This window comes from Impatiens glandulifera, chromosome 4 (genome assembly GCF_907164915.1).
Source record: "Impatiens glandulifera chromosome 4, dImpGla2.1, whole genome shotgun sequence".
In the NCBI taxonomy this organism is placed as follows: domain Eukaryota; kingdom Viridiplantae; phylum Streptophyta; class Magnoliopsida; order Ericales; family Balsaminaceae; genus Impatiens; species Impatiens glandulifera.
Genome location: NC_061865.1, coordinates 32,624,243 through 32,696,331, shown reverse-complemented (window position 1 = coordinate 32,696,331; position 72,089 = coordinate 32,624,243).

The window sequence follows — 72,089 nt, the reverse complement described above, 5'->3', positions numbered from 1 at the left end:
ATTCCTTCTTTTCAAAACAAAAATATTTCATTATTTACGTGTTATAGTGTCTATAATCGCAAGTCTTGTCTATATTGGACCATTTCATGCAATCTGTATGGAATTTTAGAACCTACAATATGAATAGAATGAGGAAACAATTCAATATAAAAATAAATAAAAATTTCATGATTTAAATGCAAAGTGTGTCAAGTTTGGTAGCTACAACTTTCTTAATTCGAGACAAATAGATGTGCCCCATAGTGGAAGAATTTAGGGTCATTTTAATGATCGACAACATCAATATTATATATTTTAAAACATGTGTAGAATCGATGTCGTTAAAAAAAGTTAGTCCAAGAAGAATTTGGATATACCAAAACAATGTCAGAAGGAATTCAAAGAAAGACTATTATTGACATCCAAAAAGGGAACAAACTAGTGATCAATAACATTGGTGTAAGCACTAAAATTTTACTAACACGGTTATAAATTTTAAATAATAATTTTTAATAATTAAATTTAAAATAACTGAAATTATGTCCAAAATGAAAAATATAATATTAATTAGGATAATTATAGTATTAATTATCTCGATTAATTAAATTAAGGCCAAAATAAATTAAATAAAAATAATTTGAGATTGTAAGAACTAAAAATTTACATACTCAATTTATAAATTTAAAATAATTATTTTGACTATTTTTGAATAAATAAAATCAAAATAATTAACCTTTTGGCTTTGTTTTTAAATATTTTAAAATATAAAAAATATTTTAAATAAATATGAAATTTATCTTTGTGATTATTATATCAAGGATTAAATTCGAAATAAACTCATATTAAGCATGAATATCAACAGATTTTCAAGATAGACATGTATAATCGACTAAGGTTAATGCCACTTGTCGGGACACAAAAGGAGACATGATGGTTTACTAACTTTTCATGTGGTTTACTAATAAATAACATTTTAGGGTAATCATATATACATGATCGTAGGCAGGGACGGATCCAGAATTTAAAGTTGGGGTGGACTTTAATTTAATGTAATAAATTATATATATATTAAAAATATTTTAATGTTTAAATAAGTTGGGTAAGAAAATCATCATTTATTTTATTGTGAAGTTCCGTCTTCACCTCCTTCATTGTTGAAAACATTCGCTCAGTAGTAATATTAAAACATGCAATTTGCATGTCAAAACAATAATCAATTTAATCAACATAATATAAAATTTTGATCACCCACTCTCGATCAATTGTTAACACAACTCAACAAGTGTAAAAACCTTCAAATTTGGCATCACACCAAGTTTATGATGTACCAATTCATATTTTAAAGTTGATAACATTTTGATCAGTAAAATCATTAAAGTAAAATTTCGTTGCAAACTTACAAATATCATCACTATTAAATGAGTCGATGATTTATTTGGGTCTAAAGATTTAATAAGAGATGAATTTTGGAAAGTAGAGACCATAGGTGTAGTTGGAGAACCCTTCCTAATTTGGCGATTTATCTTCTTTAAGAATAAAGATATCAATGTCTTTCTTTTCTTTGCAGCATATTGATGTTCTATTTTTTATATACATAATTTTCAAAACTGAATATTTTATTGAACAATTGAATATAAGGTTGAAAAAAATTACTAAAACTCAAGTAAACATTTAATCGAAAAGTTAAAGTACGATGATGAAAAAGTGAGAGAAAAAAATTAAGTAATTCTAAAATGATAAATTCTCAAAATTCTACAATACCAAACATACATAAAATTTATAAATTTCATATACAAAATTAAATTAACGATTATTCAATTTAAGAACATGAAAATTATGAAGAGAATTAAAAAAATAAAAATAAAGATAAAGGGATTTTATCTATTCTGGAAATTAAAAATATAAATATGAGAATTTTGATGAAATAATTAGAGAATATAAAATTAGTAGAATAAAATATAAGATATGGTAAAATTAGGAAAGAAGATATATGAAAAGATTAAGGTATATATTGTTAATATAAATATAAATATAAATGTTATATTTTATTATATTATATATATTTTTTCAATTTAAAACAAATTAAAGATTAAGGAGGATTTTTTTTTCAGGGATGGGCTTAAGCCCACCTCAGCCCTAGGGTAATTTGTCCCTGATCGTAGGACTATCAAAAAATAGGTTTGAGTGAAAGCTAATGATCTCTTCACAAAGCTTACTAACAAGTAACACATAAGACGGTCATATACAAATGATCGTGGTATTATCAACTGATATGGTTGAGTGAAAGTTAGTGAGATTGTCAGAAGGCTTATTAACACGTTTTAGTGGATCATATACGAATAATCTAAGTATCAACATATAAGATTTTCAAACTTATGAACTAATACGAGTTTTGACATAATAATATAAAAACAATGTCTCATATCTATCGATAAATAAGTTTTGGTGGATCATATACGAATGATCTCGGTACTTATCAACATACAATGCTTTTAGACATATTAACAAATAAGAGTTTTGACAGAATCATATAAAACGATGTCTCATACATATCGACGATTAGTTTTGGTGGATCATGAATGAATGATCTCAGTACCTATCAAAAGGTATTGTTTTTAAACCTATCAACAAATAGGAGTTTTGATGGAATCGTATAAAAATAATGTCTTGTATCAGTCGACAAATAGGTTTTCGTGGATCATGTACTAATAATCTCGGTACTTATCGAAATACAAGATTTTTAGTCATATCAATAGATATGAGTTTTTACGGAATCATATAAAAATGATGTCTCATACCTATTAACAAATATGTTTTGGTGGATTATGTAAGAATGATCTCGGTACTTATCGATAGACATTCTTTTTGACCTATCAACAGATAGGAGTTTAGACGGAATCGTATGAAAACGATGTCTCGTACCTATCGACGATTGGTTTTGGTGGATCATGAATTAATAATCTTAGTACTTATCAACATATATTTTGTTTAGAACTATCAACAATTAGCAGTTTTGAAAGAATTGTATAAAAATGATGTCTTGTATATATCGATAAATATGTTTTGCTGGATCATGTACGAATGATCTTGGTACTCTTTGACATACAAAGTTTTTAGTCCTATCAACATATAGGAGTTTTGATGGAATCATATAAAAAGTTCTCGTACCTATCAATAAATATGTGTTGGTGGATCATGTACTAATGATCTCGATACTTATTGACAAAAAAAGTTTTAGACCTATAACTAAATAGGAGTTTTAACATAATCGTATAAAAATGAGGTCTCGTACCTTTTTACAAATAGGTATTGGTAGATCATATACAAATGATCTCAGTACTTATAGACATACAAGGTTTTTAAACCTATCAACATATAGGAGTTTTGACGGAAGTTTATAAAAACGATGTCTCATACCTATCGATGATAGGTTTTAGGGGATCTTGAATGAATGATATTAGTACTTCTCAACAGATAATGTTTTTAGACCTATCAACATATAGAGTTTTGATGAATTAGTATAAAAACGTTGTCTCGTATCTATCGACAAATATGTTTTGTTGGATCATGTACAAATGATCTCGGTACTTATCGATAGATAAGGTTTTTAGTCCTATTAACAGATATATGTTTTGACGAAATCGTATAAAAACTATGTCTTGTACCTATCGACAATTAAATTTTGATGGATCATGTACGAATGATCTCAATACTTATCGATTGCAAGATTTATAGACCTATCAACAAATATGATTTTTAATAGAATCTTATAAAAACGATGTCTCGTATCTATCAATAAATAGGTTTTGGTGGATCATGAAAGAATGATCTTAGTACTTATCAACACATAAGGTTTTCAGACCTATCAACATCTAGGAGTTTTTATGGAATTGTATAAAAACGATGTATTGTCCCTATCGACAAATAAGATGGTGGATCATGTACAAATAAACTCGGTACTTATTGATTGACAAGGTTTTTAGGCCGATCAACAAATAGGAGTTTTGACGGAATTATTTAAAAACAATGTCTCATATCTATCGGTAAATAAATTTTGGTGGATCATGTACGATTAATCTCAGTACTTATCAACATACAAGGTTTTTAGTCATATGAACAAATAGGAGTTTTGATGAAGTAATGCAAAAATAATGTCTCAAACATATTGATAGATAGGTTTAGGTGGATCATGTACGAATGATTTCAGTACTTATCGACATACAAGGTTTTCAGACCTATAATTAGATAAGAGTTTTGACGGAATATTATAAAAACGATGTCTCGTACATAATGATTTATAGGTTTTGGTGGATTATATACGAATGATGTTAGTGCTTATCGATAGACAAGGTTGTTAGACCTATCAGCATATACGAGTTTTAACATAATCGTATAAAAACGATGTCTCGTACCTATCGATGATAGGTTTTGGTGGATCATGAACGAATGATGTCAATACTTATCAACATATAATGTTCTTAGACCTATCACCATATAGGAGTTTTGACGGAATATTATAAAAAAGATGTCTAGTATCTATCGAAAAATAACTTTTGGTGGATCATGTACGAATGAGCTCGGTACTTATCGATAGACAAGGTTTTTAGTTGTATCAACATATAAGAGTTTCGACGGAATCGTATAAAAACGATGTCTTGTACCGATCAACAAATAGGTTTTGATGGAACATGTAAGATTGATCTATGTACTTATCAACATATATGAGTTTTGACGGAATCGTATAAAATCGATGTCTCGTACCTATCGACAAATAGGATTTGATGGATCATGTACAAATGATCTCGGTACTTATCCATATATAAGGTTCATAAACTTATCAACAAATATGAGTTTTTACTGAATCATATAATAACGATGTCTTGTACTTATCGACATAGATATTTTGGTGGATCATGTATGAATGATCTCTGTATTTATCAATATACAAGGTTTTTAGACCTATCAACAAATAGGAGTATTGACACAATCGTATAAAAATAATGTCTCGTACCTATCGATGATAGGTTTTGGTTGATCATGAATGAATAATCTCAATAATTATCAATAGATAATATTTTTAGACCTATCAATAAATAAGATTTTGACGGAATAATATAAAACGATGTCTCGTATCTATCGACATATAGGTTTTGGTGGATCATGAACAAATGATATTAGTATTTATCAACATATAATGTTTTTAGACCTATCAACATATAGGAGTTTTAATGGAATATTAAAAAAACGATGTATCATATCTATCGACAAATAAGTTTTGGTGGATCATTTATGAATGATCTCGGTACTTATCGACAAAAAAAGTTTTTAGTTCTATTAACAGATGGGTGTTTTGACGGAATCGTATAAAAACGATGTCTCGTACCTATCGACATATAGGTTTTGGAGATTATGTACGAATGATATTGGAATTTATGGACATACAAGCATTAATTCGAATCAATAGATTTGGTGTAACATCTAAAAACCATCGACATATTAAAGAATTAATTCAACTCAATAGTTTTAACCTGATAACTTACCATCCTCTCGAATCCCGAGTGGAACGAGGAACATAATGATAGGTTAAACTAGAGTCTACCATGATGTCGATTTCAATAAATCCCGTGGCTTACTTTCCTCATGAATCTCGTAAAATTAAATGAGAGTTTGACTAGGGTGTTGAACTAGTCAGTTAATCGGTTAAAAAGTTCCGGTTAAGTTCGGTTTTACCTCTTATTTTATAAACCGTAACCTGCTAGTATTGGTATCGGTTTTAACGTTTTTGGTTCTACTGATTCTGGTTGGTTCCGATCGGTTAAACGGTTTAACTTGAACCGATAATTCAATTTTTTAAATTAAGTATTAAACTTATTAAATGATTTTTTTTCAAAATTTTTGTATACGTCGTACTTTTATGTTATTCTCCATTTATTTATCTATGTTATAATATATTATCTTATTATTATATTATTATATATTATAATAATATTTCATAAATATATTTAGAAATATATTATAATATATTATATTATTGTAACAATATAATATATTTCAAAAGTCTTCATTTTAAAACTAATATCTATATAGATTAGATTTTTTAAAACATTTCTATACAAATTATAATTTAAAATTTAAAAATAACTAATATATTAAATATTATTTATAATATTATTTATAATATATTTAGTATTTACAAAATAACTAATATAAATATATATGATTAAATTATTACCGGTTTTGCGGTTAAACCGCTAGTAAAATAGTTCAACGGAAAACTAAATTGTTTAACCAGTTAAACACTAATTAATCAGAACCGTTAGAACTAGTTAACCAATAAATCTGTAAAATAAAACCGATAAAGTATCGGTTCAGTTGGGTTAACGGTTTTTCAGTTTTTTTGCACAACCCTAACTATGACTTCCTCGGAAGTCATCTTGTATAAAATGAGGTGAGGAACCGAAATAAGATTTAATGATATCGATTAGACTAGCCTTGACTTTTTAGAGTCGCCACCTAATTTTCTCTTTAATAAATCAGGAAAAGAAAATATTTTGCGTTATTGAACGCGAATAAAAGAGATCCTGATCAAGGTCCAGGGCTTGGTTACACGTGAAAATGGACAACAATGCTATGTCTCTTATGCCCATCAAATGATGGTGTCTATTATAAACTCTTGGCCATTTTCCACAAAATATTTCTTTTACACTTCGTTTATTTAATCCACCTAGTACATGTGTTTAAGGATAAATCCAAACATAATCATGCGACTAAAGGTTCATATTTATCTGTTCCTAGGACATGCGTCTAGGTTATAGTTATGGTATGAGAAAATAAATAGGTAAAATCGATATGAATACCTGTGGATAAAGATGTGATCTCAATAGTACCTGAAAAGAAGGAGTTAAATCAAAGTTAGAAAAAAATAAATATATTCCAAACAAGGCATTGAGCCATTATTTTTTTGTATATTATAATTGGAAAATTATTATTTAGCCATTTTATATTTTTTTTGGTTTTATTAGAATTTATTTGGGAATAACAAAGTATTAATGTCAAGTAAAAATATAGAAACAAACAAAAACTCTTAGTTTGTGGATTGGGTCAAACAAACTGAAGATACACTTAAAAAATGAGCAAAGTGACACATGGTGCAGTTCTAGCATAGATGATTCACAATATTATTTTGAAACTGGTGGATGAAATCTTTTTTCTTTTTCTTTTTTTTAAAGCAAATCTATCTGTTCAACCAGACAACAATACAAAACCAAACCAAAATCTAATTGAATTTCATTTGATCCCCCTGTTCAGCCAACCAGTCATACAAAACTAAACTAAAATCTAATCTAATTGCATTTCATTGATCATTCAACTAGCTAGCCAGAAAAACATAACCAAACAAAAATCTCATTGCATTTCATTAATCTCCCTGTTCAACCAGTCAACAATAAAAAACCAATCAAAAATCTAATTACATTTCATTCTAACTTTATAAAATCACACAACATTTTTTTTGTTTACAGTAGATCTCTCTATTGATTAGCTGATAGTAATACCAAAATCAAGCTAAAATCTAGTTCTTCTAATTAAACATCAAGACTAATCATACTCTATATCACAGTTTTGGTAAATAAATAGAACATCATTTCATCCCTCATGCAATTAACATTTCCTTCCAACTATATCAAATCACACATTACAGATAGCTGTAGCCAAGAAGTAAGAAATTAAAATAGTTTCATGACCAATATTTCTAACCATCACAACAATTTTTGTCAAATTTGATCAACTATAGTATACAATCATAGAATCAGATGAGAATCAATCAAAGTCATTAAGATGCCAGATGAACGAAGAAACATTTCTGAAAATCATTTAAAACAAAACTTGGAAAACTCTTGGGAAATCACGCATAACAGTTAGAATATATTCTTATCATTCAAATGTCAAGCATTACGACATTCATCTAATAACAAACTCAAATTATAGTAAGTTTGTATCGAATATAGCATTACAAGTAGATAACAAGAACTCACCGTTGTTTCTACAACTTCGTAACAAAACTAGGATGATCCTAGAGTTCTTTCCCAACCTACGAACACAGTATGGACACGCCGCTCTAAGAATCGCCTAGTGATTGAAGATGAGAATAGCTAAAAATCTCCAAAATAAACGTCTTCTCCCTCTTGTTGGGAATAAAGAGGAATAATCACCACACTTGTGATAATAAACTATTCCCCACTTGATTGGATCTTTAAGAGCGAGAAACAACAAACATTAAAGGAAATATAAATTAAACAAGAATACCAAGAATTTAACGTGGAAAACCTCCTCAAATCAAGGAGTAAAAAACCATGGGAGTTTTGTCCAAAAGAAGCTTCACTATGATCAAATGTTAAATATGAAATAAATGAAGATAAGAGCTAAACAATGAAGAGATCTCACTATCTCTCTATAAGTGTATGCTAGATGACTTTCAGTTGTGTTTTGATAAGGAAACTCCTCCACCTTTTATAGAAGAACGAGGAAAACTCAAGAGTCTTTTTCCAATAAGACAACCATGACCCTATTTAACACCAAAGGACTCTTGAGCTTTTAGACTTCTTGGCTTATGAACTTCTAAGCTTATAGCTTCTGGACTTCTTAAACAGACTGGCTTTTTATTACATAGTTGGGAGCCCAATCAATAACCCAACAAACTCCCCCATCACAACTATGGAAGTGTTGTTCTTAAACCCGCAAATGAAGAACAAAACTCAAACTTTCCTTTTGGTAGTGCTTTGGTCAGCATATCATCGTCATTATCATCTGTATGCACTTTCACTAAAACCAACAACTTTTCATCTAGAACATCACGTATCCAAAGATACCTCACATCAATGTGCTTCAATCTAGAATGAAATGTTGATTTTTTCGCAAGGTAAATAGCACTTTGACTATCGCAATAAAGCACGTATTTATCCTACACAAAACCAAGTTCAGATAATAATTTATTAACCCAAATTAATTTTTTACAAGTTTCAGTTACTGCAATAAGTTCAGCTTCAACGTTTGACAACGCAGTACATTTTTGAAGTTTGGATTGTCTAACAATAGTTCCCACTGCAAAATTACTTAAATAACCAGAAGTAGATTTTCTCAAATCAACATCACCTGCCATATTAGAGTCAGTATCATCAACTAAAATTGGACTATCATTTCCAAGGAAAAGTCTTAATCTTGATGTACGTCGAAGATATATAAATATCCCATTGACAGCTTCCCAATATTCTTTTCCTGGATTGGAAAGGAACATACTCACAGTGCCAACGACATGAGCAATATCTTGTCTTGTACTAACAATGACATACATAAAACTTCCAATAGTAGAATCATAAGTAATATTCTTCAAATATTCTTTTTCATCATCGTTTGAAGGACAAAGTTCAGAGCTCAATTTAAAATGTTTTTCAAGAGGTGTGGAAACACTATTGGCCTTCTCCGTATTGAATCTCTGCAACACTTTTTCAATAGATCGTTCTTCAGACAACCATACTTTCTTTGTCTTATAGAGAATATCAGTTGCCATGTTGTTAAGATTGATCTTTCTCTTATCTTCAGCGGTCAACTCCACCCTTGGTTTCTCCTTCATCTCAGGAGTGCCATCGGGGTTAGTAGTGGAGTTGGCCTTTATAATTTGTATTGGGCCATCGATGATGACATACCACATGTCATCATCGAGTGCATCCAAATGCGCTTGCATTCTCATCTTCCAATTATCGTAGTTTTTCTTGAAAAACATTGGGATATTGTTGACAATGGTAAACATGATTCTGATGATGCTTGAGAATAGAAAACCTGGCTCTAATACCACTTGTTAGGATCAATGTTAACAATAGAGACAAGAGTCTAACTACAGTTAAAAACATATGACTTTCAATTCTATTTAAATCTGTTAGAATTTAAAACCGGCTTCTATTCTTCACAAATATAGTTTGTTGGACTATAGTTTGTTGGATTTGAAGTGTCAAACAGATGAATCCAATGGACGGATAATTAAGAACACATGGAGTTTTATGGACTATATTGTCCTCACATTGCTCAAAACCATAATGAAAGACCTCGATGAAATTTTTTAGAAGGATGAAGAAAAACCAGTTGAAGAAGAACATATTCAACAAGATGAAACTCAAGCCGAGAAGAAATTTGAGGTCGATCAATCTTCCAAACCGGCATGAACTCCATCGGTGGAACAAGAAATATTTGAAACCAAGGAGAAACGGCAAGCCGAGTCAGAAAAGAAATACCCTTCCTGTCAACCGAACTATTTCATCGACATTTCAAAAAATGAAGAAGAAAAAGAAAAGGCAACCTCAAATCCGTCTCCTGCTAAATCGGCCAAGACTTTCTTGGGTAAGTCTTCTAACCGAAATAAGTCAAGAGGAACTAGTATTGATAGACTGGCCAGAATAGAAATGTCTCTTCACACCAAGTCTCATGGAGCATTTCTAGTGCAAAACTAGTATATCGGGTCACTACTTCCAATATCTGAAGAACGGCTAAAAATGCTGATTGAGGAAATGATCCAGAAATTCATGGCCCTGTGGTAGGCAGCTTTGGAGGCCCAAGTGACCGACGTTCTTAAAGAAAATGCTTCATCTCACGATGTAAAACTAGCAAGAGTACATGAGGTAACCTCTAGAACTCTCTCCTCGGTTCAAATTATATCATTACAGCTCTACGAGCTGGTAAAGAATCATGGAACTGTCGACGCCGAAAAACTGAGAATGCATGAAGAGGCTGCCCAGCGGATCCAAGAGGAAGAGAATGCCAATGATAAGGAAGTCGAGTTAGCCAATGAGAAATCAACTAAATTTTTCAAGAGAAAATTAACAAAGAGAAAGATGTTTCTCCTCCGATTGCAAAGAAGACAAGATAGACTAAAAGAAAAAGAGTTCAAGAGTCTGAGGTAGCAAATGACGAACTGGAAAATGCCGGACCAGTTGAAAATCCTACCGTAAGCACATAAAATTTGTTCTGTGATGAAGAAGAAGAGGATGATCAGCCGTTAACTCGCAGACCGAGAACACTACCCCAACCGATCGATGCAGTACCGCTCCAAGTTATCCCTCTCATACTGACGAATCTGTAAAGATGGTGTAAGTTCGGCCGATAATACTTTCCAAAGCCGAAGAAATGCAGAATTCCATGCTCCTGTGCAATGGACAAGAAATTCTAAGACTAGGTTCCTGGACAACCAGCCCGCGGTTTTGTGAGCGTCTTCTTCAATGAGTTGATAAACAAATCGGATGAAGGGGTCACTAATTTCTACATCTATGCCTTTTCTTATATTACTATGATTTCCTTACAATTATCAAATTTCGGAACTTATAATATTTTGGGGACTTAATGATCCGGTTTTAGTTTCAAAATGCTGGTTTTGATAATTTTAAATTAAAAATATCAAAAAGGGAGTAATTGCTAAAGAAATTAATTTACAAAATTTTTGTCAAAATGTTTCTCAAATCAAATTAAAACGGCCAACAATTACAGGTTTTGAATATTTAACATATATAATCAAAAAGGGAGAAATTGTTCAATCAATTAAATAGTTAATTAGTAGGTAATTAACTATCTAAAGAATTTAACCAAATTCACTATTTGTGCAGGAAACACATGGATCAATTAGATTATTAAATCAACCTATCACTCTAGACCGGTTGACTGATATTAAAGAGGCGGCACAAACAGAAACTCTAATCGAACTATCCTTTCAACTGTATCTACAACAGAATAGAGTAAAAGATCAGTTCAAACGAGTTAACCTCTCAGTTAAAGGATCGGTAAACTTATACCTCAAAGATCGGTTTTCACTTTTCGGTAGCAAGACCGGTCAACTGACATTGAAACAACAAACCGGTAGGTCAACCAGTCGGCATAATACTAGGTGCAATCTTAAAGATACCGTACCAAAAAAATTACGGACAATTTAATAGACCAAATCAAAGATATGGAACAGTTGGAAGTTTCCATTTTGGTGCAATCAGATTACTTTAGGAATAGGCAGAAGGGAGCCTTCAAATATGCAGACTGTATTATTTCCTTTTTGATACAAATCTAATGATAGCCTTTGGAAAGTAGAGGACAGTCAAAAGTGATCAGGTACCTATTTTGGTATAAGTCCAACAATAGTCCCCAAGGAGCAGGTATTTGTCAAACTACTCAAATGATAAAAACAAGAGAATATAAAACTGGACGGCTATTTTACTTCTTGGGAAGTGTCAACCACATTTAATTTCATGCAGTCCTTTATTGACCAACCAATCAAAATCAAGGATTACCATGCAGATATCCGTTTTATGAGAAATATGACCGTTTTCATATTCTCACTACATAAGAGAAGGAAGAAGATCAGCAGCAGACATGAACAACGAACACAAGAAGCAACACATCAAGATATAAAACCGAAAAAGTTTCAAATTGTGCTTGTCTTATATTTTGTGAAAAGTGTTAAGTGTATTACAATTCCATTCATTATGTGTAAGAAGTGAGAGTTGTAAGTCAATAACGAGCAGATTTACGTGTTGTAAAGTGTGCTGAATATTCTTAGTGAATATCCTTCTCAAGGTTTTAGAAGAAGGGGTGACGTAGAAGTTTTATCTACGAACATCCATAAATCTTGTGTTGTGTTTCTTATCTTCTCCATACCTTCTTATTGCTGTTCAAACCGTGTGTGTGTTGCTTCAAGTTGAAACGAACTATTCCGCACTTGAACTCGGTTCAAGAGTTTTTGACAACTTGCGTAGTATAGAGATCGATATTAACTTCTAACCGAGTTAGTATCAACTGTTGTGTTGTGTAAGCGTTCGTCCAAGTCAGACCCCGGTCTCCCTCGGCGATCCAGATCCTAACAAAAGAGAGAAATTTCGAACTTGACAAGTGTTTCTTGGCTGTCGATATCCATCGAATGTCACTTATATACCAGCACGTGGTCATCCAAGTCGATCTTTCGTTGGTAGACCTTGGAATCATTTAACTTGGACCCGGTTAGGTTTAACTTTTTACGTAAGATTAAAAAACTTGACAATAATATGGTTAGCTTTCTACATAAGATAAAAGTATCTGACAATCTAATGGATAATATAAATTTCCACATAAACTAAAAGTACTGACCTAGGGTTAGCTTTCCACATAAACTAAAATTACCGGACAATCTAGCTTTTTAACCGGCTAGGGTTAGCTTTTGACATAATTAGACAACATATGCTCGCTCATTACTTAGACAACGTCTGAAGTAATTTAGACGATGTCTATTCGCGCATTAGTCAGACCACGTTTTAAGTAATAAGATGACGTCTACTTGCGCTAGCTTTAGACAACGTCCGAAGGAACATACTTCTTTAGATTTATACCTGCACAAAAGTAAGTTACCCAACTTAGTTTTTTTCAAGTAACAACTTAGTTTTATTTAATCACATTATTAAAATTTTGTTGTACTTAATCTCTTGAGTTAATTAATTATTTCTTTCTTAATTAATTTCCTCTTTTCTATATTTAATTTAATCCAACAATTTCCTCAATTTTGATGATGTTAAAACTAAGTTAACAAATCGAGGTTAATAAATCAAATTAAGATCAGAAATTCAAAAACTAACCAATCCATTTATAATTATGAACAAAATACATAAGATAGGAAAAGTTTAAGATCCCTCCTTTTAGTTCATGAATATAATAAATGGAAAAGGGGATTTCTATTGATGAGTACACGTTCTATAAGGCTTTGACTACCTCCGCGACCACCTCCTCGATCACCACCACGACAACCACGATAATACTGACAGCTACCACGACCACCTTGAGTAGGCTTCCTTTTGGAAAGAGTGTCACAAGCACGACTTCTCCCTCGATTGCTACCTTCCCCCTTTTTAACATTATCAGGGTTAACATCAACAAGAATTTGGATTTGGAAGCTTTGGCATGAGCATCTTCTTAGGCCTGGAAGCGCCTAACGACCGCTTATGCATCTTCTAAGTGTTCAGCTTCAGCTCTCTTCAAAGATTTGGAAATTTTAAGCATCTGGGGAGTTATTGATTTAATCGAAGACCTAATCTCATGATGAAGTTCAAGAGAGAAGGATTTGGTCGAGTAATGAATATTTGAGTTTTTCCTGTGAAGATTTTCCTGCATTCTTCTGTACTGAGTGTGGAGAATCTTTACTTTAGGAGGGTTTTGCAGCAGGTTTTTATCGGTGTTGTTCTACACAGAAGCTAAGTCATTATTAGCTTTAGAAGTTGTTACAGATCCCCTCTCAAGATTTTGTAGCCTTGAAGACATGGATTGTAAGCTCTATTCCAACTGAGCTAGAGCATCCATAAGGATCTTTCGGAAGATTGCAGCTCCCGAAGATGCTTCCTCGGATGAAAAAATGGGCAGAGGAGACAATATGTGAACTAGCGGGCACAGAGTGAAGAGGATTGGCATGAAAGATTATATGTATCGAGTGCTCTGGTTCTTTGTCTTGGGCGGGTGCTCAGGGAGTATTTATCATCGCCTTAGAGTTATTTCTAGCTCCTTGGATCTCAGTGCATAGATCCAAAACGTAACCTGATATGTGTTCAGATTGAATACAAAGATTAGGGAGGGAGTTGGATTTGGATTGTATGGGAGACGAAAGTTTGGGTTATTAAGGGGAGGGAAGCCTTTATTTTAATTCTTTCTCTTTAGATGAAGAAGAAGACTCGGAAATTCGGCTTCAGACACCCTTTGGAAATGGACATGTTCCCTCTCAGCAGACGTTGTATACTTCTATTCGGATGGCTTTGAGAGTTTCCCTCAACAACCGACGCTTGCTCTGGTTTGGATGTGGGGTTAACTTTAGACGTCCCATTTTGAATAGACGGAGGCGTCTACTCAGACACAAGGGTAATAGCCTCCTCAACGATGGGAGCGATCTGTTGAATTTCAGACGGAAGAGGTGTTTGCTCAAAAGAATGACCGACAAGGAATTGCCTTTCCTCAATAGACGATTCTTGTTGCTCGATGAAATAAAGAGCCACTTGCTCTTCATCCACAAAGATCATCTTCTCCGCTATGAAAATGATATGCGGCACACCATAAGGATATGACATCTCATCAATGCATAAAACATGCTCATCGTCGTTTGGGCAGTTGAACTCTACACGCGATGGCTTGTTTTGAAGAGAAATTGATCATGATGACTCGGTGCCATGAATGTATCGGAGGGCAGTGGAGCAATAAGACTCCTTGAGCGAACTAAGGCAGTTAAGGATCTTCACCTCCGTTTGAGTTGTCTTGTCAAAGGAGTTGAAGTTTGCTTTTCTTTGACAGAAAAAAGGATAAAGAGCACGCCTTTTGCATTTTCCATGACAAGCTCTCTTCGCTTAAGAGCCTCGTTGACATCTGTTGTTTTTGTCAAGGAGAGGATTGACTTTTCCGTTTTCAATAGTTCCCTTCACTCTTTCACTATGTTATTATTGGTGATAATGTCAGCGTAATTAGAGTGGAGCATGTGGCTCATCCACGTATTCAAAGCTTCAATCCTCTCAATTGCTTTCACCTCGATATCCTCCATGATGAGGTCGAGCGTCAGATTGGTTTCGGATGTGCGTTCAGGAATGCATTCATCCATGTCTTTTCCTTTTCCTACAACTTTGACAAGTTTAAAAACAGAGCTGGTTCTCTGAAGAAGATGACTCGAGCCCCTCGGGCTGCCTTAAGTAGAGCAAAAGCAAACATGTTCTTCGAAATAGTAGATTCAGGATGAACAGTAGTGGGTGAAGCAATCGTCTGAAGGGTAGATTCTTTAATAATAGCATCAGGAGAATGCACCACTTCCTACTCTGCTGCAGGCAAAACAACATCAAAAGCACTAGAAGTAGCAGCCGCCACTAGTTCGGTTAGGAAGACAGTCGTGTCTTCCCCTATATATTCTCAACAAATACACTAACTAACTCAGTAGTTGGTTCAATAACATGTTCCACTTCGGGAACCTCAAAAATTGGCACTTCGGCCACGAAGATAGCTTGAGTATCCTTGGAGGATGTCTAGACGGCTGTTGACGCCTCCGTCTGATCAGTTGGATGAGCATCAGCTTGATGAGTCGTGTTGGTTTCCGTCTGATCTGTAGCACGGTTAGATGCTTCTAATAGTATCTTGTGTTGATTGGCCAGGAACCTGGTTAGTGGAGATGGCGAGATCGAGGACAGAGGAACAACAACGATATGGGTTTCCTCGGTTCTCGGCCTTTTAGAACTAAGTCAACTTTGCTAGTTTCTAAAATAGGTGCCCTCTTATAGCTATTAGAATTGGCAGCAGACTCCATAACATAAGGCCTAGCCCTCTTCGCAGGCGTCTTGCGACTAGAGGTCGTAGGATGTTTGGACCGAGTGATCGATTGATCACTCGTCTGTTGAGTTGAGGATTCAGACTTCAACTCCTTCACTAGTTTCATTTTCATAATGAAATTCTTCGCGGTGGTGTCCTTCATTATTCTACGGGGTTTAATAGCTGCAACCCCGCTTGTAGGAACCTACAACTGCTCCAAGATTCAGCCGAGTTGGTCTGTAAAGCCCACACTCTACTTGCTCTATGGAGAAACCATCTGGTAGAGAGTGGAGAAGAGAACGGATGCCCAGTTGATTGGCATCCCTTTGGTTATGACCGCCATATACTCAAAACAGTCTCGAGTATAAGAATCGAATGACCCTGCACTCCCTTGAATAAATTTCGCCACAATATCATTCAGAAGGAAGAAAGGGTATTTAAAGAGCTTCTTCTTCCCATTGAAATTTATCGGCCTGCTGATGTCCGAAAATAGGGCTTGTATCTCCGCAATTATCTCGGCAGGGATTGCGATATCGAATGTATAACCCTCCGAAGGAAGCTCAATGAACTCGGCGAAAGAGGTTTCAGAGATTGAAATCTTGACATCATTCACCGTCACTTCAATTGTATCATCAATAATCTTCCCGAAAATGAAGAACTCCCGGACTTCTTTTTTATGGAGAAAAAAAGGACTACCGATGAACTTTCTTAGACTAGTCACATCCAATGTTTTAAATATTGAAATAATCTTCGGTTGTTTATACTTGTAGATAGATTCAAAGTCTACCTGCATAATGTTTTGAGACAAAGAGATAGCATTCTTAGCTATCTTTAGTGTTTGAAGAGAGAAAAAAGAAGATTAGGGTTTCTAAAGAGAAGACAAAGCGCAATGATATTTTAGGGTTTGAAAATATCAAATATAACGTGAAAATCCTTTTGGCGTGTAAGGCACCCTTAAATAGAATTTGAAACATCGCTTCTCCTAAAAATCCATCATTAAAAGTAAACCGTCATTATATTAAAGCATGTTCCCAATAAAAGTATAATTAAACGTCATTCATACGTACTCTAATTGAGATTTCAGATTTTTCTAAAATTCCCACCTTCAACGACTTGGAAAATTGGGTTGCTTCACATTTTGTTGATGAAGGTGTGCCCTACAACCATCCCATTCCCTAAAGCCTTCAGATATTCAATTAATTAATAATTTTCTTGATTCCATTTTTTCTAATGCCTTAGGATTTGTTTGATTTCTTCTTTATTTACCTAGTTGACTAGGTACAACCTAGTTGATTATGTAGTTTACTTTTTTTAAGTTTCCTACAAAATAAATAAAACAATATTAATAAAAACAATATATATTTTTAATTTATTTATTTAGTTTGGTTTATTTAATTTGTCAATTTATTTATATATTTTATATAATAGTCCGTAATTTAATTATTTTAGAATTCGGTTGATACGACACCATTTTCTAAATTAATTACATTTTTAATCTTGTGCAAAGAGCTCATATAGGAATTTTAGAAATTAATTTCTTTGGCTCGAGATTATTTATAATTATAAATTGGGGGTAAAAAGGGAGTGTTTACAAAATGCCCTTCTTAGACAATGTTTGAATACAACTTTTTAGTTTAGGAAAACGCATGTCCAAGTTTGATCAAAAGTCACTCATTTTGAACTCCCAAATTATATTTCATGAAGTTATTTTATTTATAAAAGAAATGTAAATTGATAGAAATTTCGAATCTGACAAGTGTTTCTTGGTTGTCGATATCCATCCAATGTCACATATATACTAACTCGTGGTCATCCAACTCGATCTTTCGTTGGTAGACTTTGGTATCATTTGACTTGGACCTGGCTAGGGTTAACTTTTTACTAAGATAAAAGAACTTGACAATAATATTGACAATGTAGTTTTTTACCCGACTAGAGTTAGCTTTCCACATACGCTAAAAGTACCTAAAAATCAAGCTAGCTTTTGACACGGATATGGTTAGCTTTCTACATCAGATAAAAGTATCTAACAATCTAATGCATAATATATCTTTTCACCGAGCTAGGGTTAGCTTTCCACATAAACTAAAATAACCGGACAATCTAGATTTTTACCCGGATAGGGTTAGCTTTTGACATTAGCTAAATGTTTTTTAGAGGTAGAAAGACCAAACTGACAAATCTCACAAGAGACTTGTGTCTCTTGGCGTCTTTGGTACATCATTATGGATTCCATCCGAGAGCCATACTATATTGAGTCATTTCAATATTATGGACTATGTGTCTTGTTCAATAATGATATTCATCTTACTTTGATACCATTAAACGTCTTGTTCTTTCTAAATCGATTTCTTCTCAACGTAGACTTTTGGACGATGTGTTTCGTTAAAAGGAGACTCATCTCACCTTGAAAACGTTTAACATCTTGTTATTTTCTATATTGACCTCTCCTCAACATAGACTTTTGAATGACGTGTTTCCTTCCAAGGACACTCATCTCACCTTGAAACTGTGTAACATCTTGTTCTTGTTAAATCGAGTTCTTCTCGACGTAGACTGTTGAACGACGTGTTTGTTCAAAGAAAACTCATCTCACCTTGAAACCGCTTAACGTCGTTCTCTTTGCTATATTGAGTTCTCCTAAACATAGAATTTTAAAAAAAAAAAATTTTCAAAAGAGACTCATCTCACCTTGAAACTTGTTAGGTCAAATTATTTTGACTAAATGTCAAAGTATTTTGACTATTGGAATTTTGATGATGAGTGTGTATAAAACTTAGTCTAAATGTTATATTATACTAAGTCTAAATGAGGTTCATTAGACTGATTGACCATTAGATGAAAGTTAGACGTGCAGTCTAACAGACGTAGTTAGACGTACAGTCTAACAGACATAGTTAGACGTGCAGTGTAACAGACGTAGTTAGACGTGCAGTCTAACAAATACATAGTTAGACGTGCAATCTAACAAAGACGTAGTTAAACGTGCAGTCTAATAAATACGTAGTTAGACGTGCAATCTAACAAAGACGTAGTTAAACGTGCAGTCTAATAGATACGTAGTTAGACGTGCAGTCTAACAGACATAGTTTGACGTGGAACCTAACAGAGACGTAGTTAGACGTGCAGTCTAATAGACGTAGTTAGACGTACAGTCTAACAGTCATAGTTAGACGTGCAGTCTAACAGATACGTAGTTAGACATGCAGTCTAACAAATACATAGTTAGCGGTGCAGTCCAACAAAGACGTACTTAAATGTGCAGTCTAATAGATACGTTGTTAGACGTGCAGTCTAACAGACGTAGTTTGATGTGGAGCCTAACAGAGACGTAGTTCGACGTGTAGCCTGACAGACGTAGTTAGACGTGCAGCCTAATAGACGTAGTTAGACGTGCAGTCTAACAGATACGTAGTTAGACGTGCAGTCTAACAGATACGTTGTTAGACGTGCAGTCTAACAAATACGTAGTTAGACGTGCAGTCTAAAAGATGAAAGTTAAACGTGTAGTCTAACTCCTTCAGATTAGTCTGAAGGGATGCATAGTTAGACGTGCAGTCTAACAGATGAAAGTTAGACGTGCAGTTTAACTTCTTCAGATTAGTCTGAAGGGATGCGTAGTTAGACGTGCAGTCTAACATATGAAAGTTAGACGTGTAGTCTAACTCCTTCAGATTAGTCTGAAGGGATGCGTAGTTAGACGTGCAATCTAATAGATGAAAGTTATACGTGCAGTCTAACTCCTTCAAATTAGTCTGAAGGGATACGTAGTTAGACGTGCAGTCAAACAGATGAAAGTTAGATGTGTAGTTTAACTCCTTCAGATTAGTCTGAAGGGATGCGTAGTTAGACGTGTCGTCTAATTCATTTAGACCAGGTGGTCTAATGGATCTTGCTATTAGACGTGGGCGTCTAATTTCATTAGACTTTTCAGTCTAAGTGAAAAATGTCTAATGCCATGCTTAAAGTAGTTGCTTGAAGCTAGCACCCGTCTACCCACGATCAACGAGCTGTATGCTACTCCTGCTCCACTTTACAATGAAAATCAGTATGACAGCCAATTGCAACCAATTGATTAATTCCACGTAAGAAAATATTCTTCCCACTACTTGTTTCTTGTAGGAATATCCTAGAAGAATATTTGGTGCACTACCAGATTGGTACGTCCACGATCCTGGTGCTAAGTGTCTTCTGTATACAATGGAGGCGTTCCAATGGAAGCTCGCCACGTGTCATTATTGAATATTCGACCGTTCGTACATACTCTAATAGGATCGGCTTAATTAATATAGGAGGGGGTAGGCTATTGATGAAGGCTTAGGAAAAACGGTTTGATAGAAATCTTGGTAAGGATTTAAATCATTTTCTATTCTATGCAAACCCTTGTAAACAATTGAAACAGAATCAAGCGCGGAAATGTTTACTTAGGTTTGAAGCTGAGAACCAAGAATGAAAAGATGGCAGAAAGGAACAACACAGCAGTTTGTTTATGGATGTTCGGAGCAAACTCTCCTACATCACCCCTTCTTCCAACCACAAGAAGGATTCACTATAATATGCTTTGAATCAAATACAGTTTGCACGAATAGCTCACTGTTGAACAGAACAGACTCTGTTCAACTTACAATATGATGAAGAATATCACTTAGCTAAAACGATGCTTTGATTCTAACTCTCTCTTGATTAACACAAAGTAAATCAAGAAAGCAGCTCACAATTTCAAATGAACAAATGAATAATCTGAGTATCAATAGATCGATTAATTATCCGGCAATTCGTTCGCTCAAAGTTCTGGCTTTTTCATTCAAAGTTCTCGTCGTTCGTCAGTTGTCCTTGAGATTCCTTAAATAAGGAATATGTACTAACGGTCGAATCTTCATAATGACACGTGGCGATCTTTCATTGGAACGCTTCCATAGTACACAGTAGACTCTAAATACAAGGATCGTGGCCGTACACAACTGGTAGTGCACCGAATATTCTTCATAAATGTAAATGGAAAACAAGTACTGTGAAGGATATTCTTTTACGTGGAATTGGTTGATTGGTTGCAGCTGGCTATCGTACTAATCTTCACTAGAAAGTGGAGCAGGAGTAGCGGATAGCTAGAGAACGTGGCTAGGCGGGTGATAGCTTCAAGCAAATGCTTAAGCATGTCATTAGACGTATTTCAATTAGACGACATCGTCTTATTAAATCAAACGTCCTCGTCTAATAACAGGATCCATTAGACCACCTAGTCTAATGGGATTAGACTTCATGTCTAATTACAGTTCACTTCAAACTAATTTGAAGGAGATAGACTGCACGTCTAACTTTCTCTTTCCATTAGACTCCACGTCTAATTCAATAGTTAGACTGTACGTCTAACTTCGCAAGTTAGAATGTACATCTAACTTCACTAGTTAGACTGCACGTTTAACTTCACTTATTAGACTGCACGTCTAACTCCACTAGTTAGACTGCACGTCTAACTCCACTAGTTAGACTGCACGTCTAACTCCACTAGTTAGACTGCACGTTTAACTCCGTATGTTAGACTGCACGTCTAACTCCACTAGTTAGAATGCACGTCTAACTTCACTAGTTAGACTGCACGTCTAACTACACTAGTTAGACTGCACGTCTAACTCCACCAGTTATACTGCACGTCTAACTCCACCAGTTAGACTGCTCGTCTAACTCCACCAGTTAGACTGCACGTCTAAATCCACTAGTTAGACTGCACGTCTAACTCCACTAGTTAGACTGCACGTCTAACTCCGTGTGTTAGACTGCACGTCTAACTCCACTAGTTAGATTGCACGTCTAACTCCACTAGTAAGACTGTACGTATAACTTCACTAATTAGACTGCACGTCTAACTCCTCTAGTTAGACTGCACGTCTAACTCCACTAGTTAGACTGCACGTCTAACTCCACTAGTTAGACTGCACGTCTAACTCCGTGTGTTAGACTGCACGTCTAACTCCACTAGTTAGACTGCACGTCTAACTCCACTAGTTAGTCTGCACATCTAACTACAATAGTTAGATTGCACGTCTAACTTCACTAGTTAGACTGCACGTCTAACTTCACTAGTTAGACTACACGTCTAACTCTACTAGTTAGACTGCACGTCTAACTTCTCTTATCTCATACCAAATCGATCTAATAAACCTCATTAAGACCACGTCTAATAAAGTCTGATTTCGATACACCTGAACCAAAGACAATTAGACGCATAGATATCCATTCATCATCAAAATTCCAATAGTCAAATTATTTCGACACAAAGTAAAGCAAGAAAGCAGCTCATAGTTTCAAATGAATAATCTGTGTATCAATAGATCAATTAATTATCTAGCAATTTGTTCGCTCAAAGTTCTGGATTTTTTGTTCAAAGTTCTCGTCATTCGTCCGTTGTCCTTGAGATTCTTTAAATAAGGAATAGGTAGTAACGGTCGAATCTACATAATGACACGTGGCGATCTTTCATTGGAACGCCTCCATAGTACACAGCAGACTCTGAATATAAGGATCGTGGCCGTACACAACTGGTAGTGCGCCGAATATTCTTCAGAAATGTAACTGCAAAACAAGTAGTGTGAAGGATATTCGCTTATGTGGCATTGGTTGATTGGTTGCAGCTGGTTATCGTACTGATCTTCACTAGAAAGTGGAGCAGGAGAACGTGGGTAGGCGGGTACTATCTTCAAGCAACCACTTAAGAATGGCATTAGACGTATTTCGATTAGACGACCTCGTCTAATGAAATTAAACGTCCCTGTCTAAGAACATGATCCATTAGACCACCTGGTCTAATGGGATTAGACTTCATGTCTAATTACAGTTCACTTCAAACTAATCTGAAGGAGTTAGACTGCACGTCTAACTTTCTCTTTCCATTAGACTCCACGTCTAATTCAATAGTTAGATTGCACGTCTAACTTCGCTAGTTAGAATGCACGTCTAACTACACTAGTTAGATTGCACGTCTAACTCCACTAGTTAGACTGCACGTCTAACTCCTTATGTTAGACTGCACGTCTAATTCCACTAGTTAGACTGCACGTCTAACTCCTCTAGTTAGACTACACGTCTAACTCCGTGTGTTAGACTGCACGTCTAACTCCAATAGTTAGACTACACGTCTAACTCCACTAATTAGACTGCATGTCCAACTTCACTAGTTAGATTGCACGTCTAACTATACTAGTTAGACTGCACGTCTAACTCCACCAGTTATACTGCACGTTTAACTCCACCAGTTAGACTGCTCGTCTAACTCCACCAGTTAGACTGCACGTCTAACTCCACTAGTTAGACTGCACGTCTAACTCCACTAGTTAGACTGCACGTCTAACTCCGTGTGTTAGACTGCACGTCTAACTCCACTAGTTAGATTGCACGTCTAACTCCACTAGTAAGACTGTACGTATAACTTCACTAATTAGACTGCACGTCTAACTCCTCTAGTTAGACTGCACGTCTAACTCCACTAGTTAGACTGCACGTCTAACTCCACTAGTTAGACTGCACGTCTAACTCCGTGTGTTAGACTGCACGTCTAACTCCACTAGTCAGACTGCACGTCTAACTCCACTAGTTAGTCTGCACATCTAACTACAATAGTTAGATTGCACGTCTAACTTCACTAGTTAGACTGCACGTCTAACTTCACTAGTTAGACTACACGTCTAACTCTACTAGTTAGACTGCACGTCTAACTTCTTTTATCTCATACCAAATCGATCTAATAAACCTCATTAAGACCACGTCTAATAAAGTCTGATTTCGATACACCTGCACCAAAGACAATTAGACGCATAGATATCCATTCATCATCAAAATTCCAATAGTCAAATTATTTCGACACAAAGTAAAGCAAGAAAGCAGCTCATAGTTTCAAATGAATAATCTGTGTATCAATAGATCAATTAATTATCTAGCAATTTGTTCGCTCAAAGTTCTGGATTTTTTGTTCAAAGTTCTCGTCATTCGTCCGTTGTCCTTGAGATTCTTTAAATAAGGAATAGGTAGTAACGGTCGAATCTACATAATGACACGTGGCGATCTTTCATTGGAACGCCTCCATAGTACACAGCAGACTCTGAATATAAGGATCGTGGCCGTACACAACTGGTAGTGCGCCGAATATTCTTCAGAAATGTAACTGCAAAACAAGTAGTGTGAAGGATATTCGCTTATGTGGCATTGGTTGATTGGTTGCAGCTGGCTATCGTACTGATCTTCACTAGAAAGTGGAGCAGGAGAACGTGGGTAGGCGGGTACTAGCTTCAAGCAACTACTTAAGAATGGCATTAGACGTATTTCGATTAGACGACCTCGTCTAATGAAATTAAACGTCCCTGTCTAAGAACATGATCCATTAGACCACCTGGTCTAATGGGATTAGACTTCATGTCTAATTACAGTTCACTTCAAACTAATCTGAAGGAGTTAGACTGCACGTCTAACTTTCTCTTTCCATTAGACTCCACGTCTAATTCAATAGTTAGACTGCACGTCTAACTCCGTACGTTAGACTGCACGTCTAACTTCACTAGTTAGACTTCACGTCTATCTCCGTGTGTTAAACTACACGTCTAACTCCACTAGTTAGACTGCATGTCTAATTCCACTAGTTAGACTACACTTCTAACTCCACTAGTTAGACTATACGTCTAACTCCACTAGTTAGACTACACGTCTAACTCCACTAGTTAGACTGCACGTCTAACTCCACTTGTTAGACTACACGTCTAACTCTACTAGTTAGACTGCACGTCTAACTTCTCTTATCTCATACCAAATCGGACTAATAAACCTCATTAAGACCACATCTAATAAAGTCTAATGTCGATACACCTGCACCAAAGACAATTAGACACATAGATATCCATTCATCATCAAAATTCCAATAGTCAAATTATTTCGACACTTAGTCAAAATAATTTGACCCAACATACCCTCTATTTAAAGATCTTCAAGGATAACAGATGAATCATCGATCCATCGATACTTATAGAATTATACGCGAACATACAAGCTGATATACGAAAGAGTTGCTTTATTGCTTTACTGTGTGTTTATTAAGAGATAGTTAGAATAAAAATATTGTTTAGCTGAGTGATATACTTCAATATATTGTAAGTTGAACACAGAGTTTGTTCTGGTCAACAGTGAGCTAATCGTGCAATTGTATTTGATTCTAAGAAACTTATAGTAAATCCTTCCGGTAGTTAGAAGAAGGGATGACGTAGGAGAGTTAGCTCCGAACATTCATAAACAAACTATTGTATCATTTACATTCTGCCATCTTCTCATTCTTTGGTTCTTAGCTTCAAACCTGAGCAAACGTTTCCGCACTTGAATCGTTCAATAGTTAGCAAGGGTTTGTGTAGAATAGAATGTGATTTAAATCCTTAACAGGTTTTCTATCACACCGATTTCCGAAGTCGTTATCAATAACCAAACTCCCGTCTCTATCGATTACGCCGATCTTATTAAAACTGTTTAACATCTTATTCTTGCTAAATCGAGTTCTTCTTGACGTACACTTTTGGACGACGTGTTTCGTTCAAAGGAGACTCATCTCACCTTGAGCTTATTCTTCAATAAACTTGACTAATTTGACATTCGTTAACCTTCTTAAGTCTTTGAAACTTGGTCATAGGGCTTAATACTCCATTTACTCTAACGAATTGTCTCTCGCGCTCTCAAAATCACTCACTCTCCGTTGCTTAGCCTTAGAGGAGATTGCACAATATCCTTGTTTTATTGAGAGCTCTCCTAGTTTTGAAATAGGTTTTTTAATTCTTTTTTTTCAATAGTGACGGTGAAGATAAATCTTTTATTTGTCATTTTGTTCAGCAAAATTCCCTTAGTAATACATAGGGTTTAATTTTTTATTTTTTCGAACAAATCCATAGCTTTCAAAATTTAAATCCATTTTCTCCTCTTTTTCGTTTGTTTGTTTATTTTTTATGTTATTTTGGTTAATAAAATGCCCCTAGTATTGACTTAGAGATTTATTTTACATCTCATTTTCGCAATGGAAGAATGAAGTTAAGCTTGTTTAGCCCTCTAGTTGTTGTCGATTTTTTCATTTGCACTCATATTTCGATCTTGGATCAAAATGTTTTCGAAATTTGGATTCATCCATTCTTTTCGTGACTGTTTCAAAAAGAGACCAATCATAAAATCACTCACTTATGTCAATGATTGCTCTAAATTGTTTTTTGAGTGATTTTATTTTGCTCAAACATCAAGTATCGAAGTTTATTTCATGCTCAACTTAACCATTTTACTAAGAGGCTCATCCTTACATCGGGAAGGTTGTGCATTTTGATTTTTGGAATTCGTTTTGTGTTTTTGGCATATACTTGGGAGGTATCTTATAAAAACGATAAACTTTGTTCTTGCTTTTGGCAATCAAGACAAGAGTTTGGTTGAACCACAAGCGGTGATTTAAATATCTTAATATCTTTGAGTACACACTTCTTTTTTTTCTTTTTCTTTTAGACCGAGGTAATCCAATAGAATCCATACATTTCTACTCTTGCCATTTTTGGCATCCAAATCGAGAGTCTATATGATCAACAAATGGTGATTTCAATCTCAACCAACACAGTAATTTATTGTCATTATTTTTCCGAAACCTTCAAGTTCCTACGCATGACTCACATAATTCACCTCTCTGTGATAACGTGGTGTTAAATTTGAGTTATGAATTTCCACGAGCATCACTTAGAAAAATGAGACATTTTAAGCATTCATATGGCTTAAGAGAGTATTTATTCAGATTTCTTTTGTTTAAGTTTTAGAAAACATTGAATTCTTTTTGAATTAATCATCAAATTAAACGGATTATTCTTCGTTCCTACTTATTTTCTGAATCCTTATTTTTCGTTTATCATTTTTTCTTTTTTCGTTGAGGGCTAAACGACATCTTATTTTCCTCGATGCTTTTGAGAGAAGTGTGGTGGTGACTGGGCTTGAAGAGTAAGTTGCCTATGTTAGGATCGGAATCGCCCTTGGAGGACCGGGGTTCCGGTTTCTTAAGGGTGAACGCTTAAACAACACAACACACACACTGGCAATAGTCCGGTTAGAGACAAAAACTACTTCTTAACACTACACAAACTGTCACAAACCTCTTGAACCGGCTTCAAGTGCGGAAATGGTTTGTTTCAACTTGAAGCAACACACAGTTCGGTTTGAAGGTTATTTAGGAGATATCGGTTTAAGTAGAGAACCAGTTTGATTTAGGAATGTATTGGTTATCTTGGTTTAGATGTTTCGGTTAGGTTTAAATGAGTAAGCCTGAATATGCAAGTAAAAGACACGAGACAAGATTTTATGGATGTTCGGAGTTTAATCTCCTACGTCACCCCTTCTTCTCAAACAATGAGCAGGATATTCACTAATGAATATTACACAACCACAATCCACAATCCGAATGAGTAACAGCTCGTCGGTTACACCACTCACTATAATGTAATACACTACACTTTTATTCAATAGTAAAATACACACACAATACATAAACTGCTTTCAAAATTTCAATCACTACGTGTAAGATCTTTTGTTTTCTATTTCTTCTCTCTTGAATAAGCTTTTCGTAAATGATCTCACGCGTATGTTTCTTCGGCACCCTTGGCCTCTATTTATAGAGAAAATATGACAATGGTCATAATTTTCTCTCTCCGCTTGATTGGTCATTTTAAGTCACGCCGATCCGGTTCAGAGGTTGCGTGCACGTTTTGTCATTTCGGACACTTGGTAGACATGCATGCACCGGTCAGGTTCTGATGACGTGAGCGACTTGCATTTTGGACACATGGCAAACATGCACGCACCGACCGCCTGATTCAGATTTTGTTTGGGATCTTGGATAACATTAATCTACTTAAATTTTACTAACAATTTCTCTTTTTTTGATTATTTAGAATAAATATTCAAAACCTGTAATGTATGGCCGGTTTAAAATTAATCTACTTAATTTTTCTAACAATTTCTCCCTTTTTGATTATTTAGAATAAATATTCAAAACTTGTAATGTATGGCCGGTTTTGAGAGAACTTAATTTTGGCCAGTTTTTATAAAATATAATATTTTTAGCAATTTCTCCGTTTTTAATACTTTTCAAAGAAATGTTTCAAAACACGTTACTTTTCAAAAATGCAATTTACAATTGAAGTTTCTTAAGATTTTTCAAAAAGAGTTAAGTTCATAACTGGGATGAAATAGACGATAATTAAAGTTTATAAGCCTTAAAGATAAAGTAATAATAAAAAAAGACTAGGGGTTGGATGGTCCTCCCTTTTCTATGCCTTTCCGCTTAGCCTCCTGCTATTTCCATTATCTTTCCCTTTTATTCGCATCCATGCACCAGCCGGCTAAGAGACTTGTTCTTCCGGTAGGAAGTCGGTTGAATTGAAAGAGGACACCTGCCGGTTTAGATGATCGAGGCGAGGGAACGGTTGATGGTCCCTGACTTGTGGATACAGCAGATGAGGATAGAGCGACTTTCTTCTTCCTTAGTTGTAGGGGTTTAGCATCCTCCTCTTCTTCTTCGTCGAGAGGTTATTCGGATTGATCGACCGATTATGGACCTTGAAGACCACTTTGTTCTACCCGTTATACGCCTTGTTACCATTGGGTGCATGGATTGAATCGGTACGGTTTATAGTTGTTTGGCATGTTCTTCCTTATTGAGTTTCTTGGCAAACTCGAAGTCCTTGGCTTCAAGCTCTTTTCTCAATTGCTCCTGATTTTCTTCTTCGGTTTGGAGTTGAAGAGCTGCTTCGGCGTCGGATCGGATCTAATCTTGATTGTTAGCCGCTTACCGCTTAGTCAGCTCCTCAATCTGAGCTGCCATGACTTGCATCATTTCAAGGAGCGGGGCGGTTGACGTTTCTACTGACGTTTTAACCGTATCAATCAGTTCAACTTTGAGAGAGGAGGTTTTGGCTTCCGTGACCGTGTGATATTCGTTGATGGAGGTGGCGACGATATCGATAATGATGTCCTTAATACGTTCGATTTCCTGACTCTGCTCAGCATGGTGGGAATGAACCGACACGGCCCTCTCTTGAGCAGTTGAGAAATATTCCTTCAGGTTATCAAGAGGAGAAGACTTACTTCGAGAGTTAAGGCGGTTGTCTTTGTTGTCATTTTGTTGCGGCTGAGATCCCTCTTGTCGGTCCCCTGCCTGTTTGGAAGTTTCACCGATTTCAAAAATCGGTTTACTTTGATAATCTTCTAGATGTAGAAGATGATCTTGGCATTTTACTTTCCATTCTGCCTCTAGCCGTTTGATGTTGGTGATGATATCTTGTCGCACTTTCTTTAAACCCGCCTCAATCAAAGCTACAGTTACTGCTTTTAACTTAGCGTATTCGTCGACTAAATCCGATCTGACCAAAGCCGCTGGAATAATATCGCTGTCTACAAGATCGAAGGCTTGCTGCTCTAACCGCAATAGCTCCAACCAATATTTATTTTCTGTGAAGTTGGGAAGCATGTGAGATAGATTGGTTTCACTTATGATTTTGCACCAATAATGAAAGGGGCCGGTTATTCAATCGGCTTCCTCATGCATGTGACCAACGAGTTGTTGAAACATGGCTTCTTCTTCTTCTTCTTTAGAAATTGGATCAGCAAAGTCCGATATGATTTTGGGTTAAATAGGACCGTTTGAATTATGTTGCGACTCATTTCCTCCTTCCACCGGAGGATCTTCGACCAAAATTTGTTTACCTTTAGAAACCGGAGTGGGACCTTCCAGCGTGATGGATTGAGTGGTTGGCCCCTTTTGGGCCGGTTTTGGGTTGGATCCAGTTGGGATAGAATTTCCCACAACCGGACCGGATGGCTGTCTTTCTTCATTATCTCCCTCTCGCACCGGAGGGATTACGGTTTCACTGTTGGCCGTTTCTTTGACAAGATTATCCTTGGTTTGGTCAGTTGCACCAGCCTAAATAGCTTCTTTAATAACACTTGTCACCACGTCCTCATTAGCACGAGTGACATCTTGTATCACTTTCTCTATAACATTCTGAACAGATTTAGAGTGGACGGAGTGAGTACTAACCTTATCAGACGGATAGATTGTTGAGGAGACGGGAAATGGAATATTAACCCTTATTGGAGTGGGTTGGTATAGAGAATCAAATGACTGATGGGATCGCTCGAAAGGTGTTTTCTCAGCATCATTTGTCTTGCTATTCGCTTTCTTCTTAGCCGGCTTCTTGCCTTTCTTTGCCACAGACTTGACTCTCCCTATCTTCTCTTTCGATACTTTAGTTTCTTTCGCCTTGCCCTTACACTTTGGCTCGACTTCTTTAAGGTCTGCACCTTCCGGTGCAGCCGGTTCGACTTCCTTAGAACGCCTAGTCCTTGGAGCTTTTTCCTTTGCCGGTTTAACAACCCGGGTCTGTACACTCTCAGCATTAATGATTTTGTAGTTAGAGAGAGGTATACCTTCACTTATTCGGATTTTTAGGTGTTGAAGGATTTTTCCGATCGGCATGACGTAAGCTTGAACCCGATCCTTTGTCTTGGCAACTACTTCGAATAATTGTTCGAATAGGACGCAACCCCAATCAATCTTGTCACCGCGGACTATAGCCATCATTATTTCTAGCTTCAGGCAGATCATATTATCAAAGATTCCTCCTTTTCCCTGTAGAGATTTGGAGACGATATCAAGAAGCCACCAGAACTTTGGTTTCAAAGTATTCTTCCGGCTAGTGTGATCCACCGAGTCACTCGTATCTTTTGAAAGTGCTAGCCGAACCACCTCAGAGTAAGCTTCTGATAGACTGGTTCGGAAATCCCTTCCGACGGTTGGTAAACCAAGGGCTTCAGCAAATAGCTCCTCAGTAATTTCAAAGGTAGTACGCTCACTGTGGCGGTGATGGTTCTCTTCGTCAGACTTGCCTAGTTGAGGAATTCCAGAACGTATGATGAAGAACAAATGGACCAGAAAGATACGTTTCCAGCCCAGACTCCCTCAAGGATCCGATTAGGGCCTTATATTCACTTGTTCCATTCTCGTCGATGTCCTTGAAGTCGACCTGCAAGATGTATGTGAAAAGAGGGTTATCTCGTCCCATGGTAGTAGATGAAGATGATGAAGATGATCGAGAGAGAATAGATATTCAAATTTGCTTTTTGGAATTTCTAGAGAGATAGAGAAGGGATGAATAATGATTTAACTTTCAGTTTATATAGTGGGCGGTTACTTGAAGGTTAAGGAACTGAACTGTCACTTGGTTCTAGGTTTAGGCATACAATGTTTAGTTCCAATGCAATAGTAATGATGACTAAAGATTTTCATGATGAAAATAAATATATGGACAAATTGTTAGTCTTCCTCTCTTGATGATGGACACGTGTCGTCATCTCGATTGAGGTAGATTGTTTTATGATTTATAGGTTCCATTTTCAAGTTATGCATGGAAGCACGGTCAACCGTCCCAAGTTAGCTGAAAATTTTCAATTTACCGAAACCATGATGCATTTTATTTGTTGGTTTTCCATGACTTGTTTTATAGAAATATCTTATTCCGGTGTGAAGAAATATCGAACCGAATCGACATTTGTTCAGCTTTGAATTAAACTATCTATTTTACCAAGTCATTTGAACTGCTCAATATAAATACATGTGATTTGGTAGTATGAATTTGTCAGGCTTAACCGGAGATATCATTCCGGTTAGCATCCTTGATTGTTTAATTTCCTATTGAGGTACGACTTGAGAAATGAAAGCTTCTCCCTGAGTTCATACCCCGGTTTTTCATGATGATGTTTGAAAACATGCATTAATGTTATGGAATGAGTTGTTTACTATCAGTAAGACCTAAAATATTTCTGAAGTAAGAAAACATAGCTTCCTGTAGCGGTTTGGTGAAGATATCAGCCATTTGCTGTTCAGTTGAGACATATTCCAGTCGGATGTGTTTTTGCTGCACATGCTCCCGGATGAAATGATGTCTTATGTCAATGTGTTTAGTTCCTGAGTGCAACATCGGATTGTATGTGATCGCTATTGCGTTTGTGTTGTCAAAGAAGATAGGAGATTCTTCGGCGGTTACACCGAAATCTCTAAGTTGTTGTTGGATCTAGAGGAGTTGTGCACAGCAGCTTCCGGCAGCTAGGTACTCCGCCTCTGCGGTTGAAGTTGCAACTGAGGTCCGCTTTTTGATGTACCATGAGACCAGCCGGTCTCCCAGAAACTGACAAGTCCCACTTGTATTCTTTCGGTCGATCTTGCAGCTTGCGTAGTCTGCATCAGAATAACTTTTAAATTAAAACTGGAATCTTTTGGATACCATAATCCCAAGTCTTGGGTTCCTTTAATCCCAAGGCTTGAAATCTCCTGCATACTCCGACTGCGAACAGGATGTCTGGTCGACTGGTTGTTAGGTAAAGTAGTGAACCGATGATTCCTCGATATGTTGTTATGTCTACTACTTGACCATACTTATCTTTATCTAACTTCATGGATGAGCTCATCGGTGTATCCGCCTCAACACATGTGTCCATTCCAAATTTCTTTAACAGTTCGGCTGTGTATTTTGGCTGGCTTATAAAGGTTTCAGTTTCGATCTGTTTGACATGAAGACCTAGGAAGAAACTTAATTCTTCCAGCATACTCACTTGAAATTTGGCAGTCATCATTTTTGAAAATTTATCACATAATTTTGGATCGGTTGATCCGAAAATGATATCATCAACATATATTTAGACGAGTAATATGTGTTCCTTTTTCTCAAATTTGAAAAAGGTTTTATCAACCGAGTCTACTGTAAATTTGTGATCAAATAAGAATGCGGTTAATGTATCATACCAAGCTCTCGGAGCCTATTTCAAACCGTAAAGAGCTTTGTTTAATCGGTAAAAATAATTCATGTGTTCTGGATTTTTAAAACTTGGAGGTTGATCAACATACATTTATTTTACCGTTTAGAAAAGTACTTTTAACATCTATTTGAAAAACATTGAAATTTTTGAAAGCCGCAAATGCCAAAAATATTTTAATGGCCTCAAGTGTAGCCACATGAGCAAATGATTCTTCAAAATCAATGCCTTCTTCATGTTTGTAGCCTTGAGCCACTAGTCGGGCTTTATTCCTCGTAATTAAACCGTCTTCATTGAGTTTATTTCTGAATACCCATCTTGTTCCTATGACCGATTTATGTTTCAGTCTAGGGACTAAGTACTAGACTTTAATTCTCTCAAACTCGTTTAATTCCTCTTGCATTACTAAGATCCAAACGGGATCTAGCAAAACTTCATCCACCTTTTTCGGCTCAATTTGTGATATTAAAGCTGAGTTTTCATAGTGTTCCAAATTTTGTCGCGTAGTTCGGACGGGTGATGAGATGTTACCTATTACTAGTTCAAGAGGATGATTTTTATTCCTTCTAAGGTTATCTGGGACGTGTCTTCCAAGCGTTCGGTTGGCTGATCAAAATTAGACTAATCGGTAGGCTTAACAAAGTCAGGCCGACCGATTTCTTTAGTTGAAACTAAAGCGTCAACTTTCTACGGTGAAGCAGCTTGATTAGGCTGAGGTTCAGCATCAACCGCTTGATCATTGACAAACCGTATGTAAACCGGAACCTCATCTTCATCATCAGAATAGATATTGAATTTTTCTATTCTATTGTGAAGGTCGAAGGGTAATGCAGTGTTTCGTTCAACCGATTCATAAAAAAAAACATGAGATGTTTCTTCAACCGTTAAAGTTCTAGTGTTATAAACGCTATATGCTTTACTTACGGCTGAATATCCCAACATTATTCCTTCATCGGATTTAGCATCAAATGTGGTCAAATAACTTTTGCCGTTGATGTGAATATAACACTTACAACCAAAGATCCTAAGATACCGGATATTAGGAACTTTGTCATGGTATATTTCAAAAGGAGTTTTAGTAAAATGTTTAGTAATTAAAGACCGATTTTGAGTATAACAAGCAGTGTTGATAGCTTTGGCCCAAAATTTTTGAGCAACGCCCGAATTGGCTATCATTGACCTTGCGGCTTCCTTGAGAGTTCGGTTTCTTCTCTCAATCAGGCCATTTTGTTGAGGTGTTCTAGAACTAGACAACTCGTGCTTAATACCAGAATCATTTAGAAAAGTAGTTAAAGTACTATTTGTAAATTCGGTTCCTCTATCACTTCTGATTCGGTCAATTCGAATAGACTTCTCATTTTGTATTCTCAAAAGTAGTTTTATCTGGTTCGGTGTAGCTTGACTTTTAAGTTCCAAAAATGTTACCCAAGTAAATCTAGAATAATCATCAATAACTACCTTGGTATATTGTATGCCTCCTAGACTGGTTACTCTAACCGAACCAAACAAATCCATATGCAATAATTCTAAATATCGTTCGTATTGAAAGTTTCCATTACTTTTGAAAAATGATTTTATTTGTTTTCCCATTTGACATGCAGCACATACTTTATCTTTAGAAAATTTGATGTTTGGAAAACCGTGAACCAATTCTTTCGAGCATATGAAGTTTAAGGTTTTGAAGTTCAGATGGTTTAGCCGCTTGTGCCAAAGCCAGTTCGAATCATTCCTAGCTATCATGCAAACAGAATTTTCAATTTTAGTTTTCCAATCAACTTTGTAAATGTTTCCCATCCGATTTCCGGTTAATAATGTATTACCTTGATGATTTTTCACGATGCATGCATGATTGTGAAATTCAATCGTGTACCCTATATCACACATTTGATTTATACTCAACAAGTTAAAATGCATGTTTTCAACTAAAAGCACATTGGTTATAGATAGGTTACCATGGACAATCTTACCCTTGCCCACGGTTCTACCTTTTGAGTTGTCACCAAAAGTGATAATTGCTCCGGTTTCATAGATAATATCGGCTAGGAGTCCGCTGTTGCCGGTCATGTGTCTTGAACATCCGCTGTCCAAATACCACTCCAAGTTCTCCAGCCGTGTGCTCCTCCTAACCTGCAACAAATAAATATTTACACCTTTCTGGTACCCATATTCAGTTGGGTCTGTGGTTGATTAGTCCCTTTGGGATCCAAACTTTAATAAGTCATATCACTTTTCCAGTAATTGTCTTAATTGATTTTCTGGTACCCGGTTTGACAGTTTCTTGTCTGCCGAATAGTACCTTATGTTGTCGTAATGGTGATGATATATTAGTTCTTTTTGAATATGTGTCGGTTTGTCTGTTCACTGACCGGTTGGCTTTTCTTCTCTTAGGATGAAGTAATTTCTCCGAGTCAATTGGGCTCAGTGTCGGATGAAGAGCTCTTGACAAATCTTATGAAAGGAAGATTGTCTTTTGTGAGTTTCATCCCGTTTGAAGAGGTCTTGTTATCGGATCTGTCATTTTTGTAACCGAGACCGTATTTTCATTTAGGATGTCTTTTATAGTTACACATTTGATTTACGGCTTCACGGGATCTTTCCCAAGCAGCCGTGACATATCTGGTTCTTGCATCTTATTCGGATACCTGTTGAACTGTCTCCTTGAGCTTCTCATTCTCTAAGGATAGTCCAACCGGTTTATATACCGTGGTTTCGCATGGCTCACCAGCAGTACCACTTGACTCTCCGGTTTCATAGTTTTACCGGGTCGATATATAAGTAGACAAGTTTCTAAAATCAGCGACCATGTCGTTGAGTGCAGTAACTAAATATTCTTTAGTAAATTAATCGGATGAGAAGTCAAATACCTCTTCTTAATGTGCCATGAAGCATGTAACTCTTTCTTCTTCGTTCTCAGTATCGGAGTTAGCCTAATCACTTCCACCTTCAGATGCAATGAGTGCCTTCTGGATTTCATTTCCTACCCCGGTTTGCTGATTGTTGTTCCTTTGATAGTTGTTTTCTTGGTTGTCGTTTCGTTGGTAATCATTCCTGTGGTAGTTGCTTCCTTGATAGTTGTTTCACTGGTAATTGTTTCCCGGTTTTTGGTCGTCTCTCCTTGGTTCCTGTATTTTGACCTGTAATGACCAAAACCGTCACAGTTAAAATATCTTACATTTGATTTATCGGCATAGTTGTAGTTGAAATTGTTGTTCGATGGTTGATTCTTCTTCATGAATTTCCCAAATTTCTAAGCTAGCATGGCCATCACGTCTTCACTAATCTAGTCAGTATTTTTTATGGAAGCCAGAATGGTTGTTACATGGACCACCAGTTCCACCGATGTCACCAAGGCTCTGGTTGCGGTTGAGGTTAATGCATCATCATCGATCTGAGACTTTATCTCGAATTCGTAAGCTTTCAGATCCTCAAACACGTCGTGCAACTTCATCTGTCCGAGGTTGCTTGATTCCCTCATCACCATGGTTTTGATGTCCCATGCACTCGGTAAGGATCTTAACGCTTTTATGATGATCTCCCGGTGATCATATCTCTTTCCAAGTGTGTGTAGCTCATTAACTACACTGGTGAACCGGTCACTGAACACTTTCATGTTTTCTCCCGGTTTCATCTTGATGTTCATATATTTTTGAGTTGCCACCAAGATTTTGTTCTCCTTAGTTCTGTCATTTCCTTTATGGATCTGAATGATCATTTCCCAGGCTTCCTTTGCATTTTGACAATCCGAAATTTTGTTGAACGTGTTGTCATCTATCGCTTTGAAGATATGTCTCATGCAATGGTTGTCCAGGTTGTTTCTTCTTCGATCTGTAGCCGTCCATTCTTCCGTCTCCTTGTTGATCTTTATCGGACCCTCCTTTAGAACTTTGCTCATCTCATCATCGAGCATGATCAGATTTAGATACATCTAATTCTTCCAGCCGCTAAATCCTTCACTATTTAGAATAGGTGGCTTGTCGTTGTGGGTCATGCTTCCCAATCCCATTTTCTTTTGTTGCTTGAGTGTTAATATTCCTACTCTGATACCACTTGTTAGGATCGGGATCACCCTTGGAGGACCGGGGTTCCTGTTTCAAAGGGTGAACGCTTAGACAACACAACATACACTGGTAATAGTACGGTTAGAGACTAAAACCGCTTCTTAACACTACACAAGCTGTCACAAACCTCTTGAATAGGGTTCAAGTGCAGAAATGATTTGTTTCAACTTGAAGCAACACACACAGTTCGATTTGGAGGTTATTTAGGAGATATCGGTTTAAGGAGAGAACCAGTTTGATTTAGGAATGTATTGGTTATCTTGGTTTAGATGTTTCAGTTAGGTTTAAATGAGTAAGCCGGAATATGCAAGTAAAAGACACGAGACAAGATTTTATGGATGTTCGGAGTTTAATCTCCTACGTCACCCCTTCTTCTCAAACAGTGAGAAGAATATTCACTAAGGAATATTACACAACCACAATCCACAATCCGAACGAGTAACAGGTCGTCGGTTACACCACTCACTATGATGTAATACACTACACTTTTAATCAATAGTAAAATACACACACAATACACAAACTGCTTTTAGAATTTCAATCTTTATGCGTAAGATCGTTCGTTTTCTGTTTCTTCTCTCTTGAATAATCTTTTCGTAAATGATCTTACGTGTATGTTTCTTCGGCACCCTTGGCCTCTATTTATAAAGAAAATATGACAACGGTCATAATTTTCTCTCTCCGCTTGATTGGTCATTTGAAGTCACGCCGATCCGGTTCAGAGGTTGCGTGCACGTTTTGTCATTTCGGACACTTGGAAGACATGCATGCACCGGTCAGGTTCTGATGACGTGAGCGGCTTGCATTTTGGACACATGGTAAACATGCACGCATCGGCCGCCTGATTCAGATTTTGTTTGGGATCTTAGATAAGCATATCATCATTGTTTTTATTGCATGCTTCTGATCCGGATCTTATCTTCTTGTATATTTCCGAGAAATCTCTATTTCATCATATTACGTCATCTTCTCGGTTTCATCATTTTTCAAAGTTTCCCGTTGATCTTTTCGTAATATGATCCGGCTGGATTGGAAGGTTATTGTTGGTCGGTCCAGTTAGGATATTGAAACGGGTTCCTCTTGATCATGACTGTATCATTTGGAGCCGGATCATTGCGGAATGTGCTTCAACCGGTCTGATGCGGCTTGATCTGTACCTGTACATGAAAATTGAGATTAATTAAGTTCTCTAGCCGGTTTCAAATTAACTTACTTAATTTTTATAACAGCCTACGTATCCTTTTTCAAGGAATCAAGTCAAAATGTAGTTCAAACAATCGTTTTTTTTTCTTTCATTTTTTTCTTTTCTATTTGTTTTTGTAATTCCGCTAGTTTTGGAACAAGGATTTTATTGTGATGAATTTCACCTTATTATTATCATAATCATTTTGTTTGTTTTTCTTGTCTTTTTTTTTGAAATTTACTTCCACATTTTGAATGACTCTCAATTTTAAAAACATTTATATTCTCTAGTCGTCTTTAGTACTAAGTCACCTTCTTGAAGGTTACGAGGTTTGATTTTATTGTTCAAAGAACGTGCCATTTGATTTTGGTACATCAAATTATGACAAAGGAACTCCAATCGTCAATCTTCAATTATAGTCAACTGATCGTATCGGGCTTTCATAAAATCTTCTTCCATAACTTGAATTTCGAGGAGTACTCTAAGCATGAGAAATTCAATCTTAATAGGTTGCACGATGTCCATACTATAGACCAATGAGAATGGTGTTTCGTCCTTAGACATTCGGGTAGTCGTTTGATAACCCCACAAGGCATAAGGTAGTTTCTCGTGCCAATCTTTATATGTATGGGTCATCTCTTTGATGATCGTGATAACATTCTTATTAGCCGCTTCAACTTCTTTTCTAGTTTGGGATTTATATGGAGATGACTTATGATGCTCAATTTTGAACACATCCAACACCTTGAGTACTTCCCCTTGAAAGAGACATCCGTTGTCTGAAATCATTGAATGAGGTACTTAGTATCGCGAGATTATATGATTTGATATTAATTTATTCACATGTCATAACTTCTTATAATGTTGCTTGTACCCATTTGATGAACTAGTTAATTACGACAAGTATAAACTCAAGACTATTCAAGGTATGGTGATAGATTTTACCGATGATGTCAATACCCTACGTGGAGAAAGTCCATGAAGAATTCATGTTTTTTTTGTGAAATCTTGGAGAAGTGTCATGTTATATAACAAAGACACATGAGTGTGCTTCAAATTCATGTAGATTTGACATTAGTGGCAATTCTTGACAAAAGCTACACACTCTTGCTTCATGTTTTACCAATAATACATGAAACTAATTATTTTCTTAGCCAAATCTATCCCATTCATATGTGGTCCACATGCACCAGCGTGTTCCTCACTCATGATTCGTGTCGACTCAGATTGATTTATGCACAACATGTTCTAGCCATCAAATGATGGTTGATAAAGTTTTCCTGTCATAAACACATAGTTGGCTGAGTATTGACACAACGCCCTCTTCTCTTTTTTATGAAAGTAAATTGGGTATTCTTCATATTAGATGTAGCGTTGAAGTGACTTAAATCATGCCTTAGCCGACATCTCGGTGTTGGCCACAAATCTCTTTCCAAACCCTTGCCTTAGTTTATGTTGATTCTTGAGGAGTTTGGTTTTGACACCCTCAAGAATTTTAGTCATAACATTCAAAGTAGCTGACACATCGGCGAATTGATTTTCTCATCTCGGTGCACGCATGAATGCCACCTTCTCAAACTGGGAAACCAATTTCATGAGATTATCGTGATATAGTTTCATATTTTCTACTTTTACTTTCTAATCACCATTCGCTTGAGATAGGACCAAATTTAAGTCTCTGACCACTTCTAATAGATCAACCCTTTTTTCATAAGCCAATTTTAACCTTAACAAGCATGCTTCGTACTCAGCCTCGTTGTTAATGATAGGATAATCAAGATTAATTGAATATCGTGTTGTATGTACCCATTGGATCGATGAGGAGAGTCCCAATTTTATATCCTTGTTTTCTTGAAGCCCCGTCAAACACGAGTCTCCACGATGTTGTCTTGACGTGCATCACTCCATCATCTACTCTTCTTCATCTTCAACATCTATCGGTTGATCTATTAGGAAGTCTGCTACTACATTACCATTGATCAATTTCTGAATTGTGTATGTGATGTCATATTCTGAGGTCATCATCATCCACTTAGCAAACCTCTAGAAAATAGCTTACTTTGGAATAAGAAACTAATTAGGTCTAGCCTTGATACAAGCTTAATTGGATGAGCTTACATATAATGTCTTAATCGTTTGGTAACCCATGTTAAGGCCCAACACACGTTCTCGAGTGATGAATTATTGAGCTCGTAGTTCATCATCCGCTTGCTTATGTAATATATGGCTACTTCCACTTTGTCCTCATTTTCTTGAGCTAGAAAACTTCCCATTGCAATCTCGATAATTGTTAAATATAAGATGAGTGGAACTCCCAGTGTCGGTGGCAAGGATCAGTGAAGACTTGAGGTAGTCTTTTATCTTCAAAAGAATGTTGACAAGGGTCATCACATACAAACCTTTGATCTTTTGGGGGAAGTTTGAATAATGGATCACAAGTCATGGTCTTATTGTTTATAAATTGATCGATATACTAAATATAACCCAAGAAGCCTCGCCCTTGCATTTCGTTCTGAGGTGGTGGCATGGATATAATATCCTTGATCTTTCTAAGGTCCACCTCGATACTTCATTGCGTGATTATAAAACACAACATCTTGCCAACCGTGACCCTAAATGTACACTTTTTAGGATTTAGGCACAATTAGTATTTTCTAATCCTTTAAATGAAGTTATCAAGGTTTTGAATGTGCCCTTCTCGCTTTTAGGACATGACAATCATGTCGTCCACGTACACTTCCACTTCTTTGTGGATCATATCATGAAGTATCATTGTGACTTCTCTTTGGTTCGTGGCACCAGCATTCTTGAGTCTGAAAGACATGACTCGATAACAAAATGTTTTCACTTCTATGATGAACGTGGTCTTATCTTTATCCTCTAGTGTCATCAACACTTGATTGTATCCTAGGAATCCATCCATGAATGATAGTCATTGATTTCCCGCGACGTGGTCAACCAATATGTCTAAGTGAGGTAATGGAAAACTATCCTTCATGCTTACTTTGTTGAGATCACGATAGTCTACACATACCCGAATTTTCCCATCTTTTTTGGAAAATGGGACCACATTCTCCACCCACTTAGGATACTCGAAAACTTCCAGAAAACTACCTTTAATTGTTTATTCACTTCCTCTTTCACTTCTTGACAATATCAACCCGCATTCGACGAAACTTTTTCTTACCCGGCTTGGCATCCAAATAAAGAGATATATGATGTTGAATAACGTTATGAACGACTCCTAGCATATCTCTATACGACCATACCAAAATTTCTTTATTTAGTTTGAATAATTCAATTAAATCATGATGTTCTTGTTAATTTAAGCATTGTTCGATTAAAACAATTTGAGGGTCATCTTCATTGTTTATGTTAATCTAAATCGTTTTTAAGTTGTCGACATGCTTTCATGTTTATTATTTAAATAATGTTTTATTTCGAAGTTAAAGTTATCATAAAAAAAGGTGTACTCAAATTCACTTAATTAAACAAAACACTAATGTCTATTACATCGTTACTCATGCTAGAATTATTATGTGAGGGAGAAGTAACATAATTATAAAAGGGGGAGGGGGATAGAGTTTGTGAGTGATTTTTTCAAATACAATTTCCTTTATTACTAGATCTCCCTCTTCTCGATTCCTAGTTCAAGTAATACAAACGGTCTTCTGCCTTGAGGATTCACCTTGTTCAGCTCGAGCTTTCCTTTCCAAACCTCCAAGTCTTCGAATTAGCCTTGCTATCTTGCTCCACCACTTCTCAGATACTTTCCTATCCTTGCAATGAAAAAGGTTAATTTGGGTAAGACAATCGGAAAATATCTCAAAACTGGGAAAACGTTTATGGGTTAAAGGATTAATGAAGGGTTGAGAAAAGCTAAAGCACAACACATCATGTCATTTTCGTTCAATGTGGGAGGTATATGAATGTGAGCCTTTCGGATCTTACCTCTTCTAGCCATTTCGCCTTTTGTCTTTAGATATCCTAAACCACTTATGGAATACCTCTCTCAGATTTCCTCTATGGGATTGACAATACGTGTACCATAAAGACCCAAGCCCATCCCAAGAAAATATCGCATCTTAAACATCATGTTTTGAATTGAATAACGAAAGCAAGAGAAACTCAGAGTACCTGAAGGATCGATATATGATGCAAATATCGGACTTACTTCAAAACCATTCAATTTGACGTCTTAGTTAGATACATGATAGGTTCCGACACCACTCACAAAATACACATCCCCGTCAACTGTAATCATAGAACCATTGGTCATAAATCTGAGTTTCTAATGTAACGTGGAAGCTAATACCTTTGCCTTATGTAGCCATATCCTCTTGAGAATGACATTGTATGACGGTTGTATATCGATAACACAAACGTCAATCTCAAATGGCACGCCTAACACCTTGATCATTTCCTTGAAATTTCCCATTACTTCCTTTCTCGTACTCTCAATGCTACGTACACACAAATCCAATGCGACAATCGAATCTCCCTTATGCCAATCTTTTCAAGTTTCCTCTATGGGCATATATTCAATGTCGAACCGTTATCAACAAGGGCCAATGGAATTGTCTTGCCCTCCATCTTTACCATAATGTATAACGCTTTTGCATGACCTGCTCCAAATCTTGGAAAATATGTATCAATGAAACTCGTCTTCTATTTTTTCATGAAACAAATGATCAAGCCCACTAATTCTTTAGGAGTTGTATTGACGAATATATCATCCTTTGTCAGTTCTGTCAACATTGTATGTTATGATCAATTGAGTACATGAACAACTCTCAAATCGATATATTAGCCTTAGTTTTCTTCCACTGTCTCAACAAATTGTTGCATGCATTAGCCGCTATTGGATCATCAATCTTTTTCTCGACTAAATTCTCAGAAGGGGCCAACTACCCAATAAGTATAGTGTTCATTAACTTAGGTTGGAAATTTATTCCTCTTGTAGTCACATCGACCTCTTCTCCCATTTTCTCTTTTCATGACCTTCATAGTTCAAACGTTATTTTCTCTTTTCCTAACCTTCTCTTTTCCAACTTCTCAAAAGTTGTCATCAATCTTCGATTCAATCTGTATTGTCCTTTTTGCAATCTCTTCCCAGAAATAAACCTCTTCATCAACTGCATTATGTGTGTGGGTTTCCTCCAAAAAATCTATCATTGCCACTATTAGTTCCTCACTCTGAATCAGGCCTAACAAGTAATCGTTGTCAATCGTTTCCTCACTAATTTCCAACATATGTAATCCATAGTTGGGTAAAGGTTTAGTCATTGTCTTTGGTTTGGGAATCATCTTCTGGTAAATGAGATCTTGTATTTGGTCTTTCAACACGTAATAGAAATCAGTCCCGTGACCCATCATCTAGTGAAAAACACACAAAATTTTTGTCCATCTACCTAACAATACCTTCCTTGGTATTAGTGCTATTAGCTGGATCAAGTTCTTGTCTTTCAATGCTTTAAAATCCTTGGACATTGGTGTACCTATATCATCGTAGTTTCATTACGTTCTCATAGGAGGAGTAACTATCTTAGAGGTATAAATTGATTTGGCCTTAACTTGTTGGTCATTTTCCCTATCGATGTTTGTTGTCAACACATCGCATGCATCACATGCATCCACCACAAAGGGAACTACCGCCTTTAGTTTCCGATTGTCTCGCCTTTCACCTCGTTTAGGAGTCGTGTACCCCTTCTTTTCTCTCGCCTTCTTGATTATTGCATTGTCAAAATGAACTCCGTAACACATCATATCTGTTAGGATCGAGATCGCCGATAGACGACCGGGGTCCGGCTAAAGGAAACCTTTTACACACACACAATGGTTGGCGCTAATCCGGTTAGGAATTAACACCGATCTTAACACCACACAGTCTGTAACAAACTCTTGAACCGAGTTCAAGGGGGAAATATTTGTTTCAGCCTGAAGCAACACACACACGGATCAGATAGAAATAAGAATGGTGAAAGGTCGGTTAGAATAAAGGAAAATCAGTTCGGTTAGTTAAATGACCGGAAATGATTAATGAACACAAGACAAAGATTTTATGGATGTTCAGAGATGAAACTCCTACGTCACCCTTCTTCTCAAACAATGAGAAGGATATTCTCTAAGGAATATTCAACAACACAATACACCACACAATCGAGTCTTATTTACTACTCGATGTTCACTTTACAACTCTCACACAGTATTGTAATACACTTTTACAAATATATAAATACCTAGAACTCAACAGTTTGTTTTTATCACTCAATAGCATTGTAAATTTCTCAAGGTATGTTCTCAAGAGTGAAAGGATCGTGCAAAGAGCAAGAATCCAGAGTAGGGTGAACAATAACCTTTTTCTTCATCTCTTTAGCTTCCTTTTATAGTGGAAATATGACAACGATCATATTTCTCTCTCTCTACGATGGTTGGTCAAAACTAATCAGCAATGCATTTAATGCGGAAGCTTCCCAAAGTATCATGTAGTGCCGACTCAAATCAGGTAACTTGTACGTTTTTGTGTTTGTACACTTGGAAACTGTACATTTGACGGTTGCCTGCTCCTTCGAGGTCACTTCTGAATTTATGCCAAGTCAGGTAACTTTTCACTTGTCAGTTGCCTGTAGTAGTCTAATCAGCATACTTGTTTCAAAAGACAAATGACGCAATCTGAACCTTTGAAGAGCTTCCTCTGCACATTCCCATAGAATATGTCCATATCTTTGGTTTTGTTTTGATTTAAACTGTTCGGTGAAGAAATGTATGTTGCCTTAGGATTTTGATCCGACCGAACGCATATCGGTTCATAACTTGACCGGTCCTGAATTTTAGTCGAGCCGGATTTCCGAAAATATAAATAAGAAGTTTCGGTTTGTGCTTGTTTTGACCGGTCAGGTTGAAAGTATGTACCTACACATAAATTTGAATTTAATTAAGTTCTTTTAGATAATTAATTTACTTAATTTAATTAACTATCTAATTTTTCTAACATTATCTACTAGCCCCAAATAGTGTTTAGCATACATTCTCATACTATACTCACTATCAAGATTGCAGATATCATTCACATCTATTCAACTTCACTGGGCAAAATATCTGTTTGGAAAGAAATCTATTTCTATCTATCGGAATAGGATTTGATTGTTTCGTATTTTCCCTAGTTGACATACTTTAATCGCTTTTGGCTTGTCATAAGTGAGGTATATACTGAATCTAGTAACAAATGCTTATGCCAACTCTTTTGTCATGGTGAATCGTGCAACATCATTATGTAGATACCATCAAAGGGCGATATCCTCCAAGTACCGAGGAAATGTCTGAAGGACTATCTCTATACCAAGTTTTAGTGGTAGTATGTTATTCCAGTACATGTTCATAAAATATGTCGGATTTGATTTTCCTATGTACTTAGTCAATATCGGGAGTTTTATACATTCAGGAATGAATGCTTTCTCATTTGCATCTAGAGCGTGATCCCAATTCCCAAAACTATATTTCTTCTTTCCCTTAGTCAAGACATTGATCTGGACTTTCATTTCTTTTTACATCTCTTCCATCTGAGAAATCTTGTCATTCTGTCCTTTGTCTACTTTAAAAGGAGTCACCATTCGAATTTATCCTAAATCTGTCATTGTACTGTTTCTCTGTTGGTTGTCCCATTTAAGACTAACCCTTTGCTATTTCATCTAATTCGTTCTTCTCTCGAATAAAGCCCCAGTCTTCCTCATTTTATTACTCATAAAGTGATATCTCCTCTTCAATCCAAGGTTCTGAATAGGTTTAAGATAAACGTGGATGTTTAGGGTGGTTTGAATATTAGGGATATTAGTGGAGGTTTCTAGGTTTAGGCGTGCATGGACAGTTTGGACACTAGTCATGAGTAGATCTAACTACTTCGTAACCACATCAAAGGGGTCCTTCAGTTGTAAGAACTCTCCTCAAGAAATTTTGTTAGTTTAGGATTTGTCTTCTTCCATTCCTTTTGCTATGAAGCGTCTTGTTTTGGGATATCGAGCTCTACAAGCCGTGATGAGCCTTGTAATAATAAAAAGAAAAGGGGCTAAGATTTTAGAGATCTTCAAGATCTTTGTGAAAACCCCTGTTATCATTTATGCATGTACGTGTTTCTTAAGGTGAGATGCACATTTACTTCCAACTCGGTTTTATTTTATAAAAGATAGGTATATTAAAATGTAAATGGTTAGGGTCCAAACATACAAAATAGAATTACAAGCATTCACCATACCCTCTTCCTCACATTATATTTTGCACTATAATTTTTAGCAAACACAAGTAAAGGAATTACATTCAATACATTACATAAGAGAAATAATCATAAAATGAATCTAAACCTTCCTCAACTCGTCTCCCCTTTGTCACTTGTCTTCGTTCTCTTCTTGTAAGTTTGATATGCCTCTTTTTGGGGATATTCCAAATGGTTCCCCTTCTTTGTGGGTATACTCACTACCTTCGCACGTTTCCACTTCTTGATGTGAGCAAGATACATTATGTAGTTAAAGTTTCTATCAATGGTTAAGACATTCCCTTTAAAGGGAGGCATCGTATCTTGGCAAAATTGCCTATATAGAGGCAAAGTGTAGTAAGTTATTTTAGACTCAAACCCGAACAATATAATCATTAACTTGTCATTCATCATGTGAGCCATCTCCAATATAATATAATAAGGCATAAGATCTCGGATGATGATTTTGTCTTTTATCATAGGATTTGAATTTTCCATATTCAACCTATCTCTTTGAGTCATGGTGTTGAAACAAAGGATGTTTGAGAAAAGAGGGATCATCTTAAGCTTTTCAACCAGCAAATATAGAGGATCAATGGGTACCTTTCCTTGATATGGCATTGGGCTAATTCGATTTTCTTAGGCCCAAAAGTGTTTCGGCTAGTATGAGTTAAGATGGGTCTTGGTTTTCCATTTCCAGGTTGTATTCCATCTCGAGTACATTGGCTGATGATCTCCCTTTGGATGGAGACAAAAAGAAATGGTATAAGATATTATTGATCCTCATGAGATACTATTTCTCGAACCTATGTATGATTCCATTCTGAAACACTAAGACGTGCTACTTCTTGACGTCGATTACACCTCCCTATGCAAGTTATCCGAAGTAGACTTTTTATAATCAAACTCTTCTTGAAACGCCTTCCTCAAAGACATCCACTCATATATTGGTTCAATGTGTAAGTGATTATTATTCCTTATCATGAGGATTGCTCGGAATCCTCCAAAATGCGACATATCAATCTATCTCTGATGTGAAACGCTCTTGTCGTAGAGTTCCAACTCTTTTACATATGGCTCATGAGCCTCTCACCTTAACATCTATAAACAGGAGAGTTTTGTTTAGTCTGAACATCCTAAGATGAGAGGACGCTCATCGTAGTATGAAATCCAAATAGCTAACTCCTCCTCGTCTAATATAGTCATGTCTATAAAACAAACACAAAAACAAGTAAATCGTGATTGTTTTTTTAATTCAAACATCGCGAAGTTGAGAGGACCCTCGTGGTAGTGTGAAATCATAATAATTCACTCTCCATCGTCTAACATAGTCATGTCTATAAAACAAAAACAAAAAAAAACAAGGAAACTGTGATCGTTTTATTTTGAATTTTAACCTAACTATAAATGTCCACCTCGACTATAGTGTATACAAATATCTATATATAGTAGTCACATAAAAAAACTTCCGGCGTGGCAATCGATGAATAGTATTGATACGGGTTTTCCCATCTAATTAAATCATAAGATAATGTTAGCTCTCCAACATATCAAGCGAAGCGTATGATGTAAAAGAGCGTGCCCTCAATTGAGAACTTAACCCCCCGCTTTCGCCCTACCTCTAAAAGGAAAACATGCTTAGAAGAAGGGATCGATTCCGAAACATAGTTCAAAACTCACAGAACATCACTCAAGCATCTAGAATTGATCGCCATTTCTCATTGTTTAATCTTTGCACATAATACTATAAGTATACAAATAACGTCACACAACAAAACAAAGGGCGATGTGTCCAAGATTAGAATCAATGAACATAGAAAGGCGAATGTGAGTGATGTACCTTTTTCGCTATTTTTTTGTTTTGTTTTTTTATTATTTTAAATTTTTTTTGAAGTGTAAAAGAATATTTTAAAATGTCAAAAAGCTTATTTAGAGATACGCCTCAATGACTATCCCCAGCAGAGTCGCCAAAAGAGTTGTAACATCTAAAAACGGTCGACATCTTAAAGCATTAGTTCGACTCAATAGTTTTAACATCATAACTTACCTTCTTAAAGAATCTAGAGTGGGATAAGGAACCAAAATGATAGGTTAAACTAGAGTCTATCATTATATTGATTTCATTAAATCTCGTGACTTATATTCCTCTTGAACCTCGTAAAATGAAATGAGAGTATGACTTCCTCGGAAGTCATCTCGTATAAAATGAGGTTGAGGAACCGAAATAGGATTTAATGATATCAATTAGAATATCTTTGACTTTTAGAGTCATCACACAATTTTATCTTAAAGAAATTAGGAAAAGAAAATATTATGCGTTCTCAAACACGAATAAAAGAAATTTTGATCAAGGTTCGGGGCTTGGTTACACATGAGAAATGACAACATCATTATGTCTCTTATACCCATCAAATGATGGGTCTCTTATACAAAATATTTCTTTTACATTTCGTTTATTTAATCCACCCTAGTACATGTGTCAAAGGATAAATCCAAAATTAATCATGCGATTAAAGGTTTGTATCAATCTGTTACTAGGACATGCGTCTAGTTATTGTCATGATATGAGAAATTGAATAGGTAAACTCGAGAGGAATACATGTGGATGAAGACGTGATATCAATAGTACTTGAAAAAAGGAAATAGATCAAAGTTAGGAAAAATAAATATAATCTATTTTTTTAAATGTCAAGTAAAATAAAGAAACAAACGGACTCTAGTTTGTTGATCGGGTCAAACAAACAGAAGGTACACATAAAGTTTTTTTTACCAAACTGACACATGGTGCAATTCTATCATAGATGATTCACATTACTACTTGGAAACTAGTGGTCGTGGATACAAATCCTGTCATAGTGTTTGATTTTCATTTTCCAAAGGAACATAGAAGAATATAGTTATAACTGAAAAGAAGATTAACAAATATGCCTTTCTGGTGTAATGGTAAGGACGACGGACAACAAGTTAAAATCTCCTTGTTCAAATTTTATTGATCTTCCTGTTGAGAAAGTCAACCAACAATACTAAACCAAAATCCATTTGCACTTCATTGATCTCCCTGTTCAGCCTGCCGGTAATACAAAACCAAACCAAAATCTAATTGCATTTCATTGATCTCCTTGTTCAGCCAACAATAAAAAACCAAACCAAAATCTAATTGCATTTCATTCTAACGATATAATATCACACAACATGTTTTTTGTCTCTTTTTTTTGTTTGCAACACATATATCTTTCTGTTCAGCAGCAGCTTGCAATACCAAAACCAAACAAAAATCTACCAAAATAGTTACTCAAGTGGTAGCTTATGGCAATTTTAGATTTTTCTGAAAATCCCACCTCCAACGACTCAAAGAGATGGGTTGCTTCACATTTTGTTGAAGAACATGAAGGTGAGTCCTATTGTACTCCTAGGAAATACAATTATTTGGGATCAATATTGTACTCATTTATATGAAAATATTTTTAGAAAAAATAAGAGACAAAAATAAATAATTTAGAATAAATTGTTTTATCCATTTCATTTAAAACAATTATTTATTTAACATTGAAAATATTCAAAAAATAAATAAAAATTGGTAAATTATTTTCCATATTTATTTTAATACTTTTTGTATTTAAAAATATTAAAATTAAATAATAAGAGTGAAAGAAAAATCAATTTCAAACAAAACCTTAATGTTTTGAAATAAAAATAAATTTGTAATCGGGTGTAGCCGAAAATAGAAGAATTTGTTGAAGTAGGAACTGTGTCCATTGACGCTAGAATTGCATCAAACGCCTTAAAGCACTCCGCGTAGTCGATTGTAGATGAGGAGAAGCCCGCATGAGTGAAAACAGATTGGCTAATCTCCAACGCAATCAAAACGACATTATTTTGAGTGTCACCTTCGTCTCAAACATGATGCCGGAGGGATAAGAATGAAGATCCATGGATGATTTCTCCTTTTTGGAACTCCCTCGTTAGTACACCATTTCGACTCATTTAAAGCCTGAAATGATCACCCTATAGTGATTATTTCTACCTATCAAAATAGGGATGAATCATTCATATTCCAACGAATTAAACCAATAACAACCAAAATCCATTAATGGCTTTTGGACGATTAGGCATCTAGAAGCCTCCACCAACTCAAAACAACTATAAATAGACCCTCCAATCTCCCCTCTCAAATCATAATTTTTATAAAAATCTTCCATTTTAGCTAAATTCCAAGAACTTCTAGATTTTTCGAAAATATTTTTGAGGCCCTAGAACTTGGATTTGTGCATCCCAAAAGCTTCCCTAAGGATCAAAGAGTGTTCTCCCATTCTTGTTAAGGTTCCAATCATCCTATAAATCATATTTATAGTTTGAATTTGATTTTTTTTATTTTAAATTCCATATGCTTGTATGCTTGCTGTTTATGGTATTTTATGGACGGAAACCGATACTATGATCATTTAGAAACTATCTAGATAGGATAAAATCAATCAAACGATCTAAATAAAAAACACTCAAATTTTGAATTTATAAAATAAAAGAAACGGGTTTGCTATTCTTGGGTTCATTATGTTGAATCACAACCCATAAAGTTTCCAAACATGATTTTAATGATGTTGGACAACTATTTGGATCATGTTTGGGACCGAGAGGTATGAACTTGGGACCGAGAATCCCAAACCCTAGGACTGAGAGGTCCAACCTTGGGACCAAGACTCCTAAACCCTAGGACCGAGAAGTCTGACCTTGAGACTAAGAGCTTCTGCGCCTAGGATCTAGGACTTAGCATATAGCTATCTCATGACCGAGAGGTTTATACACCTCGTACGATCAACTTAGCCCTAGGTTAACCCATGACCGATAGGGTTTTACAACTAGACCAGTAAGATTAGCTAAGGACCGAGAGTCCTTATTACCTAGATCGAGGGACTTCGTCACCCTGACCAAAGATCCTGAACCTTGACCGAGAGTCCACTCGACCAAGACTGAGAGTCTTTTGACCTCGACCAATAAAAATGAACCCCAGCCTTAGGACTCAAGTTCAAGCCTGTTTGGTTCACCTTGTAAAAATCCAAAATTATTTTTATAATTTTGGGACTTCAAATCATTTTCCAAAATTGCCGAAAAAATAAAAAATCCCTTTACAAATTACTTATATTCTTCAGGTATTTCCAATCTAGTTATCATCCGCAACAGTTACAAGCATTTTAAATATTGTTGTTTCAATATTTTTATTAATGCCAAAACATAAAAGTATGAATAGGACCGGAAGAATAATCGGTTAAAATCAAACATTATACAACTGATTTTCAAAAGCCAAATTTGATAATTAGAGGCCGTTTTTAAAACGGATACGAAGGTTGAAATACATAAGCTCTCTTTCCCAAGAATCACCAAACTATGAACTAAAAGAAAACTCAAGTCAATACGTTTGTATACGTTTGCCAACTTTTATTGATCTTTAAAAATAAATTGGTGACTATGTTTCAAAATAAATAATCTTTTAAATCAATTATGTTTAATTAATTTAAACTAAAGTATTTCTAAAAATCAAATTGTGATTTGATTATCATCAATCCCCGAATAATTTAAAATTAAACACCGAATTTAGTTAATTTTAATTAAATTCAAAAGCTGGCAAGAATAAATGAAATCTTTTAAAATTATGTTTTATTTTAAAATAAATTTCTAACATGTAAACCGAGGTTAAATCTCTCAAACCTCGAGCTTTCCATTGGAACCTACGCAAAGGTTTTTTTTTTTTTGGGGGGGGGGGGGTTTACAGTTTTCTAGCGACTCTTCTAGGGATTAAATGTTTAACTCGAAATATAAACATGACTTTAGAAATATTTGTATAATGTTTTCCACTTAATATGATTTTCTTAAAAGGTATAACACCTTAAAAGACGCATATGTTGTATAATATTTAAAGCCTTTATGTGTAATGGGTACATCACCCTCTTCTTACATCACCTTCTTCTTACATCACCCTCTTCTTACATCACCCTCGACCGTGATCTGTACTTCTACACTTTTGTGAAAAGATTGTAAATGTGGAGTGATAAATTTTTACAAACCATGTGATATTGTAACAGAAAAAACTAGAATGTTCGGGATCGACCCCACCCTTTGGCGATGAGTCGTCCAATAGGATGCATGCATTGTGAAGGAGGGTAGAAATTCCCAATTTATTAGATATTCCCTAGTTTATGGTGGCAGTTTATCCTCTCCACTATTGGTAAATGAAACTCTCTTATGATTCCTCTTAGAACAAAAAAAACTAGTTATACACCTATAGCCTTTTCAAGTATTTCACCTATAGCCTTTTCAAGTATTTCAGCTACAGCTTCATAGAATTTTCCTTCGACGTAGACATGTTAGTCGACTGCATGGCCTATGCAGGATACCTAAAAAATGTCATGGTGCCTTCCAAATGAATATCGTATCAAAGCGCATGAAGTACCTAAATGTCATTCTACGAGAATATGAACAAGAATAGGAAAATGAAGTGGAGGAAGATGCTCGTGTCAGAATAGGCTACAACTGGATCTAAAGTAACCTTCGTCAAACAATTTTTCCCTTTTATTATCTTTATAAAATTTCAACAAGAGAATCATATTATTAACAAACTAATTTAGTATGTAAATACAACAACTTTATGTTTTTTTAATCAAATCACAAAAAGAGATGCTCACTCTCTAGGATTTATTTTATATGTATATGCATTGCATTTGTAATTTTTTAGATCTGCAAACCCAAGCTTATTTTTCTTTGCAACAGTCCACAACTGCGACAAGCCGACACGGCTCCCGGAAAGAGAGATAAAAAAACCGGACATTTTATACTCCACTAGATGACCGAAGAACCCTCCATACATGAAACGGTCTCTATGACCGAATTTAGGAAAATGAAGGAAACTCTGAAACATATAATAGAGCAACATATAAAGGGAAATGAATTAAGAATTAAGAATTAAGCATTAAACATTAAACATTAATCATTAAGCATTAAGCATTAAGCATTAAGCATTAAGCATTAAGCATTAAGCATTAAGCATTAAGCATTAAGCATTAAGCATTAAGCATTAAGCATTAAGCATTAAGCATTAAGCATTAAGCATTAAGCATTAAGCATTAAGCATTAAGCATTAAGCATTAAGCATTAAGCATTAAGCATTAAGCATTAAGCATTAAGCATTAAGCATTAAGCATTAAGCATTAAGCATTAAGCATTAAGCATTAAGCATTAAGCATTAAGCATTAAGCATTAAGCATTAAGCATTAAGCATTAAGCATTAAGCATTAAGCATTAAGCATTAAGCATTAAGCATTAAGCATTAAGCATTAAGCATTAAGCATTAAGCATTAAGCATTAAGCATTAAGCATTAAGCATTAAGCATTAAGCATTAAGCATTAAGCATTAAGCATTAAGCATTAAGCATTAAGCATTAAGCATTAAGCATTAAGCATTAAGCATTAAGCATTAAGCATTAAGCATTAAGCATTAAGCATTAAGCATTAAGCATTAAGCATTAAGCATTAAGCATTAAGCATTAAGCATTAAGCATTAAGCATTAAGCATTAAGCATTAAGCATTAAGCATTAAGCATTAAGCATTAAGCATTAAGCATTAAGCATTAAGCATTAAGCATTAAGCATTAAGCATTAAGCATTAAGCATTAAGCATTAAGCATTAAGCATTAAGCATTAAGCATTAAGCATTAAGCATTAAGCATTAAGCATTAAGCATTAAGCATTAAGCATTGAGCATTAAGAATTAAGAATTAAGCATTAAGCATTGAGCATTAAGCATTAAGCGTTGAGCGTTGAGCGTTGAGCGTTGAGCGTTGAGCGTTGAGCGTTGAGCGTTGAGCGTTGAGCGTTGAGCGTTGAGCGTTGAGCGTTGAGCGTTGAGCGTTGAGCGTTGAGCGTTGAGCGTTGAGCGTTGAGCGTTGAGGGTTGAGCGTTGAACGTTGAGCGTTGAGCGTTGAGAGTTGAGCGTTGAGCGTTGAGCGTTGAGCGTTGAGCGTTGAGAGTTGAGCGTTGAGCGTTGAGCGTTGAGCGTTGAGCGTTAAGCACCAAGCACCAAGCACCAAGCACCAAGCACCAAGCACCAAGCACCAAGCACCAAGCACCAAGCTCCAAGCACCAAGCACCAAGCACCAAGCACCAAGCACCAAGCACCAAGCACTAAGCGCTAAGCGTTAAGCACTAAGCACTAAGCGTTAAGCACTAAGAACTAAGAACTAAGCGTTAAGCTTTAAGAACTAAGTGTTAAGCACTACGCTTAAGCGTTCAGCGTTGAGCGTTGAGCGTTGAGCGTTGAGCGTTGAGCGTTGAGCGTTGAGCGTTGAGCGTTGAGCGTTGAGCGTTGAGCGTTGAGCGTTGAGCGTTGAGCGTTGAGGGTTGAGCGTTGAGCGTTGAGCGTTGAGCGTTGAGCGTTGAGGGTTCAGCACCAAGCACCAAGCACCAAGCACCAAGCACCAAGCACCAAGCACCAAGCACCAAGCACCAAGCACCAAGCACCAAGCACCAAGCACCAAGCACCAAGCACCAAGCACCAAGCACCAAGCACAAAGCACAAAGCACCAAGCACCAAGCACCAAGCACCAAGCACCAAGCACCAAGCACCAAGCACAAAGCACCAAGCACCAAGCACCAGGAACCAAGCACCAGGAACCAAGCACCAAGCACCAGGCACCAAGCACCAGGCACCAAGCACCAGGCACCAAGCACCAGGCACCAGGCACCAGGCACCAGGCACCAAGCACCAAGCACCAGGCACCAAGCACCAAGCACCAAGCACCAAGCACCAAGCACCAAGCACCAAGCACCAAGCACCAAGCACCAAGCACCAAGCACCAAGCACCAAGCACCAAGCACCAAGCACCAAGCACCAAGCACCAAGCACCAAGCACCAAGCACCAAGCACCAAGCACCAAGCACTAAGCACTAAGCGTTAAGCACTAAGAACTAAGAACTAAGCGTTAAGCTTTAAGAACTAAGTGTGAAGCACTACGCTTAAGCGTTAAGCGTTGAGCGTTGAGCGTTGAGCGTTGAGCGTTGAGCGTTGAGCGTTGAGCGTTGAGCGTTGAGCGTTGAGCGTTGAGCGTTGAGCGTTAAGCATTGAGCGTTGAGCGTTGAGCGTTAAGCACCAAGCACAAAGCACCAAGCACCAAGAACCAAGCACCAAGCACCAAGCTCCAAGCACCAAGCACCAAGCACCAAGCACCAAGCACCAAGCACAAGGCACCAAGAACCAAGCACCAAGCACCAAGCACCAAGCACCAAGCACCAAGCACCAAGCACCAAGCACCAAGCACCAAGCACCAAGCACCAAGCACCAAGCACCAAGCACCAAGTACCAAGCACCAAGCACCAAGCACCAAGCACCAAGCACCAAGCACCAAGCACCAAGCACCAAGCACCAAGCACCAAGCACCAAGCACCAAGCACAAAGCACCAAGCACCAAGCACCAGGAACCAAGCACCAGGAACCAAGCACCAAGCACCAGGCACCAAGCACCAGGCACCAAGCACCAGGCACCAAGCACCAGGCACCAGGCACCAGGCACCAAGCACCAAGCACCAGGCACCAAGCACCAAGCACCAAGCACCAAGCACCAAGCACCAAGCACCAAGCACCAAGCACAAAGCACCAAGCACCAAGCACCAAGCACCAAGCACCAAGCACCAAGCACCAAGCACCAAGCACCAAGCACCAAGCACCAAGCACCAAGCACCAAGCACCAAGCACCAAGCACCAAGCACCAAGCACCAAGCACCAAGCACCAAGCACCAAGCACCAAGCACCAAGCACCAAGCACCAAGCACCAAGCACCAAGCACCAAGCACCAAGCACCAAGCACCAAGCACCAAGCACCAAGCACCAAGCACCAAGCACCAAGCACCAAGCACCAAGCACCAAGCACCAAGCACCAAGCACCAAGCACCAAGCACCAAGAACCAAGCACCAAGCACCAAGCACCAAGCACCAAGCACCAAGCACCAAGCACCAAGCACCAAGCACCAAGCACCAAGCACCAAGCACCAAGCACCAAGCACCAAGCACCAAGCACCAAGCACTAAGCACTAAGCGTTAAGCACTAAGAACTAAGAACTAAGCGTTAAGCTTTAAGAACTAAGTGTGAAGCACTACGCTTAAGCGTTAAGCGTTGAGCGTTGAGCGTTGAGCGTTGAGCGTTGAGCGTTGAGCGTTGAGCGTTGAGCGTTAAGCATTGAGCGTTGAGCGTTGAGCGTTAAGCACCAAGCACAAAGCACCAAGCACCAAGAACCAAGCACCAATCACCAAGCTCCAAGCACCAAGCACCAAGCACCAAGCACCAAGCACCAAGCACCAAGCACAAGGCACCAAGAACCAAGCACCAAGCACCAAGCACCAAGCACCAAGCACCAAGCACCAAGCACCAAGCACCAAGCACCAAGCACCAAGCACCAAGCACCAAGCACCAAGCACCAAGTACCAAGCACCAAGCACCAAGCACCAAGCACCAAGCACCAAGCACCAAGCACCAAGCACCAAGCACCAAGCACCAAGCACCAAGCACCAAGCACCAAGCACCAAGCACCAAGCACCAAGCACCAAGCACAAAGCACCAAGCACCAAGTACCAGGAACCAAGCACCAGGAACCAGGCACCAAGCACCAGGCACCAGGCACCAGGCACCAAGCACCAGGCACCAAGCACCAGGCACCAGGCACCAGGCACCAGGCACCAAGCACCAAGCACCAGGCACCAAGCACCAAGCACCAAGCACCAAGCACCAAGCACCAAGCACCAAGCACCAAGCACCAAGCACCAAGCACCAAGCACCAAGCACCAAGCACCAAGCACAAAGCACCAAGCACCAAGCACCAAGCACCAAGCACCAAGCACCAAGCACCAAGCACCAAGCACCAAGCACCAAGCACCAAGCACCAAGCACCAAGCACCAAGCACCAAGCACCAAGCACCAAGCACCAAGCACCAAGCACCAAGCACCAAGCACCAAGCACCAAGCACCAAGCACCAAGCACCAAGCACCAAGCACCAAGCACCAAGCACCAAGCACCAAGCACCAAGCACCAAGCACCAAGCACCAAGCACCAAGCACCAAGCACCAAGCACTAAGCACTAAGCGTTAAGCACTAAGAACTAAGAACTAAGCGTTAAGCTTTAAGAACTAAGTGTGAAGCACTACGCTTAAGCGTTAAGCGTTGAGCGTTGAGCGTTGAGCGTTGAGCGTTGAGCGTTGAGCGTTGAGCGTTGAGCGTTGAGCGTTGAGCGTTGAGCGTTGAGCATTGAGCGTTAAGCATTGAGCGTTGAGCGTTGAGCGTTAAGCACCAAGCACAAAGCACCAAGCACCAAGAACCAAGCACCAAGCACCAAGCTCCAAGCACCAAGCACCAAGCACCAAGCACCAAGCACCAAGCACAAGGCACCAAGAACCAAGCACCAAGCACCAAGCACCAAGCACCAAGCACCAAGCACCAAGCACCAAGCACCAAGCACCAAGCACCAAGCACCAAGCACCAAGCCCCAAGCACCAAGCACCAAGCACCAAGCACCAAGTACCAAGCACCAAGCACCAAGCACCAAGCACCAAGCACCAAGCACCAAGCACCAAGCACCAAGCACCAAGCACCAAGCACCAAGCACCAAGCACCAAGCACCAAGCACCAGGAACCAAGCACCAGGAACCAAGCACCAAGCACCAGGAACCAAGCACCAGGCACCAAGCACCAGGCACCAGGCACCAGGCACCAAGCACCAAGCACCAGGCACCAAGCACCAAGCACCAAGCACCAAGCACCAAGCACCAAGCACCAAGCACCAAGCACCAAGCACCAAGCACCAAGCACCAAGCACCAAGCACCAAGCACCAAGCACCAAGCACCAAGCACCAAGCACCAAGCACCAAGCACCAAGCACCAAGCACCAAGCACCAAGCACCAAGCACCAAGCACCAAGCACCAAGCACCAAGCACCAAGCACCAAGCACCAAGCACCAAGCACCAAGCACCAAGCACCAAGCACCAAGCACCAAGCACCAAGCACCAAGCACCAAGCACCAAGCACCAAGCACCAAGCACCAAGCACCAAGCACCAAGCACCAAGCACCAAGCACCAAGCACCAAGCACCAAGCACTAAGCACCAAGCACCAAGCACCAAGCACCAAGCACCAAGCACCAAGCACCAAGCACCAAGCACTAAGCATTAAGCACTATGAACTAAGAACTAAGCGTTAAGCACTAAGAACTAAGTGTTAAGCACTACGCTTAAGCGTTAAGTGTTAAGCGTTAAGCGTTAAGCGTTGAGGGTTGAGCGTTGAACGTTGAGCGTTGAGCGTTGAGCGTTAAGCACCAAGCACCAAGCACCAAGCACCAAGCACCAAGCACCAAGCACCAAGCACCAAGCACCAAGCACCAAGCACCAAGTTCCAAGCACCAAGCACCAAGCACCAAGCACCAAGCACCAAGAACCAAGCACCAAGCACCAAGCACCAAGCACCAAGCACCAAGCACTAAGCGCTAAGCGTTAAGCACTAAGCACTAAGCGTTAAGCACTAAGAACTAAGAACTAAGCGTTAATCTTTAAGAACTAAGTGTTAAGCACTACGCTTAAGCGTTAAGCGTTGAGCGTTGAGTGTTGAGCGTTGAGCGTTGAGCGTTGAGCGTTGAGCGTTGAGGGTTGAGCGTTGAGTGTTGAGCGTTGAGCGTTGAGCGTTCAGCACCAAGCACCAAGCACCAAGCACCAAGCACCAAGCACCAAGCACCAAGCACCAAGCACCAAGCACCAAGCACCAAGCACCAAGCACCAAACACCAAGCACCAAGCACCAAGCACCAAGCACCAAGCACCAAGCACCAAGCACCAAGCACCAAGCACCAAGCACCAAGCACCAAGCACCAAGCACCAAGCACCAAGCACCAAGCACCAAGCACCAAGTACCAAGCACCAAGCACCAAGCACCAAGCACCAAGCACCAAGCACCAAGCACCAAGCACCAAGCACCAAGCACCAAGCACCAAGAACCAAGCACCAAGCACCAAGCACCAAGCACCAAGCACCAAGCGTTAAGCACTAAGCGTTAAGCACTAAGAACTAAGAACTAAGCGTTAAGCTTTAAGAACTAAGTGTGAAGCACTACGCTTAAGCGTTAAGCGTTGAGCGTTGAGCGTTGAGCGTTGAGCGTTGAGCGTTGAGCGTTGAGCGTTGAGCATTGAGCGTTGAGCGTTGAGCGTTAAGCACCAAGCACAAAGCACCAAGCACCAAGAACCAAGCACCAAGCACCAAGTTCCAAGCACCAAGCACCAAGCACCAAGCACCAAGCACAAGGCACCAAGAACCAAGCACCAAGAACCAAGAACCAAGCACCAAGCACCAAGCACCAAGCTCCAAGCACCAAGCACCAAGCACCAAGCACCAAGCACCAAGCACCAAGCACCAAGCACCAAGCACCAAGCACCAAGTACCAAGCACCAAGCACCAAGCACCAAGCACCAAGCACCAAGCACCAAGCACCAAGCACCAAGCACCAAGCACCAAGCACCAAGCACCAAGCACCAAGCACCAAGCACCAAGCACCAAGCACCAAGCACCAAGAACCAGGAACCAAGCACCAAGCACCAGGCACCAAGAACCAGGCACCAAGCACCAGGCACCAAGCACCAAGCACCAAGCACCAAGCACCAAGCACCAAGCACCAAGCACCAAGCACCAAGCACCAAGCACAAAGCACCAAGCACCAAGCACCAAGAACCAAGCACCAAGAACCAAGCACCAAGCACCAAGCACCAAGCACCAAGCACCAAGCACCAAGCACCAAGCACCAAGCACCAAGCACCAAGCACCAAGCACCAAGCACCAAGCACCAAGCACCAAGCACCAAGCACCAAGCACCAAGCACCAAGCACCAAGCACCATGCACCAAGCACCAAGCACCAAGCACCAAGCACCAAGCACCAAGCACCAAGCACCAAGCACCAAGCACCAAGCACCAAGCACCAAGCACCAAGCACCAAGCACCAAGCACCAAGCACCAAGCACCAAGCACCAAGCACCAAGCACCAAGCACCAAGCACCAAGCACCAAGCACCAAGCACCAAGCACCAAGCACCAAGCACCAAGCACCAAGCACCAAGCACCAAGCACCATGCACCAAGCACCAAGCACCAAGAACCAGGAACCAAGCACCAAGCACCAAGCACCAAGCACCAAGCACCAAGCACCAAGCACCAAGCACCAGGCACCAAGCACCAGGCACCAGGCACCAGGCACCAGGCACCAAGCACCAAGCACCAAGCACCAAGCACCAAGCACCAAGCACCAAGCACCAAGCACCAAGCACCAAGCACCATGCACCAAGCACCAAGCACCAAGAACCAGGAACCAAGCACCAAGCACCAAGCACCAAGCACCAAGCACCAAGCACCAAGCACCAAGCACCAGGCACCAAGCACCAGGCACCAGGCACCAGGCACCAGGCACCAAGCACCAAGCACCAAGCACCAAGCACCAAGCACCAAGCACCAAGCACCAAGCACCAAGCACCAAGCACAAATCACCAAGCACCAAGCACCAAGCACCAAGCACCAAGCACCAAGCACCAAGCACCAAGCACCAAGCACCAAGCACCAAGCACCAAGCACCAAGCACCAAGCACCAAGCACCAAGAACCAAGCACCAAGCACCAAGCACCAAGCACCAAGCACCAAGCACTAAGCGCTAAGCGTTAAGCACTAAGCACTAAGCGTTAAGCACTAAGAACTAAGAACTAAGCGTTAATCTTTAAGAACTAAGTGTTAAGCACTACGCTTAAGCGTTAAGCGTTGAGCGTTGAGTGTTGAGCGTTGAGCGTTGAGCGTTGAGCGTTGAGCGTTGAGGGTTGAGCGTTGAGTGTTGAGCGTTGAGCGTTGAGCGTTCAGCACCAAGCACCAAGCACCAAGCACCAAGCACCAAGCACCAAGCACCAAGCACCAAGCACCAAGCACCAAGCACCAAGCACCAAGCACCAAACACCAAGCACCAAGCACCAAGCACCAAGCACCAAGCACCAAGCACCAAGCACCAAGCACCAAGCACCAAGCACCAAGCACCAAGTACCAAGCACCAAGCACCAAGCACCAAGCACCAAGCACCAAGCACCAAGCACCAAGCACCAAGCACCAAGCACCAAGCACCAAGCACCAAGCACCAAGCACCAAGCACCAAGCACCAAGCACCAAGCACCAAGAACCAGGAACCAAGCACCAAGCACCAGGCACCAAGAACCAGGCACCAAGCACCAGGCACCAAGCACCAAGCACCAAGCACCAAGCACCAAGCACCAAGCACCAAGCACCAAGCACCAAGCACCAAGCACAAAGCACCAAGCACCAAGCACCAAGAACCAAGCACCAAGAACCAAGCACCAAGCACCAAGCACCAAGCACCAAGCACCAAGCACCAAGCACCAAGCACCAAGCACCAAGCACCAAGCACCAAGCACCAAGCACCAAGCACCAAGCACCAAGCACCAAGCACCAAGCACCAAGCACCAAGCACCAAGCACCATGCACCAAGCACCAAGCACCAAGCACCAAGCACCAAGCACCAAGCACCAAGCACCAAGCACCAAGCACCAAGCACCAAGCACCAAGCACCAAGCACCAAGCACCAAGCACCAAGCACCAAGCACCAAGCACCAAGCACCAAGCACCAAGCACCAAGCACCAAGCACCAAGCACCAAGCACCAAGAACCAAGCACCAAGCACCAAGCACCAAGCACCAAGCACCAAGCACTAAGCACTAAGCGTTAAGCACTAAGAACTAAGAACTAAGCGTTAAGCTTTAAGAACTAAGTGTGAAGCACTACGCTTAAGCGTTAAGCGTTGAGCGTTGAGCGTTGAGCGTTGAGCGTTGAGCGTTGAGCGTTGAGCGTTGAGCGTTGAGCATTGAGCGTTGAGCGTTGAGCGTTAAGCACCAAGCACAAAGCACCAAGCACCAAGAACCAAGCACCAAGCACCAAGTTCCAAGCACCAAGCACCAAGCACCAAGCACCAAGCACAAGGCACCAAGAACCAAGCACCAAGAACCAAGAACCAAGCACCAAGCACCAAGCACCAAGCTCCAAGCACCAAGCACCAACACCAAGCACCAAGCACAAGGCACCAAGAACCAAGCACCAAGCACCAAGCACCAAGCACCAAGCACCAAGCACCAAGCACCAAGCACCAAGCACCAAGCACCAAGCACCAAGCACCAAGCACCAAGCACCAAGCACCAAGTACCAAGCACCAAGCACCAAGCACCAAGCACCAAGCACCAAGCACCAAGCACCAAGCACCAAGCACCAAGCACCAAGCACCAAGCACCAAGCACCAAGCACCAAGCACCAAGCACCAAGCACCAAGCACCAAGCACCAAGCACCAAGAACCAGGAACCAAGCACCAAGCACCAGGCACCAAGAACCAGGCACCAAGCACCAGGCACCAAGCACCAAGCACCAAGCACCAAGCACCAAGCACCAAGCACCAAGCACCAAGCACCAAGCACCAAGCACAAAGCACCAAGCACCAAGCACCAAGAACCAAGCACCAAGAACCAAGCACCAAGCACCAAGCACCAAGCACCAAGCACCAAGCACCAAGCACCAAGCACCAAGCACCAAGCACCAAGCACCAAGCACCAAGCACCAAGCACCAAGCACCAAGCACCAAGCACCAAGCACCAAGCACCAAGCACCATGCACCAAGCACCAAGCACCAAGAACCAGGAACCAAGCACCAAGCACCAAGCACCAAGCACCAAGCACCAAGCACCAAGCACCAAGCACCAGGCACCAAGCACCAGGCACCAGGCACCAGGCACCAGGCACCAAGCACCAAGCACCAAGCACCAAGCACCAAGCACCAAGCACCAAGCACCAAGCACCAAGCACCAAGCACAAATCACCAAGCACCAAGCACCAAGCACCAAGCACCAAGCACCAAGCACCAAGCACCAAGCACCAAGCACCAAGCACCAAGCACCAAGCACCAAGCACCAAGCACCAAGCACCAAGCACCAAGCACCAAGCACCAAGCACCAAGCACCAAGCACCAATCACCAAGCACCAAGCACCAAGCACCAAGCACCAAGCACCAAGCACCAAGCACCAAGCACCAAGCACCAAGCACCAAGCACCAAGCACCAAGCACCAAGCACCAAGCACCAAGCACCAAGCACCAAGCACCAAGCACCAAGCACCAAGCACTAAGCATTAAGCACTAAGAACCAAGAACTAAGCGTTAAGCACTAAGAACTAAGTGTTAAGCACTACGCTTAAGCGTTAAGCGTTAAGCGTTAAGCGTTAAGCGTTAAGCGTTAAGCGTTAAGCGTTAAACGTTAGGCGTTAAGCGTTAAACTTTAAGAATTAAGCATTAAGTATTAAGCATTAAGTATTTAACATTAAGAATTAATCATTAAGCATTAAAAGTTAAGCATTAAGCATTAAGTTTAAGTCCTCCTTCCTCTTTGCGACAATCTATGATATTTGGTTAGTTTCATGGACAGAGATGGTTCTTGCCAAACCGAGGGCCACTTCTTATAATGTTAGGGGCGCCGACCATTTCATTTCCTCCGACACATCAGAGAGAACATCTTTGAAGCTTATTTCCATTCTTTCATTCGCCCATGCATAGAAAATATTGATGGTTTCCAATTCCTTTTCATTAACCTCTTTAAGAATACCGGTCACAATCTTTAACGCCTCTTTCTCGCTTCTTTGAAGACCCGATGATTCAACAAAATCCTCAATAATAACATCGACTTCTTCCTCACGAGGACTTGGAATGGCCTTGGTTTCAATTTGGACCATTTCTTGATCTTCATTAGAGAGATTAATAACATTGATCTCCGGATTACCGGTGTTAGATTTAGTCGGCTCCCTAGTCTCGACTTTTTCTTGATCTTTGTCGGTTAGTCGTTCTTCTTCTTTTTTAGAACCTGTTTGGTCGGTTTCAGCAGTCTGACCGGTCGTACCATCAACACTTGTCTGATCATTTTCATCCATCCGATCGACTTCAGCCACAACATTGTTGATAATATCCGATACTATCGATTGAGCTTCTAAAACCGCAAGCTCAACCAGTAGTAGTGCAGTATCCTTAAGAGCTGAAATAGTAGAGGAAACAGAAATATTTACCTCAGGGTGGGCGATTTGTTCAGGGAGAGAAGTCTCTTTTGTTTTAGAACGACTGACAGTGCTAGCAGTACACTCGGCACAAGTCTGAAGATTTTTCGGTGTGGCCGCGCGGTTTTCTAGAGCGCGAAGCTTGGGACCGGATTCGGTTTATTCAATATCGGTTTCATCAACAACCGGTGTCACAGGCACAAGTTCTTTACCCTTTGTAGATTTACCCTTGGATACCTTGTCCTTTGATTCGTTAACCTTGGGTTCTTTACTCTTAGTTTTTTTGCCCTTACTAGATCTAACAAGGCATTTCTCAATATTACTAGAGTTTAGTAGTTTACTGTTTGAGAGAATAATACTTGGACCAGTGGGGATATTAAGATGGACCAGGATTTTGCCGATCTACATGGCGTAACCTAAGCACCAGTTGGTCTTAGGAGAAACCATTTCGTATATAATTTCGAATAAGACACTGATAGGATCGGTGATACAAATAGAGACAGAAGTCTGACTATTTACGACAACTTCTGGAAAATGTTTTGATAGAAATTCTGTTAGGAATTAATATCACTTTCTATTCTTCACAAACCCTTGCAAACTCTTGAAGCGATTGAAGTGCGGAAACGTATTGTCTAGTTTGAAGCTAAGAAGTAGTGTTAAAAGAGAAGACGAAATATAAATAACACAGCAGTTTGTTTATGGATGTTCGGAGCAAACTGGAAGGATTCACTATAATTCTTTGAATCAAATACAGTTTACTGACTAGCTAACTGTTGAACAGAACAAACTTTGTTCAAGTTACAGTATGTTTAAGAATATCACTCATCTAGAAAATGTTTCTATTCTATCTATCTCTTGAAGATGATGTACAAGATCAATAAGCAAGTGAGCAAGAAATTCGTAAGATAGAATGTGTAACCAACAGTTCGTCCGTTGTCCTTGGTGATCTTTAAATAAGAGACAGGTACCAACGGTCGAATCTTTTGCATTGAAACGTGGAAAGCACCCATTGGAAATCCTCCATAGTACAAGAGTACAACAGGTTCTTTGCACAAGGATCGTTGCCGTACCGAACTGGTAGTGCGTTGAATATTCTTCTAGACCTGTCTTGAAGGAACAAGTAGTGGAAATAATATGTACTTATATGGCATTCATTCATTAGATGCAACTAGTTGTTGAATTGATCTGCACGGATTAGTGGAGAAAGAGTAGCATACAACTAGTTGATCATGGGTAGACGGATGCTAACTTCAAGAAACTGCTGAAGCGTGGCATTAGACGTGCTCCATTAGACTGCCAAGTCTAATGGAGTTAGATGGCACATATAACTATGTTTCACTTCAGACTTGTCTGAAGGAGTTAGACGCCAACGTCTAACTTTCATCTGTTAGACTACACGTCTAACTACATATCTGTTAGACGACATGTCTAACTTAGTATCTGTTGGAATGTATGTTTAACTTTCATCTGTTAGACTGCACATCTAAGTACGTATCTATTAGACTGCACGTCTAACTACGTATCTGTTAGACTGCACGTCTAATTACGTATCTGTTAGACTGCACGTTTAACTACGTATCTGTTAGACTGCACGTCTAACTACGTATCTGTTAGACTGCACGTCTAACTACGTATCTGTTACACTACACGTCTAACTATGTATATGTTAGACTACACGTCTAACTACGTATCTATTAGACTGCATGTCTAACTACGTATATGTTAGATTGCACGTCTAACTACGTATCTGTTAGACTGCACATCTAACTATGTATCTGTTAGATTGCATGTCTAACTATGTATCTGTTAGACTGCACGTCTAACTAGCAACGCGTCTAATTAGCCTGATTCAAACTAAGTCTTTCTTAGCATATTTTTGATCCACCTGCACAAGAATAATTAGACGGCTTAACTTAATTCTTAATCAAAGTTTTACTAAAACATCATTATAATATCGTTAGTCAAACTATTTTCACCCAACAATTTCTCCGTTTTTGATGATGTTAAAACTTTGTACAATTAATAAGTTAAACACCCATCAAATTAAAGTAAGAATGACATTTGTTCATAAATTCCAAGTGTACCAAAAACCAAATTCCAAAAACCAAGTTTAGAATCAAACGAAAACAATTTAAAATAAAAGAGATCATTGTTCTTCCCTTTTCACGTTTGGATGAGCTCTTCACCAGTTAGTAGGTTGCGAAATTGAAGGAGCGCACGGCCACCACTTTTGCCACCTCGGTCACCACCGCGACCTCCACCTCTTTTGGTTGGTCTGCAACCTCCTTCATCAACAACAACTTTTCTCTTATACCTGGTGCTTGTCGAAGTGCCTCCTCTTACGTTATTGCTTCCACCTCCTCTTGAGCTTCTTCCCCCTTTTTAACATTATCAACATCAAGGACAATAAGGCTTTTCTCTTTATCATCTGTAGCTTCAGCATTTTCCACGACTTGAATTAATCTTGAAAAGGAATCAGCTTATTCCATACGTTCAGCATCAGCTCTATTCATATGATTGGTTAACTCAACCATTTTACCTTGAACCAAAAAATACCAACCATATTTTCTTGATGAAGATCAATGTTGAATTCCCTTTCACAATCAAACCTTTTAGACTTCCATTTGAAGAAGTTCTTTTCAAATTTGGAATATGTGTTGTTAAGTATACTGATGTCATAAGTGTTCCTCTTCATGGTCTTCTCCATTTCTTTATGAGTTTAAAGAAGAGAAAATAATTCTTTCTTGTTGGATCTTTGACCCTTCTCAAGACTCGTCAATTTGGACTGCATATCGAACATATTCTTCTAAAGAGTCCTCATCATTTCTTTCATAGACTTTAACAGATTTTCCCTTCCAATAGAGGTTTCTTCATTAGATGACACTTCTTAAGAATTGGCAGGAGCGGTTTTAATGGGACTAACATGAGTATGAATTTGTATAGACTACTCTGGTACATCTGCCTCATAATAATTCTTGGAATTTTCTTCATCTCATAGAATATCTTCACACACCTTAAGGATTTGTTCTAAAGGTCCCTCGGAGTGAAGAGGTAGCTCGACAACTTTTTCGTAGACATTCGCAGTTGTTATCTTAGGAGAGGATCGAGGAGATGGAGAGTCGGGAATGAAGCATTGTGATAACGGTAGATCTTCTGATGACTTATCATCGTTGTCTTGTTCCCCCTCAGCGGAAGAACTCTTAACAGGTTCGTCTTCTTTCGATGGTTCCCCCTCAGATCGTGCCTTAATAGGCTGATTATCTTCAGCCTCCTTCACCGGAGACCTCTCAGTTTCAAGAAAAGGCGATTCCCGCGCATCTGTTTCCTGAACTTTTGTTTGAATAAGTTCGGCATTATTCTCTTTTTCTTCAATGATTGGATCAGGTTGAACGGGATTCTGATTCTTATCAATATTGCAAAAAGCTAGAAGACAATTTTCTTCAATAGACACATTTCCCAATTCAATAAAGTGTGCAACAACTTGCTCCTCTTCTGGCAAGATTAAGTTATTATCTCTAGAGAGTTTCATCGGCTCGTCTTCTTCTGAGGAATTACCAAATGGATTCACCCCTGAACAGTCAACTTCATGAGCATATCTGAGGACAGTTGAGATGTAGTTTTGCATGATTTCGTCAAGTTTCTTTAAGGATTTTTCTTCTGAATCAACATTTCTTTCCATTGGATTGAAGTTTGACTTTATTTCTTTGAGCATATGAAAGAGAGCTCGACCTCTGAGATTGGCTTTAACCAGCTCCTTCATCTTTAGAGCTTCATATATTTCATCGATTTTAGCCCATTTCAGGACTCGTTTCTCTGTGTTGACCAGCTTCAACAATTTCTCACTTACACCTTCTCCTTTGATAATTTGATCATATATGTTGGACATTATGTTCATAACCCAGGTATCGAAGATGTTAATCTTCGCAAAAGCTTTCACGTTATCCTTATACATCATTAAGTTCACAATACAAGTTGCCTGTGAAACTTCCTCATTGGATTCGGTTGCAATAGCTTTGCCCTTTCCAATAACCTCAATGGGTTTTGGAGTTGTCCTTGGTTCACCAAAGTTATGCCAGCAGCAGCCCTGGTAGATCTCATGATTTCGTGAGGAGTTAAAGTCTTGGAAAAATGCCATGCCAAAGCGCTGGATTGGACTCCTTTTCCAACGACAATGGATTCTTCTGGAACATTTTTAAATACAAGTGGCTCGACATTCGGATGAATAGGAGCCTGTTCATATGTTACAACAACAACAAGGGTAATAACCATACCCTGCTCTGTTTCAGCAGTTACAGTAGCTTTAATTGGACAGACATGAGACGAAATGCTTTCAATGATTTCAACATTTGGACCAATTGGCTCAACAGCTGGCCCGACAGCATGTTCCAACACAGCAACAGAAACATACATATCTTGTACCAATAGAGGAACACTAATCTTAGGCACTTCGGCCTGAGAGGGTGGAGGGGTTATATTCGATGAAGCTTTAGATGACTTAGATTCCCTAGGTGCCTTTAACTTCTCTCCTTTCGAAATGGAAGATTTCGCCGTCTTTTTCAACTTTTTCAATTGGTTGGCGGAAGGAGACAGAGGAGATATTGGGATTGCTGCAAGTGCAGATGAACCTTACTTTGTTTTGGAATCGACCACCCCAGAATCATTCTTTGATGAGCTTTTCTGGCTATTAGAACCAACCTCCGATTTGTTTGTGGTTCTACTCTTTCAGCCCCCTTCGAAAGGATAGAGGCAGATGGTTGCTTAAAACGAGTGACAGATCTTTCACCCGTCTGTTGGCTAGAAGCGCCAGAGAAGGACTCCTTAGAGTTCTTCATTCGAGTGAGAGTGTTGGCGACGGTGAAGATGTTAAACACATGGCTAGTATGAATAGCCTACTTTTCTCTCATAGGAACCCCTAAATGTTCCAACAATCGGCTGAGTTGGGAAGAAAAACTCACACTTTCTTTGTTCTTAGAGTCAATTGATCCACACAAATTTAAGAAGAGCGTCAAAGTCCAGTTGACTTGAATGACATTAGAGATAGTCGTCATATAGTCAAATTGATCCTGACTATAGAGATTGAATGAGCCCGCTCTTCCTTGAAGAGCCTTCACGATAATGTCGTTTAATAGGATGAAATTAGTTTTGAGAACTTTCTTACTCCCATTTATACAGATTTTTGAACCGTCAACTGAGAATGCAGTCTTCATTTCCGTGATAATTTCCGATGGAAGATGAGGATTGAACGTGTGACCCTCCGATGGACGTTCGAAAAACTCCGCATAAGACGCCTCATCGAAAGATATAATCGTTTCGTTCACCATTGCTATGATCGAATCACATACTCTATTTCCGTTTTAAAGAACTCCCGGACTTCCTTCTCATAGAAGATAAATGGGCCGCCGAGATACTTCCCAAGACCGGAATATTCCAAGGATCTAAACATATCAACCACCTCCTATTGATCGAACGCATACACCGAGGCGAAATCCACCTACAAAGTATAGTGACCAAGAGTAATCTTCTTGTTGTCCATTTGATAGAAGATGAACATACTCAAAGATTCTGTTACGCTTTAAACTATAACCGAGCCTTTCGAGTTCTTTAATTCAAGAAACGGGTTCTTGATTGTTGGGACCAAGGATGGAATTCAATACTCAAACGCAGCGGACATAGAGTGAGGAAAAAATTCGAGGTTAAAGAGAGAAGAAACCGGGATTAGAAGAGAATACCACTAAATTACACCTAGTAGTCCAAGAAAGAGGATGAAGACCGAGAGATAACTTAGAGCACCAAGTTCCAAAATATTCAATTCATAGCCCCAAAAAGTGGGGTGGGCACCAGCATTTAAAGAGGCTGAGTTACCCAAGAGTATTCAATTACAAGTACTTCCAAAATAATAGAATTCGGTTTCAAGAGAAATAAGAGAGAAAGGAAACAAAACAGAATTATTCAATGAAAAACATAAACTGACCCATATGCACACTAGGGCCGAGAGATGGGTTCTGCAAATATTTTAGGACCGAGGCTTTAGCGCGCAGACCGTAACATAATCTCCCCCTTCAAGGTACGTCGCCCTCGACGAAAAGAACGTGGACTAGTCAGCCTCTAATGCGCATCTTCAATCTTCAAAAACTATTGCTTCGGTCGGGCTTCGGCACATTTAGCAAGGGTCGCAGCATAGGACCGTATTTTCTCAAAAAACATTCGGCAGAATCGTTTCAGTAGTGGAACTGGCCGGGTCCTCGCGGTCTTTTGCGCTGTTGGGTCGCTTGCCACTCCGCCCCTGTGAGGAATTTCTGTGCACCCAAGGTCGAGTTTTTCAGTATTTAGAGCTGACCTTTGTTGCTGCAATGTCTCCAGCACCTAGTGCAAAAATAATTTCTTCCAACTTCGCCTATAATCTATAGTGTTATCAAAAATCCAGGCCAAGTCTTTTTCTCGAACCAGCATAACAACGGCATCGAAGGAGCCATAACTTCTAATTAGTTCTTCAGGAATATCTTCCAAGGTCATTGCCGCGAGTGAAACAATTTGGCCTTCGGGCTTACTCTTTATTTGCATTTTGGCAGCAACACTATATTCATCTAAGGTCTTTTCCAGCTGGTTTCCATGCATCAAAGTGGCATGCGATCGAGGAATCCCCTTTAGGACCGTGGTTCTGTCTTGCTTTTCATAGGATACGGTCAGTTTTTCGAAGTCCCAAGATGACGGGCCTAGAGTAATCAGTCATTCAATGCCCAAAACAATATCATATCCGTCCATGGAAATTACCTTCATTTCTGTTTGATATTCATTGGCTTCCATTGACCACTTCAAGTCTTTGCAAACACTAGAGCATAACACATTAGACCCTTCGACCAATCTAATCGATTGCACCCGGGTTGCTATACTTTTGTGGTCTATTTTCTCCAAAATCCTATTGTTGATAAAATTGTAGGTACTGCCTGTATCGATCAGGATCACTACCGGCAGGTTCCCAACTTTACCAAGAATCTGGAGTGTTTGAAAAGATTTAGACCCGGTCAAGGCATATAAAAATATGGTTGGTTCATCCCTTGGGTCGGTCAATGAAGGTAAATCATCAAAAACAGGTTCTTGATCGGGTTCTTGGTCTTCTAGATTGGCCTAGACCATGAACAACTTTGCTTTACACCTATGTTTGGTTGCCATTTTTCATTGTAAGAGTAGCATAGGCCCTTCTTTCGCCTTTCATCCATTGAGACAGGGTCTAATTGCTTAATATGGCCCTGGTTTGCACATGAAGAGGACACATATGATGAATTCTTGAAGTTGATATTGGTGCTCGGCCAGGTT